Raw genomic sequence first — 72,089 nt, 5'->3', positions numbered from 1 at the left:
TTATTGTTTATCCCCATACAAGAGATTACATCTTTCCATTTTCCTTGGTCTCTGACATATAGTAGCTGCTCAATAAATTTATGATTTATTTTTATTTTTAATATGACAGAGCTGGGATGTAATCTAGCTATATATAAAGTCAAACTTAATTCTCTTACATGGTCAGCATGGCCATTCTGGCTCTCTGTAGGGACCAGACTCTGTCAAAGATCAACATCATATCTCCTGTTCCCTGTGGACAAAGTGGCCCCCAAGAATGTAGACCCTAGACCTTCCATTCTAGGAACCAGAACTGACTGCAGTGTCATCTGCTCTTCTTTCTTTATGGAAAGTAATTTGTCTAAATGATGTCTCAGGCTCCAAGAGAAAAGATCCTATCTGCCTAATAAGCGGAGATTCATTTATAACAAAGGGAACAGAAGCAACAGATTTATCCTGATGCCTTTAATTTATTTAAAACTTAAACTGACCCTAACGTAAAAGATGAAATTGCACCACCTGAAGTGGCTGAGACATATCAAGTGTGAGCCATCTCCCTGGGGCCAAAGCAGTCCCTCAATAACTATCTGAAATACCCTTACCATTGGCAGAGCCTTTATGATCAGGCAGTTCAACAATCAGGGCATCTCAGATCTTCCCAGCAAGGTAGGAGAAAAGCAGAGGCTGCCCAGTCCCCAGTTTTCCACTTGGGCAGTCATGGCCTACCCTAGACTGTGTATAGGAATCAGAGTTGGGGAATCTATCTAGGACATACAAGGCTTTTGACTGATGTAGTTCTGCAGCTTCTAAGGCAGAGTCTGCAATGAGAGAGGTTCACAGAAAGCTTTGACTAAGGAGAGGTGTGGGATTGCATGGGGGAGTGAGATGGAAGTGCTTCTGGAAAGATATGATGTTGTCATGCATACTTATATGGTATTAAAACAGCTGACATGCTGAGGGTTTTTTTTTTAAAGAATGTCACAATGTCCAAGCATCAAATAAACACAACCCCAGCCCATAGCTTTACCTAATGTCATGTGCCCTACTGAGATACAATGTTATTCTAGCCTGATTCCTGATCTCCTACCCCGTAACATACACACACGTGTATGCACACACACACACACACACACACACACACACACACACTGCTGTTTCACCTTCCACTCTTGGTCTCAGTCCTTGTGTTACATCACCTGATTCCAACTCCTGCCTTGTATATTTTTCCATTTTCCACTAAATGTAAAGAGCAAGTTATTTTCCAGAATCAGAAAATAGAAGTCCAAGCTGCATTTGGATCTAGTAGAGTGTTTTGTCCCTTCCCAGCTGGAAACTAGGCTTGTATAATGTTTTCCTTTAAGAGGAGACAGTGTAGCCCTTTACTTCAAGCAAGTCAGGGTTAGTGAAAAGTAGAACCCAAATGCAAGTAATTCATGCCTCATGCAAGGAATTAGACACAATCTAGATGTTAGACAACATGAGCATGGTTGAGAAAATTGTCGTACATCATCTCCAAAGAGAATTATTCAGCCATTAAAAATATCATTATGGGGCAACCTGGGTGGTTCAGCGGTTTAGTGCTGCGTTCGGCCCAGGGTGTGATCCTGGAGACCTGGGATCAAGTCCCACGTCAGGCTCCCTGCAGGGAGCCTGCTTCTCCCTCTGCCTGTGTCTCTCTGTCTTTCATGAATAAATAAATAAAATCTTAAAAATATATCATTATGAAGATAACATTGCAACATGGGAAGTGCTTACACTTTAATGGTAAGTGGAAAAGGCTGTATATATGACTGTAATTACAGCAATGTAAAAAATACACACATGTGGCCAAGGCCTGGGAGGTAATGTGAGATAGAAAATAAGCTCTTCTGAACTACCATGTGGCAATTATGGGCTATGTTTTTCTTTAATTTCCTATAATGTTCTTTAATAGTGTTACAGTATCATTGTTACAGTAAATAATAGTCAAAGAGAACAAAATCCACCCTGAAGTCCTCAGTCAACTGCAGCTTCCTGGACCAGAACTGTTATAGAAAGGCCTTCTTCACTGTCCATGAAGATGACTATGAGGACAGACACTGTGGAACACAATGTAGGCAAGCTCAGTTCCCCATCCAGGGGTAGACTGTGTGCTCTGTGGGCTGCAAGGAAAGGACAGAGCAGGCCAGGTCTCTGGACCATAGGCAATTCAAACCTGTTTGACCAATTTTAAACACAGCTGTTATTCCTGCACAGAACAAGTAACTGATGCCTCCCTACATCCTCCACAGTGCCTTGCTCAGTGTTGCACACACAGGAGTTACTAAATATCTAACTTACAATTATTATCATGATTTTTCCTTCCCCTCCCCCTCTTCCACCAAAATAGATTCTGGTTGTCCTTTGGTATTTCCCATCTCAGTGGCACTTCACCCAAGGGGCTAACCAAAGGCACTTACCCTTGTGTCTGTCATCCACATCCCCACATTCAATCCACCACTGCATCCTATGGATCCTGTCTCATTAAAATTTCTCAAATCTCTAGGGGTATCCAGGTGGCTCCATCAGTTGAGCATTTAACTCTTGATCTCAGCCCAATCACCACATTGAGCACCATGCTGGGTGTAGAGCCTACTTAAAAAAAAATTCTCAAATCTCTCTTGCTTCTGTTCATCCTCACTGCTACTCCACAGTCCAGACCTCTGTTATCTCACACCTGCACTACAAACTAATGAGTTGTTGAGCCTCCAGCCTCAACTTCATCCTCTACAAAAATTGTGCTGAAATTTTCCTGGCCTAATAGTGGTGGTCAGGGAAAATGTATGGCAAGGGAGTGGGGAAAACTTAGGAGTGTGAACCCATGGCCTCAAGTCCCCAGAAGAAGCAGGGCATTGTAGGAAGCACCCACATATTGGCAGTTTCCATTAAAATGATCCCCATGTTGTTGGCAGTTCCCGCAGGGCCTTAGTCTGTCAGGAACTTCAGGACCCAACTGTAAGATGACCCATCTAGGATTCAGGATGAAAAGATTTGAATCTTTATCCAGCTTTGTTTAGGTATTATCTCATCATTTCCCTTTGAATTTAGGTACATTCATGTACACAGTGTATTCAGTTTAATTGTATATATTTATACTTTGGGGGTAGATATTTTTGAAAATGTTTCATTGATAAAGATCAGGTAATCAAAAATGTTGATTATGACACCAGCCACCATCTAGCTATTTCTAAAATATTTTGATTGAATCACTCTTCTGCTTAAAACCCTTCAATGGCTTTCCACAGCCTGCAGCATTACTCAGATGCCCTTTATGACCTAGTCCTGCTGACTATTCCAACATTATCTGCCATTAGCCCCCAAACCACTTCATTAGCCCCCAAGACCACCAAATGGCCCAGAGCAGCTACCTTAAGCCTTCATAGGAGCTGGTCCAGTGGCATGCTGAAGCCAGTTCATTCTCAACTGTGCATTCAGTGATATCAAACTGGTAGCTTGGGAATGGGCCATGATGGAATTATTTACAGCATAGGAATTGGGAAAAAAGTACAAATCAGAGATTTATTTTTCCAGGAAACTCATTTTTGACATTTTGCAGCGCATTACTGAACTGATCCTTCTTCTTGGAATATCCTTTTCTGAGATCTTCACTGGCCCCTGCTTCAAGATTTACTTCAAGAAACATGCCATCTAGGCAGCTCTCCTCATTTCTTTTTGCCCCTTTCTGCATCTACACCTCTCCTCTGTGTGCCTGTGCATACATCTATCATTTCCCTGTGAGCTTCTTAGGGGGAGAGCTCATATCTGAGTGACTCTATGCCAGATGCTATGAGGGATACTCAAGAAATGTTTGCTAAACTGAATGAAATTTCTGATAGAGCTGGGATACCTTGATGCCTATAGCTCCTGTGGGTCCCAGTGAGCCTAGTCAGTAAAATTAAACCTGGGTGGGGCTTCTGGGTGACTCAGTTGGTTAAACGTCTACCTTCAGCTCCGGTCATGATCCTGAGGTCTCTGGATCTAGTCCCGCATCAGACTCCCTGCTCAGTGGTGAGTCTGCTTCTCTCTCTGCCCCTCACCCTGCTCATCCTCACTCTCTTCTCTCTCTCAAATAAATAAATAAATAAATACATAATCTTTTTTTAAAAAAAAGAATTAAACCCCAAGGACAGCTAGAACAAGAATTAAAAAGTCTCTCTAAAAAGTTACCAAATTAACAACTCTAACATGTTCCTCCATTCTCTTCCTTGCTGAGGATATCAGGCTAACAGCTTCCTTAAACTTTCTTCAGCTTCTCAGACACTCTGAATGGCCTAGAGGTTGCTATAGGGGAATTAGTTCTCCTGTTGAAGAAATTATCATTCACACCACATACATGAGCAAACAGCTGTTGATAAAATCTTTATGCCAGAGGCAAGAGTTATAGAAATGTGTCCCATTGGATTGCAAATGGAGATTTGTTTTCTTTTTACAACAATCCCTGATAACATTTATCACTTGCACTAGCAAGTTGGTGCTTGGAACACCAATCTAGAGTTATTCTAAAGACAGAACTTTAGATCTCAGGCTTCCCTGGAGAAGGAGGGTTAAAAGGAGAAGAGATGTCTCTGTCTTTCACTGCATCTGTATCTTTGGGGTAAATCCCCAGCAGTGCAACTGCTGGGTCATAGGGAAGATCTATTTTTAACTCTTTGAGGAACCTCCACATAGTTTTCCAGAGTGGCTGTACCAGTTCACCTTCCCACCAACAGTGCAAGAGGATTCCCCTTTCTCCACATCCTCTCCAACATTTGTTGTTTCCTGTAATATTTACAGCAGCAAAGCCCACAATAGCCAAACTGTGGAAGGAGCCTCAGTGTCCATCAAAAGATGAATGGATAAAGAAGATGTGGTATATGTATACAGTGGAATATTACTCAGCCATTAGAAATGACAAATACCCACCATTTGCTTCGACATGGATGGAACTGGAGGGTATTATGCTGAGTGAAATAAGTCAATTGGAGGACAAACATTATATGGTCTCATCCTTTTGGGGAATATAAAAAATAGTGAAAGGGATTATAGGGGAAAGGAGAGAAAATGAGTGGGAAATATCAGAGAGGGTGACAGACCATGAGAGACTCCTAACTCTGGGAAACGAACAAGGGGTAGTGGAAGGGGAGGTGGGCAGGGGGTGACTGCGTGACGGGCACTGATGGGGGCACTGGATGGGATGAGCACTGGGTGTTATACTATATGTTGGCAAATCGAACTCCAATAAAAAATGTACAAAAAAAAAAGTACAGCCAAAAAAAAAAAAAAAAAGAGGAACATCAAATCATGCCAATAAGATACCATTATAGCAGAGGATAAAGATGAGATATGGGATGATTCTTGATTTTCTGCTCCTCAGACCAAAACCCAGAGCTACAAACAAAAGTTCTCTCCTCAAGCTGTTAGAAAAAGCCTGATTTCTAACCAAGAAAGGGAGTGGAAGAGGCGGGTACGGTTAGCTCCTGGGTCAAGAAGGAAGGTTATCTCCTTAGCAAGTTCATGGGAAGACCCTCTGCTCTCTCACAAAGGGCAAAAGGTGGCTGACTCCAGAGAACCATGGCAAAGGAGCAGATATGAAGGAAGAGAGAAAAAAGAGCCTATTGTCCCTGTGATTGAGGAAAGGCATGTCCTGTTCAGCTTCCCATTCCTCAGCTCAATACAACCTAAAGCTCAGAGACTACCAGAGAAATAGACCTTTGGTCTCTCTGGTTTCAGGAGAGACTGTGGAGTCCCAAAGGCCTGGGTTTTAATCCTTGTACAGCCATCCACTAGTTGAATGAATTGGGGAAAAGTAGTTTTTTTGTTTTGCCTCAATGTTCTCATCTACACTATAGGCACAACTTCCCTCAGAGTAGTGAAAATTAAAGTATTATGTGTAATCTTGGCTCAGCTGTGGTGCCCAGCTACTTGGTCAAACACCAGTCAAGATGTTGCTGAGGGCAGGGGGTTGGGGTGACTGGGTGACAGGCACTGAGGGGGGGCACAAATGGAATGAGCCCTGGGTGTTACACTATATGTTGGCAAATTGAACTCCAATAAAAAAAATATACAAAAAAGAAAAAGATGTTGCTGAGGAGGTATTTTTTAGATGTGATAAATTTTTATAATCAGTATACTTTGAGTAAAGCAGATGACCCTTTGTGGTGTGAGTGGACCTCATCCAATCAGTTGAGGGCTATAAGAGCAAAGACTGAGCAAAGAAAAGGAATTGTGCTTTTGCGGGTGCAATATAGAAAACCTGTCTGAGTTTCCAAGCTTACTGGCCTGCCCTGAGGAATTTGGATATGCCAGCCTTCACAATCACATGAGCCAGCTTCTTCAAATATATACATATACAGTCAGGGTTTACCAGAGATACAGAGGTAATAGTATATATAAACAAGCAAACAAATTGTTGGATATGTTTCTCTGAAGAACCCTGATTAATACAATATATAACAGATATAAAGCACCTGACATGGTCAGGCACATAGGTTGTACTCAAGACATGGTAATGAGTCTGCCGACTAACATGCATCCACACTTCTCACCATATTTACCCTTTCATTTGACAGCATTTGATGTTGTCATAACTAGTCTACCTTTTCTAATCTCTAGACCAGCCATAGGGTCTTGCCTTAAATCTCTTTATTTTGATGACAAGCCCTAATTGAATATTTTTGATGGATCTTAAACCTGGATACATATTACAATCACACGGAGAGCTCCTCAGAATTATCAGTGCCTAGACTCCATCTCCAAATATTTTAATTGAATTACTCTGGGATGGAGCCAGGACATCCATAGATGTTAAAAGCTCCCAAGTGATTCTAATGCACAGCCAGTGTTGAAAGCCATTGTTCCAAACTATGCCAAGTACATACCAGAAGCAAAGACAAATTTGAGATGATGCATCTTTTCATTTAAGTGTTCTATTTCCAAGTGTTTTACCCTCAGTGAAGGGTACTACTGTCCCCCAGTGTCCAAGCAAGAATACCAGGAGTCATCCTTGATTCTTTTTTTTTTTCTTTTACCCTTCAATTCAATTCATCAGCCAGCCTTATTCACTCCAGCATAAAAAATATCATGCTCCTTTCTTTCCAACTCCACTACTACTCCTGATCTAAGCTCCAGTATTTCTTTCCTGGGACAGTGTATTCACTTCTGTATCAGTCTGAGTCTAATCATGACAGGAAAACTACACAATGATTTCAACAGGGAAAGTTTAATATAAAGAATTATTAATGAGTAGTTTTGCAAAAATGAAAAAAAGTTCTACAAATCTGTTTCAGAATAATGTGTTACACTTAAAACCACTAAACAGTACACTTGAGGTGGTTAAGATGGTAAATTTTATGCTGTGTATTTTTAACCACAATTTAAGGCAGGGGTGGGGGAAGGTCAGCAAAAGAAGCGAGACACAGAAGAACACATATTCTGGAAATTCCAGAGAATGTGAATCTACAGAGACAGAAAGTAGGGCTGGGAGTGCAGACAGAGTGATTGCAAGTGGGCACAATCATTTTTATATTGTTTTTTTTTCATTTTTATATTGTGATGATGGTTTTACACCTTTGTGAATTTATTAAAAACTACTGAATTGTACACTTAAAATCAGTAGATTCTGTGGTTTATAAACTACCTCAATAAAACTATTTTAAAAACTATTAACTATGGGGGTTGAATTAATGAAGGATTAGCAAACAACAGGAGAGAACTCTAGAGAACATAGGAATAACAGATATTAGGAGCAGCCACTGGAAGTCTCCATCAAATCTCCCAGCCATTGTTGACCTTGGGGATGCATACCCTATTGAAGAGGGCACCACCATGGTTCACCGAGTGGCAGAGAAGTCATTGTGATGCTGCACTGGCAGATGTCCTAAAAATCCACCCTCAAGAACTTGTCAGAAATATGTCCTCTAGGAAATCTTTCACTGAGAGGTGCCTCATACAAAAGTGCCAGAGGAAACTGCTGGCCACTGGGTGCTGCTGACCACTTCAGGATCTAAAATCTGGAAAAGCTCTAAGTACTGCAGGGGCCAGGCACTGGAGAAGTGATATGTGCTACAGAAGTGAGACCTGAAGAAGCCATCCATATAGGCTCTAAGAGCCTGCTGATGAAACATACCAGAACTAGAAAGAAAAACTCTTTTCCTCCTGTAATATCTCTCCAGTGTCTTCTACTGACGAAGTTTCCATAACAACTGGCAAGGAAAAAGTATTTGGAGGGACCAGATCCAATTTCATAGAACAGGCAAAAAGGGCAAATTTGGAGCTGAGGAGCCATATATCAGTAACCAGCAGAGCATCTCACTAATATATCTGCTTCCATTCTTGCTCATCTGAAATCCATTTGCCCTATAACAATCAGAGTAATTTTTTTGAAATTGAAACTTTATCTTCTTCCTTTACTTTTCTTTGGCATAAAATTCAAACTTCTTCCCATGGCCTAAAGATCCTGATGCTCTGGCCCTTCTCTCTTCCACTATTCTTTGCTTCTGTTTCATGCAGGATTTCTCACCAGCTATACCTAGAACCCTTTCACTATTCTATCCCTTTCTGCCCCTCTTAACCCTAGACCAACTTAACCCTTACTTATCTTTAGGTCCCAGCTGAAATGGCTCTTCTTCAGGGAGGCCTTGCCTGACCCCAGTCTGGGTCAGCTCCCCAACCTCCCCGCACTTGCTCTTTTGAAGTATTCTTCACCTGTAGTTCATTGTTCTGTGTCTGAATCTCTTAATTGGCTATCAGGTTTATGGAGAAGGAACTATGTCAGTCATGGTCATACTCATATTCCCAGGGCTTGACACAACGCCTGATGCTCAGTAAGTGCTCAGTAATACTGTTAAATAAAATCTAAATGATGATAGGCACCTGATTGTGACTGCACTGAATCTGATAGGGAGCACTATGTTTGATGCACTGAGCCAGAAAATGTCTGAGGTAAGTGTGTTTAATCAGAGAAAACTCCTGGAAGGAAATTAATTTTATACTAGATAAGAAAGGGATGGTGGGCGTAGACTGCCAATAAAATGTAGAATTATTGCAAGGAATACAGTACCTAAGAATATTGGCTTGACTAAAACAGAAAAATTGGAATGGAGAATAGGAGAGATAAGGCTAAAGAAGTGAGGGTGGAAGCAACAGCAGAAAGCAGCAGAAAGGACATATCTGTCTAGTGGCTCTAGGAACCCCCCCTCCCGAGGATTATTAAAGCCAGATGTTTTGGGAAGATGAATCTAGTATCTATGCATCTGAATGGACTGCAATTTCCCATGGAGAGAGAACAGAATGGGCAAGGGAAAAATCTGGTAATTAGTGGCTGAACTTTAACTACTGGTCAGTGGAGGTAGGAGAGAAAGGAGGAGGGTAGAAGACAGGGGTGTATATACTTCAGTGGTACCTACAGAGGTAGAAAGAAAGGGGATCATATTACATACTGGACTCTGTGCTGGGTTCAAGAGGTAAAAGGTTTGTGGTCCCTTCCTTGTGGAACTTGTTAGTGAGAGAAACAAACATTAACCAAATAGTCACAGAAATAAATACCATCGCCAGGTAAGTGTCAAGAAGGAAAATTGCAAGCTGCTCTGAGAGTTAGGGTCAGGAAGTCCTGATCTAGTCCAAAGGGTCAGGAGAGGCTTCCCCAAGAAACTGAAGGGGAAGCTGAGATTTGAGTTAACTAGGTACCTGTGGTGGTTGGGTGGTGAGACATAGAGCACTCAAGGGAGAGAACTTCATATTCACACATGGGGCATGTATATCCGCATGATTTGCACCCACTCTTCTATCTTTGGAAGTCCTAAGAGACTTAGCCAAGACAGAAAGCAGGCCTCCAGGAATATCTTGGGGCCAGCAAAGCTTACTCACTCTGGCACATTTGTCCTCAGCCTCCATTAAACCCTTTAGATATTCTCAAAAAATGAGTACACCCACTTACAACAAACCTATTGACAGGGAAGCCAAAGCACAGAAAGTTGAAGTGATTGCATTAATACCACATACAGTGAATCCACATGCTCCACTGAAGGTACAGTTTTGAGACAGATTCAAGTTGAGAGTCAAGTAATCAATCAGATCAGCAGACCGTCAATGGGTCTCAGCCATTAAGACAATGCATGAGTGGCTTTGTTATTGACAGAGCTACGGTGATTCAGAGATAAGCCGAGGAGTAAGGCCATAGCTATGCTGGTCAATAAAGCACTTTGGTCCTGACAAAGCAAGCAATTAGGGCCAGCTGTGTTTCATTTTTTACCTCCTACCCAGAATGGCCCCCTAGACACATTTATCAAGTCAGGAAGGCAGGGCTGAGGGTTGACGTTTAAGTCATTCCAGCAGAGATGAGAAAAAGAAGAGCATAGACCAAGAAATTCTACATGAGCTATATTTCAAAAGTATATACATCTCCCAAGTATGAAGAAACTGTAAGCAACCTAACAGAGAGCCCCTATCTCCCACCTCTCCTCACCCTTCCACAGGACAAAGCATTACTGGCACTAATCCATCCCAAACTGGATGGATTCAAAGGACCACTACATGTTGGTAAAGAAAGGGAGGTGGGGTCTCCACATCTCCATGGGGCAGGCCTGGAAACCTCACTGACTCTTGTCAATTTCTACTCCTCCCTTGCTCCCAGCTCTAGGCACACAGGTCCACCAAAGATGTAACACCCTCCCGCCTCGACCAGAAGTTCTTTGAAAGGAGAGACAGGATAAGAGTTACCTCTGTGTCATTTCTGTGTCCCCAGTGCCTGACACTAAGTAGGCACTCTGTTAATATTACTTTTGTTGACTACTTACCTGAATCCAGAAAAAAGATAGCTGCTTTCCTAGGAATCCCTCAGCCTTAACTTAGCAGTCCCTGAATTATGTTCACAGATGTGACCTACACTAAATTCTACCTTTCCTGGCATAGTTCTGGGCAAAGAAGCCTCTTCAATTGCCACATTATTTATTATATTTGGCTTCTGCCTTGTCATTCTTTCTGACCTATCAAAGAGTTATTTTGTCAAAATTCTTTGGCCACTTCAGCCAAGTTACCCATCTGCCTGCAAGAAAAACTATGGGCTCATGTTTTTCCTGATCTCAGGAAAACCATAGCTCCCACACAAGTACATAATAAGATCAAGTTAATTCCCATTTGGCTTCCTCAACCTCATCTCCTAAGTCAGGTCTCAAGTTTGACTTAGCTGATGGGAAGGCTGTGTTTTGGAGAAGCCCCAGTGCAGAGTATTAGTCACCCATAAAAGTGTCCCCAAGGCTTTCTATATATGGAGACAGCAACTCACAGCCTTGCAGCAGCTATAGCAAAGGCTCAGCTGAAGAGCAGAGTGATAGCCTCAAGGCATCTGAAGGGGTCAGGGGCCTCTTCCTAGTCCCCAAACTGAGAATGAGTTTCTTTGGGCTAAAGAAGTATCTGCTGAGATTAGGAAACTCAGCAGTCTTATGCTCCAGTCAAGGTCTCACCTAGATGGTGCCTGTCCTTTATCAGATGGCCCAAGGAATTTATACCCTTGGTATGAACCATTTATCTGGTGGTAGCCAGGTTTCTCAGATCCTCCTGAAGGATAACACTGAAGGGGTGTCTTGAAACAGGGTGCATCTTTGGAAAGAAGACAAACAAGAGAGGGAACTCCATGTTGAGGAGGGAGCTACCAGGTTCAGCTAAGAGTATGAGCACAGGAATGGAGATAGACAAACCAGTGACTGAAAGTACTAGCAAATTATTTTGTTTATTTGGACTCCAGGACTCTAGAAAAGGAGTATAGGAGACAAGGCTGAGGAGGGCTGTAGGAGCTGAATTCCCCAGGGTCTCTGACATGAGCTGCCATCAAGGGCTTGGACTTTGTGCAGTAGGTGGTGCCAAGCCTCTGGACTATTTTGAACAGAATGATGGCACAAGAAAACTTATGCTTTGAAAGGCTCCATCTGGCTATTGTGTTGTGTTTAGAAGACCACTAAGGAGGCTTGGGGCGGTTAGGTATTGAGATGGTGGTGGCCTGGTATAAGAATAATGTCCTAGGTTGAAAAGAAGTAGTCAAGAGATCATTAAGAAGATGAGGGGACAGGACATAGTGACTGACTGAATTTGGGACATAAGAGCCAGGAAAGGGCAGCCCAGGTGGCTCAGCAGTTAAGCGCCTGCCTTCAGCCCAGGGCGTAATCCTGGAGTCCCGGGATCGAGTCCCATGTCAGGCTCCCTGCATGGAGCCTGCTTCTCCCTCTGCCTGTGTCTCTCTCTCTCTCTCTCATGAATAAATAAATAAAATCTTAAAAAAATAAGAGCCAGGAAAAAGTTGATGATTTACGAATCTATATAACACATTTAGGATTTATGAATCCATAAAATATACTAACTAGCTTTTACTGAGCATCAAATGTATACAGAGCTCCATGTTTGGTAATAAGGACCCAGAGTTACATAATACATGGTGTCTGCACTAGAGTAGCTCCAGGTCTGGTGGAAAAACCAAACAGGAAGGTGACAATGACAATAGGATATGCCTAGTTGTTATGGAGCACAGAGGAGGGGTTCCACTTCTAGCCTCGAGAAGATGGGAAGGCTAAAGGGAAAATTCTCACTGGAGTTAACCACTGAGCTGAGTCCTGATGGGGACTGGTTGAAGGGATAAGGGTCCAGATACTGCAAGCAGGTGCACAGCATATGTGAAGGCAGTGAGGTAAGAAACAGCATGATGCATGTGTGGAGCCAGGGATGAGATGGATGGTAGCACAAGTATTGCTACCTGGGACACAGTAGGCAGAAAACTTTGCGGTAGTGGCGGCAGAAGAGGGAAAGCAGGGTGGGTTCTGTTTTGGAGATATTCTGCTTGAGGTCTCAGAGGAATGAATAATCTCTGCAAAGAGCCCCCTGTAGAGATACAGCTGGGCTTAGGAGGGTTGGTAATGGTGGCCTGCGTAGGGCACCTTGCCCTCCACCTTCTCAGTAACGTAAGACTAGTGGGGGTTAGCAGGGATGAGAAAAGGTAGGTAAAGGCTATATGAGGCAAATCCCTCTGGTTGCAGGATTCTGTGGTTCCATAGCAGACCCATATATCGCTTGGATACCTGGGATCTGAACAGTTGAGGCTCCTTTAGTACCTTAAGGCATATCCTCCTTCTGCATCTTGTAACTTGTCTAGGGAAGAAGGTGAATCACCAAGCTCACATACACACCAGAGGAACAAAGGGTGGCAAAGCCCACCTTAGCCTCCTGGTCTCCCAACTCCTTTCTTTAGCCACTCTTTCTGTCACCTACTCACAGTGAGGGCCCCGTCCACCTGTGCCAGGTCTGTGTTCCCGGTCCTGCCCATCCCTCAGAAGGCTGGCTGCACTTGAGGGGATGGTTGACTTTCTGGCTGCCAATCACTGATTCTGGAGCCACAGTTATGCTTGAGGAACAAAAAGACCTATTGGGATACCTGGGTGGCTCAGCAGTTGAGCATCTGCCTTCGGTTCAGGTCATGATCCCGCGGTCCCAGGAAGGAGTCCCACATCGAGTTCCTTGCAGGCAGCCTGCTTCTCCCTCCGCCTCTGTCTCTGCCTCTCTCTGTGTTTCTCATGAATCAATAAATAAAATCTTTAAAAAAAGACCTATCAGTCCACAGAGAAATCTCATTTTTTTCCCATTGTCTCTTTTGGACACATGACAGGATAGGCATGTTTTCAAAAGGTAGCAAAGAAGAGGGAAGAGGAAGGGCAAGGTATGTCCTAAGAATGGTGAGTCTTCAAGAGTGTCGGAGTCTGGAGCACAATACAGCAGAGGGAAGGGAGAGTGGCCTTTAGTGAGGAGAGAGAGGTGGGCAAAAGTCAATCATGGAGGGCCTCTTAACACAGGTTAAGGAGTTTGGACTTACACAGTAATTATTGTTAGGACAAATCTCATTCTAACCTTGCCTTTATGTTCATGCTTAGAAATGAGGAAGAGTGTAGAGACAGAGAGACAGACAGAGAGAGGGGAACAATTTTCAGTGGTATCCTTGTATAAGTTCTATCTTAAACAAAAATATAAAATTTAATTTCCCTTCAATTTAAGAGAAGGTGTCTTCTCTTAAAGAAGAGGTGACACCTCAAGGGAAAAAGTTAATTGGGTCTAGGTTGTAAGAAGATCCCTCTGGCTGCTGCAATAGGGGAAGGATTTGGAGGAAAGAAAGTTGGATGAGACCACGTAGGAGCCACTATTGTCATCCAGGTGAGAATAGAAAGAGCTTGAATGAGGCAAGGTTAGTGGGCTTTGAGGAAATGAGGCAAGGTTAGTGGGCTTTGAGGAATGGGGTGAAGAGAATTTCCAGTGCAGGAGCAGATTTCCTAGGACTTGGTTTCTAGTAGGGGAAAACACAAAGGAAGCTCTCCTAGATGACTCATAGGTCTCAAGCCTTGATAATGAGAAATTCTTGGCACCATGATCAGATATAGGCTAAGCAGGCAGAGCAGGTTTGATGGGGGAGACAGTGTTCCATCAGATGAACACAAATTTTGTAGCTGGTAGTGTATCCAACAGTTGAAGATGGGAATCTAGGGCTCAGATATGAACAGGACTGAAGATAGGGACCTGGGAGTCACCCACACAGAAATGAACACAACCTGTGGGACTATGGAGATCTCCAGGGGAGAAAGTGTTGAAGAACTAGGCCAAGGACAGGAACTTAGTGTTTATGTTAGGAGATGGAAGGAGGGAGAAGAGCTAGGGGAGCCAAAAAGTTTGGGAAGAGGCAAACATTCCTGTCTTAGTGCTTTGTTCATGGTAGTTTCCAGAAACATTCTGGGAAACCCAAATGCAAGATGTGTCTGGTGAGAGAGAAAAAAACTAAGCCTACAATATCAGAGATGGCAGATAGGAAGCAGAGTTTCATCTCAGCAGAATGGGGCCAGCAGCTCTGTATGGAGGGCTTGAAGAAGTAGCAAGCAAGAAGGAGACATAGCATTTGGCAGTTAGGAGGTCTTGAATGTTCATTGTGAGATAAAGTTCTGGAGAGTACTGGGAGACAGACAAATGGCTGGGAGATAAAGAGGAAGCCAGGGTAAAGAGGCAATGACTTTGAAGGCAATCTCTACTTGAGGTGAAGGCAAAGGAAAAATCAAAGTAGCACCAGGAGACTAGGATATGCTTAACCTAGGACAGGCATTTTCTAGGCTGCAGGGCAAGAGTCAATAGAATAAAAGAGGCTGAGAAGGGAGCATGATTGGTAATGATTCATAAAGATGGGACTTCAGGAAACTGGATAGGAAGGGGAGTGAAAGTGCCAATGAGAGAGAGAGGTGGGCCTCAGGACTAAAGAAGAGAAGAAATATTGAGGTGGAGAAAATGCTAACATTTTAGGATTGAAAGAAGAAATGATACCATCAGCAACCACCACTTCTTAGGTATATACTCAATGCCAGGCATCAGGCTGAGTGCTCCTCGGGCATTATTTGATGTCATTCTAACAATAGCCCATGAGGGAGGTACAACTATTGTCCATATTCTATAGAAGAAGGAAACAAAACTCATACAAATCAAATATCCCTAGGCTGGTAAGGGAGAAAGGCAGGGCCCAGCCCAGGTATGTGAACAACAAGTTCCAAGTTCTTGCTCATTTATGTTGCATGGCCTCATACAACTCAAAATAGGAGGTAAGCTTCCTGCAGGCAAGGGGTATAAGGGTGTGAATAGGAGTCAGACAAGTATGGAAAGGCCTCAGTAAAATCAATTTAGAAACAGAATGAAGTTTAGGTTAAATAGAATTTGACCAACAAACAAGATGTGACCAGCAGCCTTGCCAAGAGTCATTCAGTTGCCCTAGAGTCTCCAGCCCTTCTTCAATGCCCAAATACATAGATATTATTTCCCTTTTACCAATGAAAAACTGAAGTCCAGGAGCAGTCAGTGATTTCCCCGAAAGAGATAGCTGGGCCAGGACTGGTGCACAAAGCTTCTGACTCACATGACAGTGCTTGCTCTTCTAGTTTAATAAATGGATGCACACACATGGCTGGGAATGCCAAGGCACCAGCCCTTCCCAGCACACAGGGATAGAATAACTTGGAAACTGTTGTTCCAAGCAACCAGACTCCATAGTTTCTGTCAGACCTGGACTTAAGTGCCAATGCCACCACTTATTGGCCATGTGAGCTTCAGTCAGTTGCCCAAGCTCTCCAAACCTCCAAATCCTCTGTAAACCAGAAATAATAATATTATCCACATCACAAGATTGTTGCCAATATAAAACATGATAACCTATGTGAGGTGCATAGCATTGTGCCTGGCACTGAGTGAGTGGTCAATAAATGTTCGTGGCAGTTGTTTCTGTTGTGACAGTTGCTGTTAGTGGGGAGAACATGATTTAGAGGCAGACAGTGTGGGCTCTAGTCCTTGGTTGACCATTTAATTGCTCTGACCTGGCCAAGTTGCTACACATAGGAGCCAGTTTCCTCAGCTCTAAACTGGGGATAATTCACGGGTGACCATGAGGATCAATTAGGTAGCAGATAGGAAAGTGCTTTGAAAACTACAAAGTGCCCCACAAAGGTTAGTTATTTAATTCTACCTTGGAAGCAAAAGATCAGCCTTCTAGAGAATAAGGTGCAAAGGATAAGAAGAGAGGAAAATAAGTAAATGAACTCCATAAATCAAAATTGAAAGTTTGGAAGAAGGGAAAAAAGACCTTTTACTTGGATTTGGAACATGCACCAGACCAGGATTTGGACAAGACCTGTTAGAGGGACGATCATTTGGACTGGGCTTTGAAGGGTGAGTAGGTAAGTGATGTGTGAGGGGTAGGTGTAGTTTTCAGAGGGATTTTTAAAAAAGAAAGCTTGAATGAAAGCACAATAGCATGAGTTTGGGGAACAGCAAGTCAATCCATGTGACTGAAGAGAAGGGTTTGTGAGGGGGGAGGTGACAGATGAACCTAGAGATATAGTTTGGTAGCAGCTCATGGAGTGCCTCAGGATACTTGAGGATCTTGGACTTTGTTCTTCAGGAAATGGGGAAGAACTGGTAACCAGTACCTTCCAATTTCCCTGGCTTGACCTGGCCTCACACAGTCTTCTGAGCAATGTAAAGTGTTAGGAGAAATTTTCTTTGAGGAGACATACTCCATGGAACTTCAGTGTGGCTTCTTCCCACCTAAGCAGAATTGGCTATAGCCAAAAGGAGTGGTTGGCCGTGTCCTCTGCAGCTCAGAAAAGCAGCTCTCTATGTAGGTCTCCCCAGGGTCCCGGGAAGACCAAATTCTGCCTCAGCCAGACAGCTCTCTCCTAGACAGTGGGAGGCCATGAACACTCTGGGAAGATCCTACTGATTTTTATGCTTCTCACCCTCCCTTAAATGTTTTTCTCCTCATTTGTGGTTTCTTTTTTTTTATAATAAATTTATTTTTTATTGGTGTTCAATTTACCAACATACAGAATGACACCCAGTACTCATCCCGTCAAGTGCCCCCCTCAGCGCCCGTCACCCATTCACCCCCACCCCCCGCCCTCCTCCCCTTCCACCACCCCTAGTTCGTTTCCCAGAGTTAGGAGTCTTTTTTTTTAATTTATTTTTTATTGGTGTTCAATTTACTAACATACAGAATAACCCCCAGTGCCCGTCACCCATTCACTCCCACCCCCCACCCTCCTCTCCTTCTACCACCCCTAGTTCGTTTCCCAGAGTTAGCAGTCTCTCATGTTCTGCCTCCCTTTCTGATATTTCCCACACATTTCTTCTCCCTTCCCTTATATTCCCTTTCACTATTATTTATATTCCCCAAATGAATGAAAACATATAATGTTTGTCCTTCTCCGACTGACTTACTTCACTCAGCATAATACCCTCCAGTTCCATCCACGTTGAAGCAAATGGTGGGTATTTGTCATTTCTAATAGCTGAGTAATATTCCATTGTATACATAAACCACATCTTCTTTATCCATTCATCTTTCGTTGGACACCGAGGCTCCTTCCACAGTTTGTTCTGTCTCCCTTTCTGATATTTCCCACACACTTCTTCTCCTTTCCCTTATATTCCCTTTCACTATTATTTATATTCCCCAAATGAATGAGAACATATAATGTTTGTCCTTCTCTGATTGACTTACTTCACTCAGCATAATACCGTCCAGTTCCATCCACATTGAAGCAAATGGTGGGTATTTGTCAACTGCACCCCGATGTTTATAGCAGCAATGTCCACAATAGCCCAACTGTAAGGGGCCAATCTCCAAGGCAAAACCAAGCAAGCCAGTAATCTCCCCAAAAGGCAGAAATGGGGCAAATCAACTGACATTCCCTGGGTTAGAAGTCTCGCTGGGATGTGTTCCCCACAGATCCCCATCACAAAGAAGTTAAAGTAGGCTCCAGGTTCATCAAGCACACTGGGAATCACCAGTATTTTACATGTTAAATTGTATAGCCAAACCTTAAGAGGACTTTCCTCTCTATAATTATCCTACAATTAGAACAGAGTCACCAGGTAGTTAGCATCAGAGCCTTGGTCATGTCCTTCCGGTAAAAACAGCTAGACTCTTTTTGAGAATGGCTAAGTAAAGAGACTTAAAAAGATTTACTCCTCAATTTTAACCTAACAAGGAGATCACTTCATTAATACAGCTGAGTATCAACATAAACTAGAATAACTAAATGGGATACACAATTAGAACAAGGTTTAGAGAAATACAAGTCCCTAAGAAGTTTCTTTAAGGAGACTTCCTTGCTAAGTCTAAAATGATCAACATATACTTTCCTTCTCTTTCCCTTGCTTTAATCATCTGCTGGTTTCAATGTCAACTTTATACTGAACTTACTTCAAATTTTTGACTGCCTGCTATCTCAACCAAGAATCTAAGGAAAAAGAATGACTTGGTCATCTCTCCTTTGACACCACCCTCCCCAATCATAAACTGTGTTATTGAAGAAATCATTCTTGTGGCTCTTCCCTAACAACCCTCTACTGAAATCATTAATCAGAGATGCCATTTTCTTCTCATCATAGTATTTCTGCAATTGTTTCTAAGGAATCTGAGAGAATCCAAAGGGGAAAGAAAGATGGACATGTATGGACTACTTCCCAGTATGATACCATGTGATTGCCTTTTTCCCAAACAGGAGGGATTAAGTGTTCCTTCTCCAAACCTGAGATCCTTGCCCTCACCAGAGTGTATGGTATTCATAATATACATTGGTCCCTTATATATATGGGATCACCATAATATATGATGATTCCCTTAGCAATCACTACTCCTCAAACTGTTTTCTGTTACTATTTGGACTTGATTTAATTTAATTACACCAGAATGGAACATTTTTAAGAGAATATTCCAAGAACATAAGCAGATTTCTAAACAAGCAGATGTAAATGTTTTTTTCCATATGAGCTGTGAAATCAGACCCAACATCAGTCCTCCACCACAACTCTGCCTTAGGCTCCTTGTAGGAAATGCCCAATTGTGAGTTTTTTCCCTATGGAGTAGGAATAGGGACTCTGGGGCTTGGCAGTTGCTTGATCAGCAACTCTGAAATGGGAAAGACTCACTTAAGTCTGACTAGGATATAGGCATATATTTTTTGTTTGGATCAAACACTGGAAAGAAGTCTTTGGAGGCAGGAGCCTGCAGAACCAAGGAATGGAGAAACACCAACAATTTTAAAGAGTGTGACGAGAAGCCTCTATCTCACATCAGTGGCCTATCTCCTCTTAACTTTGCTGTTTTTATGGTTCCTCTCCTACCTCAGCCACTGATCTGGTTTTTGGCCTCAGCTCATCTCTTCTCAGGAGACTTGCAAGTGAGCCCTTTCCTAGAACAAATGGCCAACGCTGTTTGGAGTGACTATGGATGGCCAGTGGATTGGCATCTACCAGAATCCCTTCTTTCCTTACTGCTTTGTGTTTCTAGCCTCCCCTACTACCCTCCTGGCCAAGTCTATGCAATGGCTTCCTGATCCCAGAACCTGCGTGTGTCATTCCTGGCCTGTGGTTTGGCTCTGGCTTTGATTACTTGCAGCTGTATATATTCCCCAATCCAGGCCTTAACCCAGATGTTAGTGTGCAGACTTCTACATCAGCTTTGGATGTTCTTCCCATTTTCTAGTCAGCCTATGTGGCAGTGACAGTGGAGAGGCCTAGATAAGCCTGTGCTTCCCCCTTCATGTGCGGGTTAGAGGGTTTCAGCAAAGGAAAGTATCCAAGTCCTTGGCTTACTGCACCGAGGTTTAATAAGAGATAAGAGAAACTAAGGGGCATAGAGACCTCTGTCTAAAGAGCCATCAGAATTCCCTGACTGAGCTGGGATTGCCCTAGGAGTACTCAGATAGCCAGAGGTTATAGCCAGCAAGAGAGGCCAAGAGGAACCTGTCCATAAATGGAATTACTAGATATGGGGATTAGGACTAAAGACAACTAAGAACATCCTGGGGCTGTATGTCTGGTGACCCAAGCACTCATATGATTAATCAAAACCTTCATAACACCTCCTAAATCCCAAGCTTACCTAGAAATCAATGTTCCAAATCAGCAATGTCCAATAGTGGCTACCGTACTGGATAATGCAGATATAGAACATTTCCCTTCTCCCCAAATGAATTTCTGGAATAAAGATGAAGAAAGAATGATGACTAGTGAACAGCTCACCAGACAATGGAGCTCAACCAGACGGGAGGGGTTGGTGTCACATGGGGAGAGACAGAGAGGGATCCTTGTATTTTGTCATTCCCAGGCTAGCTCTCTGCTCAGTGAGGAGGTTGGGACTGGTGGTCCTACCTTGCCTTACTAATCTCTGCCTCATTGGGCATTTCAATTTTTACCTATATAAAAAACACTATAAAATTCTATTGTCATTTAAGGAGATTTAAACAAATGAGGAAAGAGAGCCTATTCCTATATGTGAAGCCTCATTATCCTTGTTATCAAAGAGATGTCAACTCTCCAAAATCAGTCTACAGATTTAGTATAATCCTAAGTGGAATTTTAGGAACCTAGACAGGATGATTCCAAAGCTGATATGGGATATAAACAATTGATATAGCTAAAAACATATTTAATAAACAAATAAGAGGATACTTGCTCTAACAGATATTAAAATATATTTTGAAGTCACAATAATTATGAGATGTGACATAAAAGATTAGTGTACATAACAGATCTAAAAGCAGGCTCAAATATATGAATATTTAGTAATATAATAAAGAAAGAATCTCAAATCAGCACAAAAATATGTTGAGATAAATGGATAGGTATGGAAATTAACTTAGATCTTGTCATGTAGAAGACAGAAAAAAAGAAAAAAGAAGAAAAAGAAAAGAAAAACGCATTAAACTGTTTAATAGTAGTCTTTTTTACAGTGTCATCTGGAGAAAGCAGAAATTTGAATCTGAACAACAATGTACTCTTTTGTGTCTAGATTATTTCACTCAGCATGATGCTTTTGGGATTCATCCATGCTGTTGCATGCGTCAGTAATTCTTTTTTATTGCTAAGCAGTGCTCTATTGGATAAATATACCACAGTTTGTTTATCCCTTTTGTGTATCTAGTTTGTACATATAAGTCTACCCAGTTTATTATTGTCCTGTTGATGGACACCTTGGTTGCTTCCAGTTTTATTCTATTTATAAATCAGCTATGAATATTCCTGTATGATTCTTTTTATAGGCATATATTTTCATGGCTCTTTGGTAAATACCTAGCAGTTGAATGTTTAGGTTATAGGGTAAGGGATGCTGAGCTTTATAATACACTACCAGACTCTTTCCCAAAGTGATTATAAAATTTTACATTCTTACCAACAATGTGTGATGGTTTCACTTTCTCCACATCCTCATCAATATCTAGTATTATCAGTCTTTTCATTTTTAACTATTCTGGTGAGTGTGTAGTAGTATCTCATTATGCTTTTCATTTTCATTTCCAAGATGACTAATGATATAGGCAATTTTTCATGTGCTTATTGGCCAAAAACAAATATTTTTGCCTATTTTCGGTTGTCTGTCTTTTTATTATTGAGTTGTAGAATTTCTTTACATATCCTGAATGCCAGTACCTTATCAAACATAAGTCTTTAAAAATAATTTCCCCCAGTATATATTTTACCCATTAATATTGCTAGCAGTGTCATTTGATAAGCAGAAGTTTTAAAATTTTATGAAGTCTAATTTATCAATTTCTCTCATTGCTTCTGTTTTCTGTATCCTGGCTAAGAAATTGCCTACCTCCAAGCAGCAAGAATATTCTTCTACAATTTCCCTTAAAAGATTTATGGTATTTCACTTTATGTGTAGGTCCCTGATCCAAGCCAAATTAATTTTTGTGTGTGATGTGAGGCTAGGTTCAAAGTTCACTTATTCATATGGATGGACAGTTAGTTTAATGCCATTTGTTGAAAATATTTTTCCTTTTTCATTAGGTTGCTTTGGCACTTTTGTCAAAAATAAAATGACTATATAAATGTGGATCTATTCTGAGATCTTTATTCTGTCACAGTGATATATTGGTCAATACTTATGCCAGTAACACACTATCTTGATTAATACAGCTTTACATAAAGGCTTGAAGTTAGGTAAAGGTTAATCCTCCAACCTTGCTTATATTTTTCAATATTGCTTCAGGTTTTCCAGATTCTTCACATTCCCACATAAATTCTAGAACTAGCTGGTTAATTTCTACCAATATGTAGTGTAGCTTGAACTAGAAGCATGGATACCACTTGGGATGCTATTGTGGTTGTCCACAGATAGGAAATATTCACTTGCATCAGTGCAGTGGTAAAGTGGAAATTAGTAGATGTATTCTAGAAATTATTGGGACTTAATGATTGGATATGAAGAGTGAAGAGACTTAGATTACTCTGATATTTCTCTCCTGGGTGGCCAAAAGGATGACATTTCCATGAAATATAAACCCTCTTTCATCTAGGAAGTATTTATTAAATGCATATTATGTAACAGAGCCTGTGCTTGGCACTGGGAACATAACAGAAGCAAAAACATACACGGTCCATACTGTACTGGAACATCTTGTGGATGAGAAAGACATTCATTAAATAATCAAACAGATGTAAATTTGCAACTAATGAAAGTGCTCTACAGTAAGCACATCTAGTACCTAGGTCTTGGTTTCTAATACCTTTCTCCAATAAAAAGAACCAAGAGGTCCTTGGTGAAACAGTTGCTTCTAGGATTGGGGTAGGAAATATATAAGATAAGCCAAGTATCTTGTAGCACCAGAAAGTAAAGTGCCAAAAGCATTAGCTTCAGGTGTACAACATAGTGATTCAGCAAGTTTATATATTATGCTGTGATCAGCACAGGTGTAGCTACCATCTGTCACCACACACTATTACAATGTCATCGACTATATTCCCTATGCTGTGTGTTTTATTCCTGTGGCTTATTCATTTCATAACTAGAAGTGGATACCTCCCACTTCTCTTTACCCATTTCGTCCATTCCCTAGGCCCCCTTTCCTCTGGCAACCATTAGTTTGTGTGTCAACTATATTCAAATAAAAAAATAAATACATAAATTTAAAAAATAAGTGCTAGTTCTATAAAGGGAAGGCAGGCTGCATGCTCTGTAAGCTAGTAGGCATTTTTGGATCCCCTCTCATCAGTCCTTACCATCACTTGTCAGTCCCCAGCTGCCAAAATGGTGGAGCAGATAGAGAGCAAGTATGCTTTTTAGGGAGCCTTGAACAGTGCAGGAGATAAACTGGTTGTAGTTGACTTTTCAGCCATGTGGTGTGGGCCTTGCAAAATAATCAAGTCTTTCTTTCATTCTCTCTCTGAGAAGTATTCCAATTGTGGTATCCATTGAAGTAGGTGTAGATGACTGTCAGGATGTTGCTTCAGAATGTGAGGTCAAATGCATGCCAACCTTCCAGTTTTTTGTTTTTTGTTTTAAAGAAGGAGAGAGGGATCCCTGGGTGGTGCAGCGGTTTGGCGCCTGCCTTTGGCCCAGGGCGCGATCCTGGAGACCCGGGATCGAGTCCCACGTCGGGCTCCCAGTGCATGGAGCCTGCTTCTCCCTCTGCCTGTGTCTCTGCCTCATTCTCTCTCTCTCTCTGTGACTATCACAAATAAATAAAAGAAATTAAAATAAAATAAAATAAAATTAAATAAAGAAGGAGAGAGAAGAGGGTGGGGGAAGAGCAGAGAAAGAGAGAGAGAGAGAGTATTAAGCAGGCTCGATGCCCAGCACAGAGCCCATCACAGGGTTTGATTTCACAATTCTGAGATCATGACCTGAGCCAAAATCAAGAGTTGGATGCTTAACCAACTGAGCCATCCAGTGGCCCCATCCTTCCAATTTTTAAAAAAGGGCTAATTGAATTCAAATTTTTAAAAAAGGAGACAAGAGGTGGGTGAATTTTCTGGAGCTAATAAGGAAAAACTTGAAGCCACCATTAATGAATTAATCTAATTATGTTCTCTGAAAACATAACCAGCCACTGGCTATTTAAAGCTTATAATTTTGTTTATCTACAAAAAGGAAAGATCAAGTATGAAGAATGTATACCAAACTACCATCTGATTATAAGTGACCATAAAATATTAATTTTACCCTTTAAAAAAAAGAAGTGCTAAAAAATGAAACAAAACAAAATCCCACTATGATGGAGCCTGTCAAAATGACACAGGAGTCAACTGAAAGACTTCCCAATGGCCAAAGTGGAATAACTTCAGCAACAAAATAAAGTAATATTAGAATATAACCCAAAGTATACAGTAAATATTCATGAGTCCACAGCGATATAAATAAATGATTGAATAAGTTAATAGATGAAGGAGAAGAGACAGCCTCTCATATACAAGAATTACAAATAAATTATATAGATATTACACACTAAAGGAAGGTAAGCATAACTCCTACTCCTTAAGTGAGGGCTACACATACTGATTTATTTACAAAGAGGACAGTATGGAAAGCAGGGTGGGGGAAGAATCATTTTACCATGTAAAAACCTAACAAGTACTACTTTAGCCAGGTGATCAAGGTCATAAATCATGTAGTATGCTGCCTTGATATGATGTGATGAAAATGGCATTTTACTTCTGTGTTTTTACTCCGAAAAATCATGACTCCAGTCTAATCATGAGAAAAACATCAGACAAATCCCAATAGAGGGGCATTCTACAAAATACTGGATGAGTCCTCCTCAAAACTGTCAAAGTCACCAAAAACAAGGGAAGTCTGAGAAGCTATCCAACAGGAAAATCCTATGGAAGCATTTATTTAGACACCTAAATATAGTGTGGTATTTTGGAACACAAGGATGTTGAGTAAAAAGTAAATAAACCTGAATAAATTACATATTTTAGTTAATTATGTATCCATCTTCATTCATTATTATAACTAAAATTCCACTGAAATGTAAGATGTTAATAATACGGAAACTGTGTGCAGGATGGAGTTATGTGGGAACTTTCTGTACTATCTGTTCAACTTTTCTATAAATCTAAAATTGTTCTAAGAGGGACACCTGGGTCGCTCAGTGGTTGAGCATCTGCCTTTGGCTCAGGGTGTGATCCTGGGGTCCTGGGATCAAGCCCTGATGAGGCTCCCCCCAAGGAACCTACTTCTCCCTCTGCCTGTGTCTCTGCCTTTCTCTGTGTCTCTCATAAATAAATAAATAAAATCTTAAAACTGTTCTAATAAATTAAGTTTATTGATTTTTCTAAAAGGTCTCTAAAGGAGAAGTGTATGGTCTGAGGGAGACTTGAGGACAGAGAAGGAAGCAATGGTGTGTTCAAGAAACAAAAATAAAATTATTGTGATTTAAGTAGCATGATCAGAGGTGAATATAGTGCAAGCTACAATGGAACTGATAGATAGGGGCCAGAATGTGCAAAGGTTTATAGGCCATACTAAGCATTTTTGTCTTTATCTTGAGAGCAATGATGTTAAGTAGCAGGGGATGAGAGATGGCACGAGGCAAAGGGAAAGGTGAAGGATGACACATTTTAATTTGGCCAACTGAGGGCCTAATACAGAATTTCTGAGGCTGGAACACTGGAATTGGGCAGGAGATCAATTTTAGATGTGGGATTTAAGGTGCCTGTGGGACATCCAAGTAGAGTGGTAAGGGTGGGGGGATGATGGTAACTTTATTGTTCTGACTTCAGAAAGGAATGAGAACAGACTACTTCTTTCAAAAATTTGGTGCTAAAAAAGAGAAGTTTGGGACAGTCACTGGCAGATTGGCAGGAATGAAAATTCAAGGGAGACAGAGATAGAAGAGAAAAGGGATAAGCAATAGAATAAAGTCTTGCCAGGCACCAAATTTAAATTCAATCATTAGGCATTACCATATTTGATGACTATATTCTCACCAACTTAATGGCGCCTGTGAATAGCTTACTCTGCACTTCATCATAGACATGGCCGTAGAGTGGCTAGGGCTTGTGATAGATGGGGAGGGTGTAAAAATCTGGGAGCTGGTTTGGCATTTACCTTATATCAATAATTACTATAGACATAATCAATACAGCCGCTCAGAGTGATGCTTCCAATGAAATAAGTATCTTCTCCAAAGTCAGTCCTGCGTCTACCTCAAGCAAAAAAATAAGCAGCTTTTGAATCCATTGCAGTCTTGTTTTTTGAGTGACTCCAGTTGGTTGGGTGGTAACTCATAGTTCATGGTGCAGCCAAGGAGCAGGCTTTGCTTATGGCTCCCCCGCTAAGCAAGATCTTTAATCCAACAGCGATCTAAAGCAACCCTTTCTCCACAACCTGCTCTGCTCTAGTCTTATCTATTTCCTTGCCTGCACTTCAGATCACCAAGCCAAGGACTTCCTTCCAGCAGCTAAAAACAAGGGAGCTATGACTCCCTGGCCCAACTCTTCCTATTCAGTTTGTGGCTAGTAGGCTAGGCTCTTAGAATTGACTTAGGCTGGGACAGGGGGTAATGGTAAACAGCTGCATGTGGCCACCTCTGAATGTATTCTGGGAAGTGCTGTGGGTCTAGCATTAGTCTTGCCTTCATTTACTGTAACTACCAGAGGACAAACTGCATTATCACAAACCATCCTGTCTGCACAGAAGCTTATTTTGCCTGTCCCCTTAGAGTTAGGCATAGTACCCACTATTTCAACTACACACCCAAGTGTGCCAGCCTGTTAACAAAAGCTCTTCCTATCCCTGTTCACTGTTAGATCCCAGACAGGGTCACAGCCTGCACTGGTACACACTCTTTGCCCTGCTCTGTTCTGTGCACAAATGTGATCCCCAGAGATGAAATAAAAAGTTTTATCCTCAAAGAGCATGAGCAATCATTTAAATACAAACAGAGCAGACATGTAAAGATCCAAGAAGAGCATGAACACAGACCTGCAGAGCTTACCAAGTACTCACATCATCTTACCTAATTCTCACAAAGCCCTGCATAATAAATCCTATTCTTATCATGCCCAAATTACAGAGAAGGCAACTGAGGTTCATTCAGAGAGATGAATCTCTTGGCCATGGTCAAGTTTTGTAAGTAGAAAATACAGGATTCAAATCTAGATCTGTTTGACTCTAAATTGTCTTCTTAATATCTTCTTAAGAACTCTGCAAGGCTGTCTTAAAAAACATCAACCTTGCCAGTAATTCCGACCATCAAAAACTGGTAGCAACACCTGCTACAGGATGAGGGCATGTGGCTGAGGTTTCTGGGAAGAGGATGCACTGGAAGAGTAGAAATATAGCCTGAATCCTATTACTGTTGGCAGATACATACCAGGCCTCAACAAAGCTGCTCTATTCCTCTATCTTGTCCAGGTTAATCCTGTCCTAGAAGATGTGGCATTTCATTGAATATGCCCTTTGCCTCTGTAACAAGATTCCCTTCATCTCCAAGCAGAAATGATGGATCAGCCTTCTGTTTGCTTCGCTGCTCACCTTTGAAAAGCCATCTCAGTTGAGCCAACTTTTGAATCATTTACAGGAAAATAGTTCTGCTGCTAAGACCTGCATTATGGCCTGACTTCAGCATGATGGTGGATAAATCTCCCTGGGTCTCAGCTTTTCCATTTGTAAAAGATAGATGTGTTGGGTTTCACTCCATCTAAGTTCCATCAATTGAGGAGGATAGATTTAGTCATTCGGTTAACCAACAAAAAATTATTGAGGACCTCCTGTGTGCCGGGCATACTGAGATACAAAGCATACAGTGATAAGACAGGAATGATCCTGGCCCTCATGGGGTTTAGCATCTGTAGAGAGAGGTGGCCATGTAGCAGGTACATCATAACATGTGATCATAGCATGAGGGCTAAGAGACCAGAGTGCCTAATTCTGCCTGGGGGATTGGATAAGTTTGCCTTTCTTACCATTACCTGGATAATTTCTATGCATCATTCATTCATTCACTTCCCAAGCATTTCCTGAGTGCCTGCTGAGTGTCAGGCACTGGAAATACAGTGAAGGTCAAGGTAGACAATGTTTTGGCCCTGTGGAGCTTACATTTAAGTAAAAAAGATGCACAATAAGCAAGTAAATGAATATACATACAGAGATAACTCAGACTGATGAGCCATAAGGAAGAAAGCTCAAGGCAATGTGTAGCTACTTTAGGTTGGCTAGTTCAGAGAAGGTCTCTCTGAGGAAATAACATTTGAGTTGAGAGTAATTAACAAGGAGTCAGTCATATAGTGACCTGAGAGGTAGAGCTTTTCAAACAAGTAGAAAAGTAAGCCCCAAAGCCCTATACTACTATACTGAGTTTGATCTGTTTAAGGAAAAAAAAAGGGAAAGGCCCATGGGTTTGGCATATGGGGAATGACAAGAGAGTGGCACGAAATGAGGTTGGAGTAGTAGATGAGGCTAGGTAACTCAGGGCCCTGGAGATCAGAATAAAAAGGGTGAATTTTATTCTGTCTGCAGGAAGCAACCATGGAAGGTATTAAAAGCAGGATAGTAAGGTGATTTGCATTTTTAAATCACTCTATATCAGATATATGATTTGCAAATATTTTCTCCCACTCGGTAGGTTACCTTTTCATTTTGATTGTTTCCTTTGTGATACAGCATTTAGTTTGATGTGATCCTACTTGTCTATTTTTGCTTTTATTGCCCATGCTTTGGTGTTATAGTCAATAACCATTGCCAAGGCCAATGTCAATAAGCTTTTTCCCTATGCTTTCTTCTAAGAGTTTTACAGTTTCAAGTCTTTAATCCATTGTGAGTTGATTTTTATGTATGATGTCAGAGTCCAGTTTTATTCTTTTGCACATAGTTCTCCAGTTTCCCCAATAGCATTTATTGTTAGACTATCTTTTCCCCATTGTGTATTCTTGACACCCTTGTCAAAAATAACCTGACTACGCACACACTCACCAGAATATTACTCAGCCATAAAAAGGATGAAACCTTGCCATTTTCAATTACATAGTTAGAGCTAGAAAGTAACTGTAAAGTGAAATAAGTCATCCAGATAAACACAAATACCATATGATCTCACTCATATGTGGTATTTAAGAAACAAAACAAATGAACAAACTAAGAAAAAAAAGACAAACAAACAAAAAAACCAGACTCTTAACTATACAGAACAAGCTGGTGGTTGCCAGAGGGGATTGGGTAGAGGGAGGAATGATTAGGTGAAGGGGATTAAGAGTGCACTTGTCTTGATGAGCACTAAAAAATATACAGAACTGTGATCATTATACTGTACACCTGAAACTAATATAACACTGCATGTTAGTTATACTTCAATAAAAGAAAGTCACTTGACCATGTATGCAAGGGTTTATTTCTGGGCTTTTTTTTTCTTTTCTATTACATTAGTCTATATGTCTGTCTTTATTCCAGCACCTCACTGTTTTAATTACTATAGCTTTGCAACATTTGAATTCAGGAAGTGTGATGCCTCCAGCTCTGTTGTTCTTATTTAAAATTGCTTTGACTGGGTCGCCTTGGTAGCTCAGTGGTTGGGCACCTGCCTTCGGCTCCGGCCGTGATCCCGGGATCCAGGATCAAGTCCCACATTGGGCTCCCTGCATGGAGCCTGCTTCTCCCTCTGCCTGTGTCTCTGCCTCCCTCTCAGTCTGTGTCTCTCATGAATAAATAAATAAATCTTTTTTAAAAAATAAAATAAAATAAAATTGCTTTGGCTATTCATGATCTCTTGTGGTTCTATATGAGTTTTAGGATTTTTTCTATTTCTTTAAAAAATGCCATTGGGATTTTGATAGAAATTATATTGAATCTGGATATCATTCTGGGTAGTATGAATATTTTAGCAAAATTAATTCTTTCAGTCCATAAACATGGATTGGTGTCTTTCTATTTATTTATGTGTTTTTAAAATTCTTTCATCAATGTTTTGTAGTTTAAGGCATACAAGTCTTTCACTTCCTTTCAAGTTTATTCCCACGTATTTTACTGTTTTTGATGTTAATATAAAAGGGGATGTTTTCTTGATTTCCTTTTCAGATGGGAGTGAATGGGTGACGGGCACTGGGGGTTATTCTGTATGTTAGTAAATTGAACACCAATAAAAAAAATAAACTAAAAAAAAAAGATGGTTCATTGTTAGTGTATAGAAACATAACAGATTTTTGCACTTTGATTTTATATCCTACAACTTTACTGAATTTGTTTATTCTCCAAAAAATATAGACAAATGATCAACAGACACATGAAAAAGTACTTAACACCACTAATCATCAGAGAAATGCAAATCAAAACTGCAGTGAGATATCACCTCATATCTATCTGGATGTCTATTATCAAAAAAAAATGAAGACAAGTATTGGTGAGGATATAGAGAAACAATTGTTGGTGAGGATGCACACGTTGATGGAAATATAAATTGATGCAGCCACCATGGAAAACAGCATGGAGGCCCCTCAAAAAAATAAAAATAGAACTACCACGTGATACAACAATTCCACTTATAGGTATATCAAAGGAATTGAAATCAGGATCTCAAAGAGTTAGCTGCACTCTCATATTCACTGTAGCATTGTTCAAATAGCAAAACAGAAAAGCAACCTTCAATGCCCACTGACAGATGAATGGATAAAGAAAATGTGGTGTATACATATATATTATGGATATTATTCAGCCTTTAACAAGAAGAAAATTCTGCCATTTGCAACATGGATGACCCTGGAGGATATTATACTACATGAAATAAACTAGACACAGAAGAGCAAATACTACATGACGCCACTTATTTGGGGAATAAAATAGTCAAATTCATAGAATTACAGAGTAGAATGGTGATTTCCAGGGGCTGGGGGTAGCAGTGTTATTTATCAAAAGGTAGTTTCAGTTATACAAGATGAATAAGACCTAGAGATCTATTATTCAGCATAGTGCCTATAACTAACAATACTGTATTGTATACTTAATTTTCTAAGAGGGCAAACTTTATATTAAGCATTCTTATCACCATACATAAACAAATAATGCAGTAGGAAACTTTTGGTAGTAATGGATGTGTTTATGGTACAGACTGTAGTGAGAGTTTCAGTGTCAGCTCCAAAGCCACTAAAGTTATATACATAAGGGATCTCTGGGTGGCGCAGCGGTTTGGCGCCTGCCTTTGGCCCAGGGCGCGATCCTGGAGACCGGGATCGAATCCCACATCGGGCTTCCTGCATGGAGCCCGCTTCTCCCTCTGCCTGTGTCTCTGCCTCTCTCTCTCTCTCTCTCTGTGACTATCATGAATAAATAAATAAAAATCTTTTTAAAAAAAGTTATATACATAAAATATGGACATTTTTTATATGTCAATAATACCTCAATAAAGAGACTCCTAACTCTGGGAAATGAACAAGGGGTAGTGGAAGGGGAGGTGGGCGGGGGGATGGGGTGACTGGGTGATGGGCACTAAGGGGGGGACTTGGCGGGATGAGCACTGGGTATTATACTATATGCTGGCAAATTGAACTCCAATAAAAAAAATAAACATAAAAAAATAAAGGTGGGAAAAAAGATACTCTAGTTGCTGAGCAAAGAAAAGATTGAGAGGCAAGGCAAGAGTGTCTTAGTCTGCTTATCTGCTGTCACAAAATAACATAGACTGAGTGCTCAAACAACAGACATTTATTTCTCACAGTTCTGGAGGCTGGAAAGTCCTAGATCATGGTGCCAGCACAGTTAAGTTTTTGGTGAAGGCCCTCTTTCTGGTTTACATTTAGCCACATCTTGCTGTGTCCACATATGGTTGAGAGCAGAGAAAGAGGAGGCAAGTTCTCTCTGTCTCTTCTTGTAAGGGCACTGACCCTATCATGAGGTCTCCACCTTTATCCCATAATCACTCCCCAAAGGAGTGATCACATTGAGGGTTAGGGTTTTAACAGAGGAATTTTGGAAAGACAAAACATGCAGTCCATAACACAGAGAGACCAGTTACGGAGGGAAAGGTAACAGTGGCTTTAACAAGAATGTTCTCTGAAAGCTCAGTGAAGGGCTATGGACTTCCTCAGAGGCCTCCTGGCAGACCTGCTGCTACATCGCTATAGAAGTAGAGAGTGAGATACTTGCTGTGACAATCCCTACCCTCCCCACTAAGCTAAAGAGGTCCATCTGCAAGCAAGAAGATACATGGAATGGGGAGCCAAGAGGCAGGGTCTCTCTTCCCATAGTCACTCTAGCCTTGGCACCAGGTGTCCCTAAAAAGCCCCAGGATTTCTGCCTATTTTTACCATACCAATGCCACCTCAATGTCATTGTACTAGAAATGTACCAACTGGGTAACTTCTTCCTAAGATTCCTCCAGGAAGAAAGGCCTGAGGTTCCCCTCTTCTTGTCTCCTGATCACAGTCTAGAAGAGCCTGGCCTGGCAGATTGGCAGCTGGTCCCCACACAGGTATGACTTTTGTGTGTAAGGCACAGGGCTGGATGCTACCTCTCTTATCTCTTATTGCTTGCCAATCCTAGTTTGTGCAGGAACTCTGTCTGACTCTCCCCACCAGGAAGATAAGAAAGAGACCCATACAGGGACTGGGTCATACCCAAGGCCACTTTCAGAGCTAGAAGCCAATCCAGAACCTTAATCCATCTTTCCAGACTCCTAAACCCATACTTTTTTCCATTCCACAGCACTGCCAGATGTTCATAAGAGGGAAACCAAGAGTTTGGAAATGGCTTCAGTTAAGGAAACCAGAACTCCCTTGCCAAGCCCACATCCGCAGCAAAACAAACCCCTTTCATTCTCCTGCTACCTCAGCAATGGAAATCTCCCTGCCATGTCCATCTCTTTCTTCCCAGATTTCGCTTTGCCTCACAACATTTGATGGAAAGATAGCCAGAGGTAGGCACAGGGAAGGAGCCATACCAAATTAGGCAAATACCAGAAATGGTATAAGGGGGGACATAGTGTACAAAGGGGGAAAGGGGAGGTGGGATTTGCTAGGAAGGCTGGAATGAATGCTAGTCATCCAGACCCACTGGAAACCTGATGGATCAGAAGGGGCCTGATCTACTTACACATTGGAAAATTCAGTTGTTTCCAGAGGGTGCTCCAGACATACCAGTTCCTGGTCCCCCAAGTTAGAAGGTGGGTCTGCAGGGAGATTAACTGCTCCTGCCTAACACCTTTGGACCTCTAAAGTGACTATGAAACCCTGGATTATACCAGCCACCATCTTCACAGTAATTATCTGCTTACCTTGTTGTGGAGCCTTGGGTAAGTTCCCTCCTATTCTGGGGCCAAAACTCTCCTATCTGTAAAATGAAAAATTGGCTAAATTTCCCCTGACCCAGAATGTTCCAATAATGCCACCCCATGAATTCTGAGATAGGGGTATACTGGGTGGGTTAATGCTCAAAGTATAGCAAAAGTAGGAGATAGAAATGAGCTGGCTTCAGACAGGAGCTAATATACTGAATCTTGAGGCATAGAAATAGCTTCCACTATGAAAAAGACCACAATGAAGAGCTCTGTACTTACATACCACTCCCATGGCCAGTTGAGCCTGTGAGTAGGAGATGGGAATATAGCTCATGAAGCAAGACTGGCAGACAGAGACCCTAGATTTTCCCAGACATGCAGTAGTCTGTGGCTGAGAACTTACTCTGTGCCTAGACTTGAGATGGACTCTGGCTTGAGCATCTAGAAGGGTTGAGGAGAATAAGGTTGGGGAAAAGAGAGGAGGAATGAGGCAGCCACTACAGAAAATAGATTTTTCAGGGAAAAAAAAGCTAGGATGTTTAGAGACTATTTAATTAATGTTGTTTTGTGATACATGGTCTCTCTCCTGCCTATCATGAAGGCTTCAGTGAAATGCCACATTAATTGTCAACGCATTTGCAGTTGGATTTCTCCTTTTTAAGATCTGATCAATTTGCTGAGATTGTTTTCTACTGACACATAGTGCCAGAGCAGGGGTGGTCCAAGGAGACCCCACACCTTTGAGTTACATATAGAAGAGTTTTAGTAGCTTGGCCTGTCCACAGGAGGAAGATCTAATGGTCCCCTGGCTACTTACCTACCCTCATCTTCATATCCCCTGTCCTGAGGCTACCAGGCCACAAAAGCCCCTCTGCTCAAAAATGTTGAACAATCCCAATGAAGAGTCAAAGAGGGAGCAAAGCCTCAAGATTGATTTCACAGTGCAGTCACTTGTAATGCAGGCCCTGAGTCTCAGAGATCTGGGGAGTCATACATAGTGTCCAAATTGGACTTGCAAGCTCATCAATACCACTGCCACCTACAATGGACTGAATTGTATCCTCCAAAAAATTCCTATGTTGAAGTCTTAACCCCTCAATGTGATGGCATTTGGAGGCGGGGCCTTAGGGAGATACTTAGGATTAGGAGAGGTCACAAGCGTAGAGCTGCTGTAATGGGATTAGTACTCTTATAAGAAGAAACACCAAAGAGTTCTTTCTCTTTCTCTCTCTCCCTCTCTCTCTCCCTTTCTCCCTCCTCCCCTCTCCCCCTTTCCCTCTCTCCCCCTCTCCCTCTCTCCCTCCTCCTCCCTCTTTGTCTCCTATGTGAGGACACAAAGATAAGGTGGCCATCTACATATTGAAAAGAGAGCTCTCACCAGAACCCAACCAATGCTGGCACCTTGATCTCAGACTTCCAGTCTCCAGAAGTAAGAAAATAAATGTCTATTGTTTAAGCTGCCCAGTCTATGGTATTTTATTATGGCAGCCTGGGCTAAAACATCACCTCTGATAGGAAACCAGAAATTTGCCCTTCACATACATACTTATTGGAATCCCTGTGGGTTAGGCATGAAAGGAAGTATTAACTGCATTCTACAGGGGAGGAAACTAAGGCCCAGAAAGCAACTTCACTTGGCCAAGACCACAGAGTGACTAAGCTTTGGAGCTGTGATTCAAGTCCAGTACTTTTGAGTCTAAGTCCAATATCTTGGTCCCAGTTCTCAAAGTGTGACCCAGGGACCATATGTTTCATACCATAGCATTTGCTATGCTTAAGCAAGCATAATTGGTAGGTCCCAACCCAGGTTCACCAAGTCACAGCATCTGGGGGTGAGCTCATGAATCTTCAGCTTTGTCATCTGTGGTGTAATTTTTATGCTTCCTAACACTAGAAAAGAAGTATCACTTTGTTCAGACTGCTGTAACAAAGTATCACAGGCTGGATGGTCTTTTATTTTTTTTGTTTTTTTGGATGGTCTTTTATTTATTTATTTTTTAATTTTTATTTATGATAGTCACACAGAGAGAGAGAGGCAGAGACACAGGCAGAGGGAGAAGCAGGCTCCATGCACCGGGAGCCCGATGTGGGATTCAATCCCGGGTCTCCAGGATCGCGCCCTGGGCCAAAGGCAGGCGCTAAACCGCTGCACCACCCAGGGATCCCCTGGATGGTCTTTTAAAAAGGAATGTATTGTCTCTCAGTTCTGGAGGCTAGAAGTCCAAGATCAAGGTGTCAGTAGGGATGGTCCCTTCTGAGGGCCATAAGGGAAGGATCTGTTCCAGGCCTATCTCCTTGGCTTATAGATGGCCCTGAGTCTTCACATGGTCTTCCTTCTGTGTGCATTTGTGTCCTAATTGCTTCTTCCTATAATGACACAAATAAGATTGGATTAAGGCCCACCCTAACAACCCCATTTTAAACTAATCACCTCTTTCAAGATTATATCTCTAAATATAGTCACATTCTGAGGTACTAGATGTAAGGACCTCAACATATGAATATTAGAGGTACATAATTTAGCCTATAACAGAAGCATTGATCTAAAATATGATTCCTATGCTTCATCCCTAGTGAAAAACAAGTCATTTCTCTTTCTCTCCCCCTTCTTCCCACTTCCCACAACTCTAAAAACAAGACTGACTTCAGAAATCCCTGCTTCATGTTCCCATATCTCCCAGCTCAATCGAGGCCTTTGAGAACCCTCAGGAAGCTGGGGTCCTCTCATCCTTCTTTGATAGTGGATGTGCACATGAGTGATGTGTGGAATGTGGCATAGTGCCTTATGAGGAAAGACTTCTACCCTGAGGTGTGCAAGTTGGCTCAGTCTGCATGTTTCTGAGGCCTGTAATTAGCCCAAAATGAAGTGGAAGGCATATTTCCAGCAGCAGAAAACACACCCATCACTCTGGCTCAGCACCAACACAATAAATATTGTCTTTCATGCCCTGTAGCTGACAAGCTCATGTAACTCACACGAAAAAATCAGAACTCATCATCACTTACAGCATCAAGCATGCTAGCCAAAGATATCAGAGAATGAAGACAATGTCTAGGGGGGCCTAAGTACAGACCCTCTTCTTCCACACTGCACATCCTTGAACCACAGCTACTGTAAGGGTGGTGCCATGTGGAGCACTCCAGCTTTACCCGTAAGGCCCAGCGCAGAGGCTATAAATCTCAACCCAATGGGACCCGAGCTATTCTGGGCCCTCTGATGCTCCTCCTACACCACATTTGGCATTTGATGCAAATGGGAGATCTTGTCCCCAGAGACGTTTGCTCACACAGCCCTTTCACACTCTGGAAAACCTGGGCATTTTCCATGGATCAGCTCCAATCCTTGCTCCCCTGTAAAGCTTTGGGCAAAATCCAATGCCATCTCCTCTGAATTCCCCGCACCTGCGGTAGAGATTCCTGGTTTTCCCCCACTCCCTTTGATCACTCAGTATAGAGTTCAATCACACTGGGAAAATCCATTTGTTCTGATAAGTGGCTCCCTGGGCTGGAGAGTTCTAACAACTCAGGAAATCAGACTGCAGCCACTCGTCAGTCCTTCAGCTTCACTTCCTGGTTGCCCAGAGCTGCTGTCCTGGTAGTCCTACTTTCCAAATATCCTGTACTGGAAAGCATATGTGTGTACCTTCCCCCACTCAGCCACCAGGCTGCTAAAGGGCTTCATCCCTGGGGTGTGAGGAGGGAGGTGACAGGGCTATAAGGGCCTCTGTGGAAGCAAGAAGAAAGAAGAAGGGAGGAAAAATATGTGAATACAGCTTCGTGACAGCCACATTCATCTAAGCAGAGACCTGGAGGAGAAATGGGCACACTGGAAGAGAAGGAAATGATCACAAGAGTTAAAACAGGACAAAGGCCCACTGTGCCAGGACTCATCACACTGCTGAAGGCCACTCAGCTTGTTTACTTGGGCTTTTTATGCAGAGGCTGTTCATAGAACTCCTGCCTGATCCAGACATGAGTCCTCTTCACCCCTGTCGATGCAGATAGAAGGCTCAAGAGATGATGTCGCAGTTTCAGAGTGCCTGTATTTTCTGGCAAAGGGCTAAATATTTCTGTATGACCCACCCTGGCCACACCAGGCTCAGCAGGCAGGAGCTGAACCATTTCTAGTAGACATAAAAGCAGCTGCTATGATACTGTCCCATGCAGACAGCTGTGTTTCATAGGGGGGCTTGATGTCATCCCCCAGGCATCTGGGGTGGGCTGGCAAAGCTCCTTCCATCCTGCCTTTGCCTTATTTGTATGCACATCTGTCTCCTTCACTTAACTGAGAGCCCTTCTGGGCCAGCAATGGCCTCTGATTCCTGTCTATCACACTCACCCCACTGCCCACACCCTAGAACCTGGCACTGAAATAGATCATGGCCCAGTGTTTGCAAGGGAGCCCAGTAACTCAGGAAACCTATGAAGTGTGAAGTAACAGCTGCAGATATGGGTCAGGAGATCAGTAATTCTTGGACAGGAAGCCTCCCCCCTGGGACACAGCTCGGGCTGGGGCCAGGGCTGGGGCTGCAGTTGATGTGGAAGCTGTATGCTTCTTAATCTAAAGGAGAGCTGGCTTGCCTTCTCCACCCATGAGGGATGTGCAGAGCCTGCTAAGGAAACACTGGACTTTCCAAAATGCTCCCACACTCCACACTGGCTTTGCAAGACCTTTCTTTTCCTCCTCCTCCACACCCCCCTCCTCCATCTTTGCATGTTTTGACTCTCTTGATTTTACCAGCAGGTTATGTTCACAAAAGAATATGTGAAACATTCCCAATAAGAGAAATAAGTAGAAAATGTCATCCACATTCCACCCACCCAAAGATAGCCACAGTTAAGATTTTGAAATGTTTTCTTCCAATATTTCCTCTAATCTTTCTGAACAGTGAAAGTTTCTGTGTGTTTGCTTTATTTCTACTTCTTAGTGACAACTGACAGCCAGGTGAGGAGGAGGGAGCAGAATGAAGCAATGTAAATGTTATGAGAGTGGCATTTGAGCCCTCGCTAAGCTACTGACATGCTCTGTGGTATTGGGCATGGCTTGACCTTCCCTGAGTTTTGGTTTTCCCATTTGTATAATGGGGTATTGGATGAGGTGAGTTCAGAAATTTCTTCCAACTTAAGGATTCTTTGAATCCATTAAAGAGTAAGGAAGTCTTCAGGGAGAGATTGTTATGTAAGCTGAGATTTAAAAGTGGAAATTCTGTTAGCATATTTGGAAGATAGCAGGCTAGGTGGAAGGAAAGGCAGTCACAAAGACAGAAAGTCTGGAGGACATGAGCTGCCCTTGAGAGACAGACTCTGGAGAGTTGAGTATGTGAGAAGTGTAGTGGGAGATGCAACTGGGGCCAGACACTAGATTCCTGGAATTCCTTCAGTCGAAAGATGGGTCCAAGATGGGTTCCAAGCACAAGGTGTCCGCAAGTCTGGATAGTAGACAATAGATATTGGGAGATGAGCAGGGGACAGAGCCAGCTGTTGCAAATCCAGGTGTAAGATCTCAGAGAAGGTCTGGCCTTGTGAGCCAAGCTGAGAGGGAGGTCAATGGAATAAAGGAGGGCTAGAGCCATGAACTTAAGGACTCCACCAACTGCAAGCATGGCACATATTTGAGGGTAAAGGATTCAAAGAAGCCAGAATGAGAAAGAAAGAGCAGAAGCCCCAACAAGAAAACAACTCAAAAACAAAAGGAAAAAGCATAAAAAGAGTGAAATGATGACCTAGACAGAGTTGAGGTTATCCTGCCATCTCCACCAGCCTTATTCTCCCAAGTTGCGCAGTAATGTGGGATAAGCTGGCAGATGGGAGTGCAGACATTGAGAGAAACAGTCAAACTTCCTAGGAAAGATGTTTGGGGATAAGAATCTGGACATTCATTCACCTATTTAACAAGCACCTCCCCAAGCCTGTTGAGTGGTCAGCCCTTGAGAGAGGGTGCCAGTCAAGCTCTTAACTCTCCCTGTCAAGACTTAAATGTACATAATGGGCATATCAGAAACATCCGGGCATTGCCCAGGACTTTGTCTCAATTTAAATATATTTTGAGGCCATAGCTGTGCTTATGGAATGCCTCATGGTCCAAACACCTTGGCTTTGCACAAACATCATTAACTAGATATAAAGAAAAATGGAGCCTGCGTTTTCATTTACCTATAATACTTTATTATCACAAAATATAATAAGAGAACTTCAGGGCTGGACTGGAATTGGAAGTCACTTAGTCCAAAAGCATTATTACTGACTTAAACAGGCAAATATAAATATTTATCAGACTTGATGTTTCTAAAAAGAGACATAGATTTCTAAATGCAAATGGGTAAAGAAAGCTAGGTCCCCACTCACCAACTTCTCACTGTTATCCACTAAGCAAATGGTATAGACAGGCTTGAAGAGAACGTCCCACAGGATTGCCTCTGGTAGGCTAGAGGCCTTCCAGAAATTTTTCATCAGCTTATATTCCCAAGCAACCTGCCAATACATGGTCTCAGTTCAGATGGACAGACATTTGGTGGCTCGTTGAATAACTTGGGGGATGACTTTTGCAACCTTGAGAGCCCTTTTCAGCTAGTAGGTATTTGCCATGGTTCCTTGCTCCCTTGCCTTTCCTTTTGTCTAAGAAGAAACATTTGAGTTCATCATCTAAAGGCTGTTGCCCCTCTCAGCTAGCTTCTGAAACTTTAAACATGTGTCCTATATAAGAACTCTGACCTTCCAGAAGCAGCTGTGTCTATTTCCCATGCCTGTTGTGAGAGACAGAACCTGATTGGCCCTATGTCTCATCCACTGCACAATTTGTTTTGGCCCAATTAACCCCAAGAAATACCAGTTATTGGCACGCCTGGGTGGCTCAGCAGTTGAGCATCTGTCTACAGCTCAGGGAGTGATCTTAGGATCCAGGATCAAGTCCCAAATCAGGCTCCCTGCAAGGAGCCTGCTTCTCCCTCTGCCTACGTTTCTGCCTCTCAATCTGTGTGTTTCTCATGAATAAATAAATAATTATTTAAAAATGAAAGAAATATGAGTTACAACCTTCGAACCTTCACTTGTCAGTCTCTCTTCCTCTTTCAATAGGAGATTTGGGATCTTTTAAGAAGACCCTGCAAACCCCAGCATGAACTGGTGGACATAAGGAGCCCAGAGAATGCCCTGGTCATGGTGGTGGTGGTGATAATAATAGCAGTAGTAAGAATGAAGGGCTGGATGTGGTCCTGCTTACTATGTTCAATGGGGGAGGTGGGGAACTTCTGCCAGTTCTAGAAGGTACTGAGCCTTGTCCCCAGCTTGACGCGCTGCCCAGTCCCTTTGTCTGTTTGCTACTTACCTTCTTTTTAAATGCTCACAGCATGCTGCATAACTGTGGAGTAGCATGAGCCTCCATGGTGATCATAAAGGCACATTCTTTATCACCTCCCTTCATTATCTATCTGGCCATGATAAAGCCAGCCTTGTCAATGTGGACTGCAAGTCTCCCCCTGCCTCTATCTACAACTGTCACTGGGCTTGCACCTCTGGCTGCAGATTAAATATCTATCATGCTGATAAATAGCTTCTGTAGCAGGGGTAGAAATGCCAAGTCACCTTACAGCAGCCAGTGGCAGACAATCTAACCAGGGCAACCTTGTATAGGAAGCCCAGAATCGAGTGATCAGTTTTACATCTGTGGCACTGTGCCCAAGCTCACCTGTGGTTCATCAGTCCCACAGGTCAGCTCAGATGGAAGGATGCCAGGGAAGCTTGTTGATGCCCTGGCTAGCTAGTGGCTCTAGAATAGCAAACAACCATAATTCTTCTTTTGTTATTCCTAGGCAAAATTGGAGTCTTTGGCCCAAAGAGACACAAGACTGGGCTCGCAGCCTTGGCTTGCTAGGCAGTGTTATGGTTGCAAAATACGAGGTAAGGCGCTTTGGCTGGCTCTACCCAAGACCAGTGGAAGGAAGCAGCTGGGAGCCCTGTGGGGAAGGAAACTGACAAACAGACTCCACACTTGTGCATTCCTACAGCACCCCTGGTAACCAAATCCACCTCCTCACCACAGTAGATGAATTTGCCAGTGAATTTCCAAAGAGTGCAGAAGCTCATGCTGTGGCTTGACAGTTCTGTCCCTAGGGGCCCACCATGACTTTCCTGCTTCATAAGGTGCTCCAGGCTGTCTCTAAAATTCTTGCTGCTCTGAAAGAGAAGGGATAGATTCAGAATTCTGGAGCCCCTTGGGGCCTCATTCTTTTCCATACTAATGGACAAGTTTATCTCCAAGTTTTTTGCATCACTGCTATCTGGCTATTCTCACCCTTGGTGAGTCACACCTCCTTAAGGCGGGGGTTCTCTGGTGTCTCTACTGCCTATGGTGCCATGGAATGCCACTGAGGTTCTGGACATTAGCAAGAGGGAAATGCTGCAAACATCGATACCAATGATGCTAAGGTCATGCCTCAGTCCCAGGCACAGCGTTGAGCATGGCTCCTATGGAGCTTTCTGCCCCATCTCAGGTTGGGCCTGCTCTCCTGCCAACATGTGGCCTCCATCTCCACAAAGGACAGTATGAAGGCTTCTCTATCTTCAGCACAGTTCTCACTAATATGTGACTCAGGGGTCTTCTTGCTGGTCTAGATGCTCTTTGTTAACAGGATCTGAATCTTTTTTGGTTCTTTTGTCAGGAAAGTGTTGTTGAATGAATGAATGATGAACAAATGAGTGACCAGGACTATAAGAAAAAGACTTTTCAGGCTGTGAGTCCTTTGACATCCAACTACTTCCTCTAATTTGCAGCCTAATGGCTCATGTTAGGATTTCTTTCTAGGGCTTAGAGGTGGCAAGCTTGCTGTCTCCTCCCCAGGACAAACTTTTAGGACTGCAAGAGGGTGACTATGTTCTCCCAGGAATCTGCTTCTTTCCATGCTGAATAGTCCTTCCACTTATTTTTCCCCTTTACCCATACTGGTAGTTTTCTTTTTCACACAGCAGGTTGTCCCCAAATCTATTCAGCTGCAGGCCCCAGAACTAAGCTCAAGAGTCTAGACATGGTCTGCTCAATGAGGAGTTACTACTTCCCCCTTCCTGGACAGTGCAACCAACTACCATGGCAGCTTGTTCTCTAGCCACATGACACTCTGGGCCCTGCTGAGTTTTGTGGTCAATGAAACTAGGTATTTTTCTTCTGGGTTCCTTCAGAGCCAGAGATATTTATCAGGCACACAAAATTTGTTTTTAAAACATGATGACTTTTAGGGCATCTGGGTGGCTTCATCAGTTTAAGCGTCTGATTCTTGGGTGCAGCTCAGATACTGATCTCAGGGTCAAGAGATCGAGCCCCACATGGGGCTCTACATTTGGCGCAGAGTCTGCTTGAGATTCTTCCTCTCTCTCCCTCTACCTCTGCCCTTCCTGCTCATTCTCTCTCTCTCTCTCTCTCTCTCTCTCTCTCTCTCTCTCTCTCCCTCTCTTAAATAAATCTTTTAAAAAATGATGGCTTTCTATGTGATCCTTTAAAGAGTCATCTTGTTGAATTGGGCCAAGATGCTACAACGAGCAATAACTACATTTTTATCTCCAAGCCTTATATAAATTTGATTAATTTGGAAAATGTACCTTCTATGCCTTTAAATTTGGGACTGGAGAAGATTAAGAACAGAGTTCTGGGACATGTCACATTTGATCTCTCTTCAATGTTGAACCCCAGCTCTCAATGACTAGTCTTTTGGTGTAATTGTTCAGGTGGTTGTGAGTCACCCCAGTGCTATGAACATTCAACTCATATTTCTGAGAAGGTCATGAGAATCCTGGTTAAGTGGCTTAAAATACTGAGATTCCTAGAATGTCACAAATGGAAGTGATCACTTGCCCCTTTTTTTCATTGAAGAGGCAAGACAAAAGCCCAGAGAGGGGAAGCGTTTGCCTAAAGCTACCAGTGTAGCAGAACAGAATGAAACTTTGCCCCCATGCAGTCCAGACCTTGTCCTCCATATGAGGCTTCAGCTTCTCTTTGCTGAAGGGGACAATGGATAGTATCATTTTTTTTCCTTCATGAGAATACTTGACGTTTCCTTCTAATTGACATTGAAAATAAAAGCAGAGACATGACACCCCACAGTCCCTTCTCTAGTACAGCAGTGGAAATTCAGAAAGCATCATTCTTTTTTTTCCATTTGTCACTGAATGCCACCCAGCTCTCACGTAACCAATGTCAAGAGAAATCCCTGGATGCCACAGCAGTGGCCCTTCTCCCCTCCCCTAAAGACACCGGCTGTGATGGCTTACACAATGACTAACGTTAAGTGGAATCCATAAGGAGCCCCTCAGACACTAAGACTGGGGCTAGACCACGAGGCAAGTTGGGGATAAAACCCTTAGCAGAGTGCCTAGACATCCATTAGTTATTTTGAGCTCTTGTCTGAGGGTGAGAAGCCTGTGTACATATTTTCATGAATACTTTTCACAGATTGGGATTGAAAGGAAGAAAAAAGCATTGAATATAAAAATTTTGCCAGTACACTTCTTAACCAACCAATAAGTTTTTCATCTGTTCCATTTGATATTTGGAGTTGTTCTTTTTTTTTGACTTCTAACTCTAAAATTTATACACATCTCTTTCACTGGAAGAAAGAAGTTATTTCTCAGAAGCTGAGCAAACCAGCTCACTAGTTATATATATTTGTGCTTCCTGCTGGGCCTCTGGCCCTTTCTCATTGGTATCATTTCTCTCTGACTCCTAGGCCTAGCCCATCATGGCTATTGATTGTGTCTCTCTAGCTCTCTGTTTCTGTCTTCTCTCTCTCTCTCTCTCTCTCTCTCTCTCTCTCTCTCTCTTTCACTTGTTCTCAGATTGTGTCTCTTCATTTCTCTTTTTTCTGCCTCTTTCTCATTCTGTCTCTCTTCTCTCTGGCCTTAGATCCATCTCCCAGGCCCTAAAATCTGGAGGTTATAGTAATCCCTCCCAGGAACAAGAGCATTTTCCCTTCAAACTTGTAGCTGTGTCCCTTGCCCCCGGTTGTCTAACTTTGAACAATGATTGTTAATAGAATATCTGATATTGAGGATTTAGCACACACTATTCTCAATACCAAAAAATAAAAGTGCTCCTAGGCTTGGGAAAATATAAGGTAAGAAAGAAGGGTAACTTCTGGGACTCCTTGGGCCTAATCTGGCATGCAAAAATGCACCCTGGGCCTTTGGAGGTGGCTTATAGTGAGAGATGCTTGGAACCACTTGAAGGAGGCAGAACCTTCATTTGGGGATATCCTCCCCCATATTACACCTCTCCATGGCTCCCTATTGCCCTCCAGACAAAAATGAAACTCTTCAGCCTGGAGGACAAGGTCAGGTGTGCTATATCCGGGCTATCATCTCCATCTTCACCGTTCAACATGTCTCGCATATATCTCTTATTCAACCACCCCAAGACTTCTACTTTTCTCTCAATCCACCCTCCATTTCCATGGCTTTATGCCTTTGCCCATGATGTTTTCTTACCTAGAATTCCTTTTCCTCCTTCTATACCTCTCAACTGACAATCTCCTGTAAATTAAAAAAAAAAAGCCTATTCATCTTCTAAGCCCAAATCAAAAGTTGCCTCAATGGTTCAGCAATTTAACAACTCTTTATTGAGCATCTACAATGTACTAGATACTCTTCTAGCTACTGGAAGCACAATTTTGAACAAGTCAGATAAAGTTTCTGCCCTTCTGAAGCTTTTGGCTTTGGTGAAAGAGACAAATATTAATAAGATAAGCACACCAATGAAGGTATGATAATATCTGGGCTGACAGCTATGAAGGAGGGGTCCAGGATGCAATGAGAACATGTAATGGAGTACTTGATCTAGTATAGGAAGTCGGAGATGTCTTCTTTATAGAAGCAGTATATGAGCTGAGGCATAAATAGGAGGAATCAAGTAGGTTAGAGCTAAAGAGATAAATATGTGCAAGGGCCTTGAGGTAGGATGTTCATCTGTGTTTCAGGAAGAGCCAAGAAATCAGTGTATCTAGAATGGCAGGAGATAAGGTCAGGGATGTGAGCAGAACCAGTTTAGGCAGGGCTTGCAGGGCAGAGGAATGAGTTTGGATTTTATTCTTCATGAAATGGAAAGTTACTGGAAAGTTCTGAACAGTAGTCACAAGATTTGTAAGCCTTCTCCTGGCTGCTGCATGGAGAGTAGACTTTGAGAAAGTAGATAAGAACAAAGGCATGGAGATGATTTAGGAGACCATTGAAGTCATCCAGGCAAGAGATGGTGGTAACTGGGACCAAGATGGTACAGCAAGTATGGGGAAAAGAGATATTTAAAAGTTAGAGTTGATGTAACATAACATACATTGGAAAGTGAAAGGGGTATGGGCAGTAGAGACATTTATTGAGTGTAAATACAGGAAAGGAGAAAAAACTTGGAGAAGCTCTTAAATTTTGCTTTATACCAATTAGAATTGAACATGGTAATATTAACTAACAGGTCTTCAGTGTAGTAGAGGTAATTCTGTGTTCCAGGCTCCTTCCCCTACATTTTACATGTATTACCTCACTCTTCCCCAAACCCAGTAAAGTAGATGATGATGATTTTCATTTTTAAATGAAGTAACTGAGTCCCAGAGATTAAATAATTTCACAGCTGGTCACTGAGGAAGCAAAGATTTAAACCAGGCAGTTGGGCACATGAGTCTGGACTCCTAAGTACTAGGTTAGCTGCTGTTCATATTATAGGTGATTGGAGCTATGGCTCAGGCGCTCAGAGGATAGGTCTGGGCTGGAGCTGGAGTTTTAGCAGTCACAGGTACAGAAGTTATCACTGAAGTTGTAGAAGGTGGATGAGCTGGGCTAAGGGAAAGGTCACCATGACACCTTTGCCCTCAGCTTCCCAGCAGTTTTCTCTTGGTCTGCCATAGGGAGCCTTTTACAGTCAGACCCACCTGAAGGCCCTTCCACCCGCTGGACAATTCCTGGTGTGTGCCAAAGAAGGTAGGCTTCTGGTTTGGGAACTCCACTTTGGAGACCACAAGAGTCCCCTTGGACCCAGGGAAGGTCTTTGCCAAATCAATGTATGCTTTATTTATCACATATAGTGAAGAATGGGAAGGCCTGGGCCCCCTCAATGAAAAAGACTGGACAAGCACCTTAGCTACATTGGTCTTTGGGTACTGAAAGAGAACTGTGTAATCTGCAACACAGAAGTGTGTGATTTTGAATTTTATAAAAGAATCAATTGTAACAAAATGGAGATTGAAAAACTAGTCCTTCTATCCCAGGTAGTGTGAAAAACACTTTACTCTTCTGGTTCCCCACCTGGGGATAAGTCAACACGGAAGGGACTGACATTTGTGCTTTTAACTCATTCCCAAGGTGACTCCTAAGTCAGGAGGAACCAGTGAACCAATGGTGTAGAATGATCTATTCTCTAAACACATGCACAATCTCTACCTTCCTATGGCCATACAATCACTCCTTGCACACTTCAAGGCTAAGGAAGGCACCTATTCTGAGATATTGGCTCTGATCTTGAAAAATTGTCTACTCAGAGTGCTGATTGGCAGCTGGATCCCTGCAAGACTCAACTGAAGCAGTGTTTATGGTCATAAGGTGCCTGGATCAAGTCTTTCTGCTGATCTGCTGCTCAGGTTGAGTCCTTATTTAGACTCCTAGCCCATCTTCAGGATGTCTCAGGAATCCCTGCTGTGTACACCATCTCTGTCTGCAAGGACTACTGCTGGCTTCTGTAGTGCAGTTACTGGTGCCACCATGTTTTCTCTCCTTTCTCCTGACCAATGCTCCCTGCTTGCCCGCTAGAGTGTGAGAGGACTTGATTTGTTGACACATCTAACTGCTTCCATATCCACCCCAACAATGTCCCCTTCATCTGACTCCAAAACTACTTCTATTGTTTCCCCAAACCCTCCTTTGCATTGACTATAGCCTTGCAACTATGCTTGATGACCTCCGTTGAAATACCTCTTAGAAAAAAAAAAAAAGAAATGCCTCTTAGTCTTCAGCTTTTGCCTCTTCAAAGCAATTATGGCCATGCTGCCCCTTTAACTTGTTCATCTGAATGGAGAGTGGTGCTCCCAAGTATTTGTGCTTTGGAGCATGAGTTGGCTATTTTCTTTGAATGCTGTGTGTTAGCATAGTATGGTGACAAGAGCCAAGAACAGGTGCTCAGGAAGCATGAATTTAAGTCCCACCACCCCAAATAACTCACTGTACATGTCTGGGAATCCCTACCTTTCTCTGAGCCTGAGCATCCTCATCCACAAAATTGGGCTGCCTTCCTCACAGGCTTTAACACTGAAAGAATAGAGGCCTTAAAATAGGCAAGTCAATTTGCATAGGAGAAGAGCAAAGAGGAAGACTTGTCCTATTAGATAGTAAGATGTAATACAAAGTCATGGCAATTTTAAAAACAACAATACGTACTGCTATAGGAAACCACAAAACTGGCTAGATCTCCACCTCACACAACATATGAAAATTGATTTCTGATGGATTAAAAACCTACATATGAAAGATTAAAGCAAAAAAAAAGAAAGATTAAAGCATAAAGCTATTGGAAGAAAATGTAGGAGAAATCCCTTTAGCCTTTGAGAAGGCAAGGATCAGACCTAAAATACAACCTTCAACCCATATGAGTTGATAAATTCAACTAATCAAAACCAAGGATTTCTGCTCATGAGATGATCACATTGGGAAAAAAGATAAATAACTGAGTGGTAAATATATTTGTGATGTGTAAAACCAAACCAAGAAGAAGGCATTGTTCAGCAAGAAGACAGGAACAACAATAACAAACAGATAAAAAATTTGAGTAGGCAATTTACATAATGGCCAATAAACATGTGAAAAAATGCCCAAGCTCACTAATAATCAAGGATATGCAAATCAAAACAGTAAGAAACTTGGCCTCAATCAGTTTGGCAAATATTAGAAAGTTGAAAAACACCAACTGTCAGCAAGGACTAAGTGAAACTGGAGCTTTCATGCCCCTCCTGGTAGAGTGTAAACTGCTCTGCTGTTTTGGAGAGCAAACCAGCAGGGCTTAGTAACATTCTGTACACCTGTACTTTATGAACCACTGAGCCCACATCTGGGTGCCTATCCCAAAGCAAGTCCCATCAGGACATGTACAAGGATAGCCACTGTGGCACTGCATGGAACTGGGGATGAGACATTTTCCATCTCCAGGAGAGTGGATAGTTTAAATAGAAAACTAAGAATCAGTTTGAAGTAACTAGATGTATGTGCAGCATGGACTGATCTCAAAATTATAGCACTGATTTTATTTTAAAATAAGAAACAGAATAAGATTTATAGCACAATAACATTTATGCAAATTAAGAACACATACACAAAACAACACTATATTTTACAAGAACACATACATATTCAGAGACTCATCTCAAATGCATTAGAGTGGGTGCCCATGGAAGGGGGAAAGGATGTGGGGATATGAAATAAAGGAGGGAAAACAAAACAAGAAAGGGGCCTTGTATACCTTGTCAGTGATTTTCATAGCCAGCCCTGAAATGAGGGGTGGATTTAATTCAACTAAGCACCTGAGGTCCACAAGTAAGTTTTAGTCTTTTAAAGGGAAAAAGGAGGAGAAGGGATGAATAGGAGTAGCTGCTCACTGGGTAAGAACTTCACTCTTGGGGTGATAAAAAAAAAGTTCTGGAATTAGAAAGGGGTAATGGTTGCACAACATTGTGAATATACTAAATGCTGTTGAATTGTACCCTTTAAAATGGTTAAAATTATGAATTTTATGTTATGTAACTTTTATCTCAATACAACCAAAAAGAATATCAGAAAGGGAGACAGAACGTAAAGACTGCTAACTCTGGGAAACGAACTAGGGGTGGTAGAAGGGGAGGAGGGCGGGGGGTGGGAGTGAATGGGTGACGGGCACTGGGTGTTATTCTGTATGTTAGTAAATTGAACACCAATAAAAAATAAATTAAAAAAAAAAAAAAAGAAGAGAAGGAAAGAGGAGCTGGCCATTCAGGGCTCCTTGGAATGCAGCCTGCGCTGCAGCCTTTTCTCATAACAACCCTGTCTCCTTGCCCACAGGCCCTTGAGGCCAGGTTCCCTACTACAGCACAAGGATGTCTTGCGCCTGGGTCTGGCCCTGTGCAAAAATGGCATAGATAGCATAGCAGTGCCCTGGCCTATGCCTCCCCGGGTACCTAATCCTGGACCTAGCTACCTCACAGATGCATGGTGAGGATCTAGTGGGTTGATGTATGGGAAAGAGCTCAGCACCTGACAAAGCGCTACGCTAGTGTGAGGGATTGTTGGGGATATTTATGACCAAGCCAAATTGCTCACAAGGCAATTTTCTCTCCCTTATTCCTTCCTGACATGGCAGCCAATTTCCATTTTAGAGACTTGGGACTTTGAGGAAGCAATATCACAATCCTTCCCTTCTTTCCCAGGGCTTGCCAAAAATTTGGTCATCCCTCCTGATGTCAAATTAAAACAACTGAGAGTTGTGCAGTGCAGGGAGGTGGCTTGGGGCCAGAGTTTAGAGTCCATCACTCAGACACAGGATGGCTTCTCAAGCAAAGGTTGCTTTGTCCCACAGCCCCAGGCCTATACCATGTATGTGTGCAGGTTCTCATTTATGCATCACACTGTATGCCCAGGGGCCTTAATCTTCACCCTACATGGAAATGTCTTCAGAGTAGCCAACTCTGGCACAGGTAGGACACTTCCATGCTGCAAGACAAACTGATGGGAGGCATCAGGACATTTCCTCTTTAGAGGGGCTTTGGGCAGCTATTTCTCTGCTTGGAGGCCCATGTAGTTACCTGACTGGTACTCCAGATGGGTCTCCACTGGGTCTCCAGATGCTTAGGAAAGCAGCCCTCCCATGAGTCTTGGTGTTCAAACTCAGCACCTTTGGTCAGGAAAGGTCAATGCTAGAGCTGGTAATGCTAAAATTCCAATGCTTGTGCCTTTGTTCCATTACAAGCCAGATCACCCTGAGCAGCCCACACATACCTTTCTGTCTGAGGAAGCCCTTGACTTAGACTCCTCTTTCAATAGGGAGATTGCTGCCTCCTCTCTGCCTCTCCATCAATGTTACTGTTGTCCAGCAGAGAAACAGCATTTAAACAAAGATGAGGGCAGCCTGGGTAACTCAGCAGTTTAGCACCGCCTTCAGCCCAGGGCCTGATCCTGGAGACCCTGGATCGAGTCCCACATCCGGCTCCCTGCATGGAGCCTGCTTCTCCCTCTGCCTGTGTCTCTGCCTCTCTCTCTCTCTATGTGTCTCTCATGAATAAATAAATAAAATCTTAAAGAAAAGATGAATGTGTGACGGGCACTAAGGAGGGCGATTGATGGGATGAGCACTGGTGTTATACTATATGTTGGCAAATTGAATTTTTAAATTTGAATTTAATTTTTTAATTTTGAATTTAAAATTCAAAATTTTTAAAAATTTTTAAAGAAAGATTTGAATATGTGTCTCCCCTGCTTTCAAACATTGCAAATACAAATGCTTCCACCTGGGGATCCCTGGGTGGCGCAGCGGTTTGGCGCCTGCCTTTGGCCCAGGGCGCGATCCTGGAGACCCGGGATCGAATCCCACATCAGGCTCCTGGTGCATGGAGCCTGCTTCTCCCTCTGCCTATGTCTCTGCGCCCCCCCCCCCTCTCTCTCTCTGTGACTATTATAAATAAATAAAATTCTTTAAAAAAAAAAAACAACAAATGCTTCCACCTGGCTTTCAAGGGTCTCCATGATTAGGCCCCTAGCAGTTTTTCCTGCTTTATCTATTGTCTTCTCCTACACCTCACCCTTTAGCTAAAGCATTTCCCTGTTCTTATGAACACATCAGGCCTTTTTCCTATCCTAGACTTTGCACATGCTGTTTCCCTTACTAGGAATTTCCTGTCCTATACTTCTGCCTTGAAAACTCCTACTCATCCTTCAATATCTTCCTCATTTCTCCCAGACAGGATAAGTCACTGCTTCCCCTGGGCTTTACAGTAAATATTCATTAAGCTGCTGCTGGGTGCCAAGCACAGTGCCCGGCCTTAGGGGGTACAAAGGGAATCAAGTCATACGTAGTCTTACACTCACAGAGCTGGCAGACTAGTAAGTGAAAAGAGATGGGGGTGGGAAGGGAGAGAGAGAGAGAGAGAGAGAGAGAGGGAGAGAGAGAGATTTAACAAAGAAAGAGATAAAGAAGGGCAATATGAGTGAGCAGTACAAGCCAGAAAATGAAAAAGATGAGGTGGTATGACAAAAGAGTAGCTGAATGGCCACTTTAGACTGGGTGGCCAAACATGGTGACATTTAGGCCAAGGACTGAATGTCAAGAAGGAACCAAAGCACATGGAGCCAAAAGACCTGACTCTTCCACTTACTCACTGCACATCTGTAGCCAATCACTTAAATTTCTTATGCTGTGGTTATTGTATGTGCAAAATGGGTAAACCCAGCTTGTCAAGTAAATGAGAGGCTTAAATGGAACCACATGTGCTTGGAGCAAAATGAGCCTTGATAGGCCAATATCACCACAGTTGAACAGCCATTTAGTCTATTCCTTTGTTTAATCTAGGGACCCTGAGGCCTGATGTCACTCTAGCATTGCTTCTGGCCCCAGTTTTTGGGCTGTATGAATGTAGTGCCCTAGTTGGCCCTTGGTGTCTCCTGAGACAGTGTTTGTGCAGGCATCCACACCCCTGCTCCCTGGGGTACTCTCTGAGTCCCCAGGATGCCATTGCTGCTATTCTCTGGCAGGGCTTGTTGCTAGAACAGAATTGCACAGATAGCTGATATATATATGGCATCTCCAGGAGCCCCCCTGGGCATGGTGGGCTGTCTCTGTGAAGGGAAAAATCTTCATTTGGCTGGGAATGTGACTGGGGAGGACTGATGGCTTTTCTTGCCCTTATGCAGAGCCGATGGTCAGGCTGTGCTGTTGGTGGTGTCACTGTCAGGAACTCTCCTCGCCCTATACTGCCTCCTTTATGATGAGCAGCCCCAGTGGCTTCCCAAGGACCTTTCGATGGCTACTCCACAGCAGGCTGGGAGCAGAGGGACAGGGCAGTAAATTGGGCAGAGGCAGAGAATACGACAAGCCATGACTTGAGCCTTGGGGTGGAGAGTCACAGGCAGGGGCAATGAGCAGCTGAATGGGCAGGTGATGGGAAAGGATAGCCAAACCCTCTGGACAAAGGCTGAGATGGAGAGCCATCCAGCCAAGGGAGTACCGAGAAGACAAAAGGATCATTCTACAGGAGATCTGCCCATGACTTTGCTCCCTCACAGGTAGCTCATTGCTAGGGGTACCCATCAAAAACAACTCCCAGTGATGGCACACTGACCAGGAGCTCACTAAAGTCCAGAAGGCTTCACAGACCCCCACCCTTCATTGTTGTCCAGGCAGCCATCAGCAGTCCCATTTGGCATTTAACTCAGAGCTGGGACTCTGCCCCAGCATGCCTGTTTCCCCTGCCTTGCTCTTTTTCTGAGTTCTTGCCGCATGAGGCAGGGTTTAGGATGGCTGGAGGAATGGCACTGGGGTTAGGGGTTGGGGTCCAGGTCCTTAGGCTCAGCACAAAGTCCACTGAGGCACAATCTTCAACAGTTCCAGAGCCTCAGATACAGGGAGAGGTGGAGGGACCGGACAGGCTAGGGCTCAAAGAAATGGGCAGAGGGAGGCTGAAAAGGAAAGGGGTAATTAGAAGGGGCTGGGGAGGCAGGTTGAGGGAGAGAGGGAGATGAAGAGGGTTGGTTACGGGGAAGAGCTGTGAGAAGTGAGGGCTGGATGGTAGTGGGGAAATGCCATCTAGAGAAGACAGAGGAAATAGAGGGCAGGGTGGGGTAGGAGAGGAGGGCAGAGATGGACTGAAAGGACAGCAAATGAGGGAAATGATTCTGAGAGGTGAAGGAGGGAGAGGAAGAGGCAGGAGGTGGGAAAAGAGGAGGAGAAGGAGACAAGGAGGGGAGGAAAGGCAAAGGAAGGGAGCTATTGAGGAAGAAACAGGAGAGGAGGAAGGAGAAAGAGAACAAGGGGGCTGGGAGGGCAGCCAGGGAAGGAAAGAGGGTGAGGGAAGATGGAAACAGTAAAGAGCCAGAGAAAGGCAACCAAAAAAAGGCTTAAAGGCAGGAGAGGACCATTTCAGATGGCACTTGTGACCTGGATGAGAGAAAAGACCAGCAACGCACGTGAAGACTCATTTCAAAGGGAATGTGACAGTGGGCTGCTGGCCAGGCTCCCAGAAGACACTGAGGCATTTCCCCAACAGGGTCAAGCCAGCATACCTGCATGACCCGCTGATTCTTTCCACTCCATGAGAGACACTTGTGCCAGCCTCCTCTCGGTGAGCCCTGCCACCCTGCAGAGCTGACCACTAAGCTCTGAATTTTGGGTGCTGGCCTCGTTTAAGAGGTAGCTAAGCTTTTCCAGCTGTCATCACTCCCTGGCCATGACTCACCAGGATAGGGACCCAGAAGTCTCCTTCCCTCCCTCTCCCCTTCCTTCCTTCCTTCCTTCCTTCCTTCCTTCCTTCCTTCCTTCCTTCCAACCTTCTTCCTCTGCTCAGAACTAGTCACAGCCTTACCTCACCCCAGTGAGACAGGTGGAGGTCTGGACCCAGCTCCAGGTCCAGGTCAAAGCTCACGATGGAAGCCAGGCAGCACCCAGCTGCTTGTGTAGCAATGCCTCACAGCCCAGACGGCTGCTAGCTAGCACCTCCACTCCTTTGTGTAGCAGGGTAAAAGCTACCTCCAGCTCAAATTTGTGGATTTGCAGGGCCACTATTCCAAAGTACTAGGTCTTCCCAAATTTAAGGTGGCATGGTACAGATCTAGTAACAGTCATCGGCTGTGAAAAATATACTCTTAAAATAACAGGCAAACATGAACTAATGGATAGGATTTCTGTGCCATTTACAAATGATTCAATAGAAAGAAAGATTGGAAAATAGACAAAAATCAAGTTTCAGCCAGCTCCAACTCAAAATCCTCAAATGTCACCTGTCAGTGTTTCAGTGCTTACTCCATCTGGCTGTGATGTTATCTCTGCACTTAGATAAACAACCCACCAGTAACTTAAGGTTTGGGCCCATAGTTACTCAGTTGGAGGCTGCTCACTTGGACTTTGGGTGGGCCTCAGGGGCAGCTTCCAGGTCACTTGCCCATAGTAACCCGTCTTTGAAACCCTCACACCATGGGATCTTTCTGAAGCTGTCCCACAGCAGACACAATTAGCTTTCAGCACATTTGGACACAGTCACTAGCTCGCTCTGCATTGTCTTTGGGCCAAGGAAAACTATTTCCTGTTCTATAAGATCAGAACATAAAGGGAAGAGCATGACCGTGCCTGCAAAATGAGCGGCATTCCTGGCACTCTTTGCAGGCAGATCTCCTCTTTCCTAGACTCTGTTTCCCCACCTACCCTCTGGCCCACATTGGTTTATTTCTAGAAACCACTGCTGTGCTATGGACACACTGGGTACACACTTGTTTCCTTGTTTCCTAAAGGGCTACTCTTTTCTTCCATAGGTGTATTAGGAAACACAGACAAATCCATACATGTTAAAATATAGACAGACTGGTTCCCTCATTCTTTCAAGAAACATTTTTTGGCATCTTCTCTGTGCCAGGCACTGAATGACAACAAAGAGATTGAGCTACGAAAGGTTAACTTGATCAAGCAGGGCCCAGGGGATCTCTGGAGACCGCCAAATCGGGGTGGCTTTGAGAAAGGCCAATTTCAACTTGAAGCCTAGGGAACTGGTCTCAGCCTTTGTAGAAGAGGGGCCAAGGAGGAGAAGAGACTAGGACCATGGCTTCTGGGCCCCACCTGAGGAGGCATTCCTGGGCCAGCGTGGCACTCTCCCAAATTGTTTTAGTGTTTAAAAGGAAGACTCCAACCCAGCCTGTCTTTCCAAGCACATTGCATATCCAAGTGCTCAGCGATGAAATCGATCTGCAGAGGTGACTCACAGGCAGACAGCCAGCGCAGTCACGGATCCCTGTCTGCATTCCCAATTTGCCTGCTCAGGTTGTCGCCTTTTTAATGTTATTTACCAAGCCCAGTGCCCCCATTGCCTGTCCCCAGCGCCTGATAGAGCCCTCCAGCCATTGTCCCTGTACGCCTGTCACATCTTGTCAATGCCTTCTTGAATTCAACAGGTTTGGGCAGCCTGTCTACAGGCTTGCCTGTTCACTCCTGGGGCCCCAGGATCCAAGAAAGTGGCCTAGTGGATGCAGCCCCATCAGCGATCCCAGCAGGTCCCAGAAGGAAATGTCCCCCAGCTACACCTCCCCTGCTTTCATTGGGCAAGAAAGAGAAGGGGTTGCCAACAGTAGTCCTGCACATGGCACTGTCCTGCTGGCAGTCGTGGTCAGTGTCAGTGAGACGCGGGGGCGGGGGTGTGTGTGTGGAATGGGGTGGGAGGGGATCCTATGTGGAGGGGGGATAGGGAGGCCTAGGGAGGCCCCTGAAGAACTTCCTCCTGCCATGCTCTGTGCCCGCGGTTGCACTTATCACCTGACCCAACCCCCCACTCTAGCCCGGGAGTCTGGGGGGGGGTCCCAGTTCCCTGGGGTCCAGGTCCTGCAAAAAGGGTCCTGCGTGTAGGATGGGCAAGGGCTTGGAAAGTGCATGTTAAGCTCCACTCGTGGCGCGAGAGCGCCCCCACCATGCTCTGCGGCCAGGGGTGGAACAGCAACTGAGCGAGCGTCCTTGAACCTGAGACACCTGGCCGGCCAGCCCCTTCCAGACCCTGGCCCAGGCTGCTGCTCATCTCCACCAGCAGCCTACTCACTCATCCTCACTTGGCCTCCAAGACCTGGGTCCCAAAGGCTTCTCCACACTTCAGCACTGGACAGGCCCCACCTCCTAGAGCCAGAGTTCTTCAAAAAGCCGGAACAGAAGGGTATCCAGAGACCTTACTCATTATATAGATAAGAAAACAGGCTGCAAATTCAAGGCAGACCTTTGTTCATGGACAGTGCTAGGAACTTCTGATTACTATCATCTTACCGTGCTCCCACTCGACACTAGTCCTGAAGCCTCTCTAACCATCTACCTTTTCCTCTTAGACTGGCAAAGAGAGTGAGGCTATGCCTCAGGAACTCAGACCCTCAAGATCCAGAGGATTAACCTGCAAATTCCAGGGATACCCATTCCTCCAGCTGGCCTCTGATTCCACCACTCCGGGAAGAAGTTGGAAGGACTTAGATGTGGCACAAGCCCAGATTATGTAACTGAGTTGGCATTTAAATAACCTAACAACAAATTGCCCAATTTAATTTTCTTACTCAATCCAATAAAGAAGAAACAAGAAAACGTATTCTAATTAAATACATTGATCCATAGGAACTGGCAACTCTGAAGGTCTGCCTGGAAGTTAGCAGTTACACAAACTTGAGTGACACAAAGATATGAGTTATAAGACAAAACTCATCCTCCCCCCCTTCCACAGAAAGGCTTCAAAGTGTCCTGAAAAACTCTTCCTTTAAAATAAATGGGAAATTGAGCCCAAAAGGAAAAGAAACCCATCCAAGTCCAGCCAGCTAGGCCAAGTTAATTTTCAGGGTCTGTGGAGCTCAAGAGAGCATCAGGTTCGTGCTCTACTGTAGCCACAGACTGGGGCCCTTGGCCTTGGTCTTCAGCATCCTTGACCAATTGGATCCTTGGACCTGGCATGCCATCCTGCTTGCCAAGACAGCTCTTCTGCATCCTCCAAACTCTTAAGCAAATATCAAGTTCTCAGGGACAAATTTGTATATAGAGAACAAAATAGCAGTTTGCTCAGACCCCCTTAGAGTACTGCCCAGTTTGAGTCCTGTAAGTACTAGTAGGTAAAAAGTTGTGGAAAAGAGCAGAGTGTCACCAAGTCTGGGGGAGCCAAGAAAGAATGGCTTGATTAGAAATAAGGATTTAATGCCTTCTTCCCCAACTCTCCCATTGTGCTATGCCCCAGGTTTCCAAGGGAAGAAATTTCCAAGTCTTTAGCAAATAGGGGCCTATCAGATCCTACACTGTAGGGGATTGGTAGGATCTGTAGAACCCTATCAGATCCTACACAGATATGGCCCTGGTCCAAGACACAACACCAAGCCCCTTTGGACCTATGTTTAGCAAGCCTTTTAGCTAGAAATGCATCTTCATCACCCTCCCAAATGGTGCCAGCTGTAGCTGGCTTGGTTTTGGGTCTTAAATCAAAGCTGGATTGTCCTTCCAGGGAAATGTCTGCCTTGGAGAAAAGCAAAATTACTTAGTATTTGGCAGCTCAGTCCATGCCAGGGGAAGGTGACCTGCAACAGAACCCACAGTCAGTGTGGCAAGTCATTCCTCATGCTAGAACCAGATGGCATCCCATACCAGCCTACCCCACGTCCCTGTTGAGCTTGTGGAGCTCTGCCTTCAGTAGGGCCCTATAGGGACCAAGTCCCTATCCACACTTCCAACCCCAAGTAGCCTCAGCTATGGGAAAGGCACTGCGAATACCACACGGAAGAGGTGGTGGTTGTTTTGAGGTGGATTTCTGTGAGGGCCCCTTCAGAGCCCTGATGACAAAGAACAAGTCATGACAAGGTCTAGAGGAAGAGGGATCAAGGCAGAGGACAGTAAGTGCAAGGCCACCAAGACAAGAAGAAGCTTGGTGGGAGTGTGGGAGGAATTAAAAGAAGACTGGAGGGCTTCTGGAAGAGAAAAGCAGGAGAAATGAAAGAGCAGGCAAGGTCAAAGACATAGCCTGGGCTTATAGCAGACAGGACCTGGAGACCAGTCATGAGTTAGGATCCTATTATAGGAATAATGGGAAAGCACTGGGAGGTTTGAAGTAGGGAAATGGAAAGGATTTCAGGGAGATAAGGTAGAAACAAAGACACTAATCTGAAGGCAACTGTAGGCACCTACAAGAAAGCTTATGGGGGCCTGGACCAGGGTGGGACCAGCAGAAGTGGGAGAGGTTCGTGGATCCTGACTTTACTTTGAGAGTTAAGCAGAGAGTATTTCCTGGCTGGTTGGATATACTGGATGAAGGAAAGAGGTGAGTCTAGGATGACTCCGATGGTTTGGCCTAAGCAACTGGAAGGGTAGGTTAAGCCATTACTCATGGGGAGGATGGTAGGGAGCTAATTTGGAAGAAAAGCAATCAAAAGCTGAGTTATGATAGTGTTGATTTTGAAATGCGTTAGTGTTGTCAGGTAGGCTTTTGGATATCCACCATTATCTGGTCACTCCCTTCATGAGCCATTGGAACAATTATTCATATAATCATTTTCTTTAAATCAACCTTAAATAAGTTCATTTTTTCTTTAACTCCATGCTAAGCAATAATATTCATGACATCAAGGGTTTCATAGACTACTAGTATTTTTTTCCTCGATACACATTAAAATTCATATGACAAACATAGTTACTAGGTCTTATTGAAGTTCAATCCTGACATTTCCTCCTTACCCAACCCTTAGCAAAGTCTGGGCACCTGGCATATACAGATTTGAATTCAGCCATTGGCTTTGATGCCTAGGATCCTTCAAGGGCATTTGAAGGAATTGCAGTGGGGCATTCAGAGAAGAAGACCTGGTCCTGAAGCTCAGAGAGGGCCTGAGGGCAGCCTCCCGATTGCTAGGGAACCCTACTGAGCCCTCAGCTTGGTAGGGGGTTTCACAGAGCAGAGCCCACCACCCTTTTCTTAGGTCCATGCGCCCTCTGGTGGTTAGGTTCTCTGACTCTTTGCACTGGGGGGGCTTCTGAGCTCGCTTCCAGGCTATGCAGAAGTGGGGGACCCTCTACCTTGGCCTCCTTTCAAGGGAAGGGGAAGGGGTCAGATTAGCTTTAGGCTCAAAACTAAGGGACAGGATGGGCTTAAGTGGGGGCAGCAGTTTGCAAGCCAGGCTGAAACCACCAAGAGTCAGACCAAAAGGGGAAGAAGAGTGGTGGGTAGGAGTAGGGGCTTTTGTTATCCATAGAAGGTCGCCAATGCAAAGAAAAGCACACTGATAGCCATATACAAATAGGGCAATTTACCTTAGGTGGGTATTTTCAGAGGAAAATACAAAACACTCCAATTCTAATATTTCAAAATTAAGAGCAGGGAACATCAGACTATGCTGAATAAATACAACACATAATGGAAAATGTATTTCAGTTCTTATATTACAGCCAGTTATGGGAGAGAAGCGGGGGCGGTGACCAGCAACAGGCAGGAGAGAGTCATGCTCTTGCAGAAAGCAATCAAGGAGGGGACTGGGAGGGGCAAAGAGACACTGTCTGCCTAGGTTGATATCCAGGTGCTCACACAGGCATCCACACCACATCGACACAAGTGTCCACACAGGCGTGTGTGTGTGTGTGTGTGTGTGTGTGTGCGCACACACACACATTCACATACTCACATACTTCAGGCTGCATGGATATTCTTTTGGTAACCCTTTCATCTTTTTCTCAAAGAACAAACTGTGTTTAGATGAGAAGAGACCAATTGCTAAACACACTCACAGTCCAATGTGCAAGACAGTCTCATGTAGAAGGCTGTGGCAAGGCCTCAAAGAAGGGGGCCCCTGAACTGAGTCTCAGAGGAAAAAAAAGCAGAAAAGAGTGATCCAGGCAAAAGGGACAGCATGAGAAGTCCTAGAAGCTTAAGAGAACATAGACATTCAAGGCACCACAAAAGGTCATGAGTGATTTAGACTCGAAGATGTCTGGGGAGAGTGTGGGTACAGAACAGAGCCCTGAATCCTGCATCTCATTCCAGGGAGCTCCCCACATGACCCAGATGAGTCACCTACTTGCACTGGGGAAAACTAGGTCCAAGATTTGATGTCTGCTAGGTTGATGTGAGCTGGAAATCAGGTACCCATGGAGGCTGGACGAAGGGTGAACCAGGCTCCAGGAGAAAAGGCTACAGATTTCTTGCTAAAGCCAATGAAATATTTTTCAATGCAGTGATCTGCTGCTTCTGGGCCAGTGCCATTCCAGGGCAACAAAATTAATATCTATTCTGGGTTCCAGCACAGAGCAAAGCTGAGCTACTTGGTGTAGCCTTCGCAATGAGCATCTGGGCAAGCAAATGGTTGTGTCCTCAAGGACCCCACCTCCTGGTGGCTCAGCTTCTAATGAAGTGAAGGGACTTAGAGCCTTTTCTTCCAGCCCAGAATTCAAAGGGAGAGCATACACAGAATACTGTTCCATCATGAATCCTGCCTCCCTACTGCTGCCATTCTCAGGGATCAGGTCTAAGCATGGGTAATGTTACAGATCCCTCCAAGTGAGTCTGTCCCTGGTTAGGACTTGTTACTGTAAGGTAGAGAAGAGGCCAAGAAATTACATCAATTGTAAAAGAAGTCTGGCTAGAATGAGTTCCAAAGAAGATCAGTGGTAACACCTACATCCAGGAAAATTGGACTAATCAAAATTTAAAAATTCTGTGTTTCAAAGGACACAATGAACAGTGAAAAAGCAACCTATGGAAAGGGGGAAGGAATTACAAATCATATATCTGAAATATCTGATATGGGCTAATACCCAGAATATGTAAAGAACTCCTACAACTCAGTATGAAAAAAACAAACAATATGATTTAAACAGTGCAAAGGACTAAATAGCCATTTCTCAAAAAAAAAAAAAATGGCCAAAAAGCACATGACCGTTTACCAGGGAAATAAATATTAAGACTACAATAAGGTACCACCCACACCCATTAGGATGGAAACTGTAAAAAAAAAAAAAAAAAGAAAAAAAAAAGAAACAAGTTTTGGTGAAGATGTATAGAAGTTATACTCCTAGTGCACTGTTAGTGGGAATGTAAAATCGTGCAGTTGCTATAAGGGATATTATGATGGATGCTCAAAAAATTAAAAATAGATTTACTATATGATGCAGCAATTCCACTTCTGGGTATATCCTCAAAAGAAGCAAAAGCAAGAACTTGAGCAGATATTTGTGTATTCATGTGCATAGTGGCATGATTCACAGTAGCCAGAAGATGAAAATAACCCAAGTGTCCATCGGTGGATGAATGGATAAACAAAATGTGGGGGATCCCTGGGTGGCGCAGTGGTTTGGAGCCTGCCTTTGGCCCAGGGCGCGATCCTGGAGACTCGGGATCGAATCCCACGTCGGGCTCCCTGCATGGAGCCTGCTTCTCCCTCTGCCTGTGTCTCTGCCTCTCTCTCTCTCTCTGTGACTATCATGAATAAATAAATAAAATCTAAAAAACAAAACAAAACAAAACAAAACAAAAAAAACAAAATGTGGTATATCCATACAATGGAGCATTATTCAGCCTTAGAAAGGAAGGGTATTCTGACACATGCTACAACATAGATGAACTTTAAGGGCATGAGTGAAATAAGCTTATCACAAAGGAATAAATAGGGTATAATTCCACCTATATGAGGTATCTAAAATAGTCAAGTCATAGAAACAGAAAGTAGAGTGATGGTTGCCAGGTGCTAGCAGGGAGGGAAAATGAGGAGGTGTTGTTTAATGGGAGTAGAGTTTCAGTTTGGGAAGATTAAAAAATGCTGGAAATTTGTTTCACAACAATGTGAATGTACCTAACCCTACAAAACTGTACGCTTAAAAGAGGATGAGGGATTCCTGGATGGCTCAGGGTGTGATCCCAGGGTCCTGGGATGGAGTCCCACATCAGGCTCCGCACAGGGAGCCTGCTCTCTCTCTGCCTATGTCTCTGCCTCTCTCTGTGTGTCTCTCATGAATAAATAAATAAAATCTTAAAAAATAGTTAAGATAGTAAATTTGATGTATATTGTACTGTGATTAATAGAGACCTAGAGAGATGGATGATAAATAGGCAGATAGTAATAAGTGGTGTGCACAAAAGCATCTGAGTCTGCACCTAGAACTTCTCGACTACTAATTAGCACTTGTCCTTTGGGTTCCTAATCATCTGATGGTACCTACTCAAGTATCTGCTCTTCCAGAAGATCTCCTGCAAATCCCCAGATGTAGCCAATGTTTCTTTAAAGACCCAGCTATTGGCAAATAGAAACATAGGCATCTTGATGTGTTTGCTCATTGCCCCAGCATTTTTTGAAAGCCTCCTCTGGGCCACGCATGTCCCCAAGACTGCAGACAAAGCAGTGAGGGAGGGTATGTTGGGCCTGCCCTCCAAGAGCCCACAGTACGGAGGGGAAACCAGCTCTGTCAAAACCAGCCACACAGTATGATATGAGCCAGAACATAGACTTGCAAGTGCTGTGGGAGTCTGGGGGGGGGTGTGATTGACTGCCTAATGAGAGCCTTATCCAAGAAGGTAGTTTTTGAGCTGAGTCCTAAAGGACCAGTGGAGCTATGGCAGGCAGCAGAAGATAGCAGAGGTGTTCCAGGCAGAGTGAGTCCTTTATAAGAGGATAAAAGAGGAGAGAAAGGGAAAGAATGGGAATAGCGTAGTGGAACAATAACCACAACTAGTTCAAATGAATTTATTAACTTGTAGGTGCCTCTACTGCAGATGTGAACTTAAAGAGTCTCCCACCCACTGCCAGCCTCAGGGCTTCTTCGGTAATGCTCTGTATAGAGGAGTGATGGCCAGAGCTCCCACCCACCTCCTTCTCCAGGTAGCACTTCCTTGTTCCTCACTCCCTGCACTGGAATGGACAAGGAACCAAGAGAATAATCTCTCCCTAGTCCAGAGAAGCCTGCAGAGACCTCACTTCTGGCTGGCAACATTCAGATGGATGAACAAAGCAGGACTTGGAGTACCTGATGGAGAGGCAGCCGTGAGTGATCACTGTCCTACTTGCCACCCTCCTTTCCCTGCCTTGGGAGACAGACACTCGGTACCTATGCTAACTGTCTGCAGCCATTTATTGAACTACATACATGTGCAGGGAAATGGGGATATTCAGATCACATATCCAAAAAGCAGGGGCCAGAACCAAGTGGGAAGCAGCTATGTGTGAAAGAACCTGGAGAAAGGGCAGATCCACAGTAGGGTGCACAGTGTCCTGCAGATGGGCTTCTTCAGAGTAGATCATTTCCCAGGCTCCCAACCCCAAGAAAGACCCCTTGAAGATAATTCAATGGGCTCTTCTCTTCCTTCCTCAGACTTGGACAGGCTAAAGCTCCTGGAAGCTGAGCCAACATGGTCTGCACTGTGCATAAGCTTGGCTATTAGCTGGACTTGGAGGAGGGCTCCTAGATGATTGAGCCAAAAACCTAGGACAGAGAGGCTTCGGGGAGAATTCAAGAGGTAATATGGACACCTGCACAGCTCCTCTAATTCCCAAGGCTGGGAGGGCAGTTGAACCCAAACCCTCATGGCTTATCAGCAACAGCTGGCTCGGGGCTGGTAATCCCATCTGACAGGTAATCATCCTCATTGTTCTGCTTCATCTTGGTTTCCAGAACCGTAATGCGCTGCTTGAGCTTTTGCTGGGCTCCCGTGTATTCAGCCAGCAAGCGGCCAAAGCGAGTGTACAAGGTCTCCATGTTGGTCTCCAGCTGCTCTAGCTTCTCTTGCACATCTATGTCCATGCTGGCTGCCACCTCAGTCTCATCCAGCAACCCCTCCTTCATCAGGATCTCCCGGCCCCTCTCCTCCAAGACCTTCTTGGCATCAGGGTACTCAGTCACGGCTTCCATAAGATCATCCTTGGACAAGCAAAAGAGATCTGAGTAACCAAGGCTACGGATGTTGGCTGTGCGTCGATTGCCCATTTTGCTGCCCTTAATGTTAAGGATACTGATCTCTCCAAAGCAACTCCCAGCCGAAAGCAGGGCATATTGAGTAACACCATCATCAGCCACCACTGCCAATTTGCCCTCCTTGATTATGTACATCTCCTTGCCAATATCCCCCTTGCGGCAAATGTAATCACCAGGACTGAAGACCTGAGGACGAAGCTTCAATACTAGCTCCACCAGCAGGCCAGCCTCACAATCCTGGAAGATGCGCACTTTTTTGAGTGTGGACAGATGGACATTGATGGCTATCTCAGCCCTCAGCTTGGCTGGCAAGTTCTTGAGAACTTCCCGCTCATCCACACTCTTCTTATTGGTCCACAAGTAGTCAAACCACTTAATTACCTTGGCTTCCATCTCCTTACTGACCTTTCGGAACTGCATGTAATGTTTGACAGCATCAATCTTGGCCTGGAATTCAGCCCGAGTGGCATTCATGTTGGAGATCATGGAGCCCACGTTTCCCACAATGGTGGCAAAGATGAGGACACCAATCAGGAAGTCAAAGATGACAAATAAGTACTCCTCATCCTTTACAGGGGGTGGTGTCTCTCCAATGGTGGTGAGTGTCAGCGTAGACCAGTAAAGGCAGTAGATGTATTCTCTAGCCAGGTAGCCATACTCAGGGTCAGTGATGTTGGGATAAACCCAGGTGTCAACGCCAAAGCCAATGGACTTGGAGATGGCATAGTAGATGCAGGCATTCCAGTGGATGATGACCAAGATGTAGAGGACCAGGTTGCTGATTCGGAATATGTTAGGGTAGCTGGTGCGTGTCTCAGTGCGATCAAAGAATTCAAACATGCGGGCAAAGTGTAGCAGGCGGTTGAAGCGCAGCTCAGGTCTGTGGATGCCCACAGCAAAATAGATCAAGTCTGTGGGAATAATAGAAGCCACGTCCAGCTTGAACTGCAGTGTGTGGATATAGTTGTCCCGCAACTTCTTAGAATCTTTGACCAGCAGGCCCTGCTCCAAAAAACCTAGTAGAGATGCAAACCAGTATATCAGTACTGCCCTCAGGCCTGTCCCTCTAAATAGGCTAATGCTCAGCAAGGGACAAACTGCACACTCAGCCCTCCTGCCCAAGAAGAGTTATAGGAAACTCACAAGGCAGAGCTGGCCTGAAGGACCCTAACACATGACCCCTAGGCTTGAACCTCACTAAGCACACAGGGACTGTGAGGTTCAAAGAAGAGCAAACACCAACCCAAGTCCCAGCCAGGCAGTTAAGTCTAACGCTGTGTCAAGAAATCTTCCTAAAAACGTGGATTCAGGAGTTTGGACTGATGGGTCATGTTCCTGCCTATGCATCCCACTTGCTCACTTACCTGTGCGCAATCGAATGAAGAGGTCCGTGATATACACCACATCTGAGAAGTAGTCCAGCACCAGCCACACTAGGTAGTAGCCTTTCTGTAGGTCACTGAAGCAGGCTCTGCAGGAAGACAGGACTGGGCTTCTCTCTCAAAGCCAGCCAAGGCCCTCTGGAGGCCTCAAACTGAGTGCCCACTGAGCACAGGGCTTGAGATAGCTACTAGGGACACTGACAAGTCACAGTCAGTCTGGTGTCATGAAGAAACTTATTAACAAGCAACATATACCTCCTTAAATAGACATCCACACTGACCATTACTTGTCTCTTATCCACTGGACTATGAGTACCAAGAAGATGGAGACCACCTCTTAGTCATTACTGTATATGTCCTATGCCCTGCCCCAGAGCACCAGGATTTTTGACAGGGGTGAGTTGAACCAAAAATTAGACACTGGAAGTATGAACTATAATATACAGCTGAATAGCCCCATGCCCATCTCTTCAACATACACTTATTGAGAATTCAACACAGAGCACTGGCCAATCCAAGTGAGAGAGAAGACAGTAGCTGGGCTTAGCCTAGAGGCAGTAGGAATGGAGAGGTTAGAGGCTGCAGGAGTTTTAGAAAGAATTGACAAGACTTGATGACTGAATGGGTACAGACCCAGAGAGGGAGTAGAATAGGAGATAGAATGCACAATGATGACCCAGTGAGTGTACGAGTCAAAGGAAAGAGCGGTTTATTCTTACTACTTGGTCACATTTCAAGTAAGACCCAAGACCCTGGTGCACCAAGCCTACAGAACAGTACTATGCCTGCCTGATATTCACTTCAAGTCTTCCAGCCAACTAGGCCATCCTGAGACAGGGTCTTGGCATATGTTCCTCCTTCCCAGAATGTTCCTTTCACCAGGCTCAGGCATCTAAATAACTGATTCCCTATCACCATTCAGGTCTCAGCTAGGATGTCACCTCCTTAGAGAGGACTACACTGACTGACTTCCTCTAGTAGCTCCCTGCCTCAAGTCCCTTGGGCATTTGTTTTGTTCATGTTTACTATCAGTGACTCTCACTAGCCTGAGAGCTCCAAGAGAGCAGAGGCCATGTGTGTCTTGTTCACCACATCATCGTCAGCACATAGCACAGAGCCTGGCACCCAATGGATGCTCAGTCAAACCCTTGCTAAATAAATAAAGTGGGGGATAGGGTGGGGTGGGAAATGATGTCAAAGAAAGCTACCTGTGAGAGTGGCTTTGGAACTGAAACTGTAAGAAGAACCTCCATAGGCTAAAAATGGGGAAAGAAAAGCTTCTCTTGAGGAAATAGAATGTTATGATTCAAGAGTAGTGACTGCTGGGGCTGAGGGTATGTCCAAAAGGTGGAACTAGAGAGAAGGCCAGGTCCAAACAGCCTTAACGGTTACTCTGAGGGCTTCAATTTCATCCTGTGAGCAATGGGAGGGGGGGCATTGAAGGATTTATTAGGAGAAACTGACGTAATCAAATCCCAGTTTCTACTAACTGTACTAGTTGCAAGTGTGAAGGATGCATTGGAGGGGGCAAGAGTGCTTGCAAGAAATGGGTGCAAGACTATTGTAGTTGTCCCAGGGAGAGAGGAGGGTGGCCTTATCCAGTCCAGTATTGGTATGGATGGAGAAGTAAGAACAGATTCCAGGAAGGACATACATGAAGCTTTGGTAGCATATTAAATTGGGAGGGGGCATTGGGGGTTAGCAGGGCAGAGGGAGGTGCCATTGGCAAGCAGGGGATCCAGAAAGAAAACTGGGTTGAGATGAGCTCTGTGTCCACAGCTGGGACTGGTACACTCTTAACCCCAAAGCCTGTGTGCTGGGCTGCTTTGGCCACCCCCTCCCAGATCCCTCTCTGCTCACCTGGCCACCAGCAGGCACCAGTTGTAGAGAACAGGCATGGCAATGACAAATAGCCAGCGGTAGTACCAGTCCCCAGCTGGATCCAAGACAAATAGTTCAAATTTCTTTCTGAGGAGACAGACAGAGGGCAGGCTTGAGGACTAGGTCCTCACTGTGGCAGCACCCCAGTTCCCAGAGGCCAGGAGTCCTTTAAAAATTAATGCTTAAGAGGATGTGCAGGGTAAGGACCAGGTTGGCTCAGGGCCCCATTTTCAGGGAGACAACTTGGTACTGGGCATCTGAGTAGAGCTCAGATGGGCCAGGGTCACCCATCTTCCTACTTTAACCCCACACAGGCCCATTGGTCCCCATGCCTTCCTGAGGCCCCTCGCTCAGAGGGCAGGACATGGCAAGGGGCAGTGTTTTCACTGAAGTGGGCTTCAGGGCCTGGGGAGGTACTTCCACAGGATGGTAATGAGCACTCAGGGCCTGTTCCCATATCCCTCCTGGGAAGAGAGAGGAACTCCAGAAAAGTGAGTGCCACGTGCTTCCTGCCCACCCCACCCTCCCTGTTTGGTCCCTGGCCTCCAGCTCCCAAATTGCTTTCCCAGATGCTACATCCTGTCTTGGCAAAAGCTCTTTTCCTCCACCGGCCAGAAGTGGGGAATGTCGGCTTGGCCAGACATCCCCAGTCGCCAACTCATTCCTCAAAGAACAGAGCTTCCAGCTCTACCTTCTTGGCCCTCCCCCGCTCCCTCCTGCTCAGTTGTTCCCAGGCCTTCCCCAGCCAGCCAGCCCCCCATATGGCCTCTTCAAAGGCCCACCTCTGTACCCACATTGGCACTGGTGTGGGCATACTCTCAGCAGCACTCCCTAATTGCACCCTCCTCTGCATTTACTGACTGTTGGAATTGAGACTGAGGCTGGCAAACATTTGTGTGCCCTTGCTGTTTGCTTCATAAGCAGTAAGAGAACATCTGGCAAGGGACAGCTAAGGGAAGAAAAGCCACTAAGAGCTCCCATGGCAATTGGTTCCTGGAAGTTGGAAAGTCTGTGAACAGGGACAATGGAAACATACTAGAATTAAAACCATAGCAGGTCTCCCCTGTCAACCCTTTTCCTTGCCATGGCAGGACTTGTTATAGACTTCAGTCTTCCCCTGACAGTGGCATAAGAAACCCCACCAAGCCCTACAGTCGCATGCATGAGAGCCCTTCTAGTCCTACAAGCTGGACAACTATACTTGGTGCCCTTGCCCTCGCCGTCCTTGTCGCCTTTGCCATCCCCTTGCTGCGTTGTCACAGTCTGGAGCTCGGGCCCACGGAAACGCTCCAGGAACGAGTCAGGTCGAGCTTCCTCCTCACGGAAATTCTTGTTGGCCCACTCTCTGATGATCCCCACCAGGCGGACAATCCTAGAAATGAGAGAGAGCATGGACCAGAGAGAAGAATCATGCTATTCAGAAAGGATGTGGGCCCAAAAGCTCACCACTTGGTGAGGGAGATGGAGAAGGGACCTTGGAAACAGGCCAGTCCATGATGCTTCCCATGCTAAGAGTTGGGATGTGGACCAGCACTGAGGACAGGAGGCTGGGGTTTGGGTATGACTCTAAATGCAGCCTGAGAGGCAAGGAGTTGTTCTGGGAAGACTTCTTGTATGAGGTGCCATCTCAATTGATGGTGAAGAACAAATAGGTAGTCTCCAGGGCAAGATAATGGAGGACAAGTCAAGAGGAAGATTGGCCCAGGCTTCCTGATTTCCCTATGGAGCCTATGACTCTGGGCTGCGGACCTCAGGACCCTCTTCTTAGACCCATTTGCTGGGGAGGATTCCTCCTCCCTCTCCCAATGCTGAGACAGACAAGTCTGAAGGGAATGCTCCACTGAGCACTCCCAGCTTGCTCACAGGAGCCACCTCAGGAGAAAAGTATTTCCCATGGGTCTTAGCAGAAAGGCTCAATGGGACTGACAGAAAGGGAATTATGGTAGCCATTCTGACAGATCCCATAGGCAGAAGCAGGTAGCATGAGAGCAATGGTGGAACCTACCTGTGGAAGCCACCCCTTCCCCGCTGGGGGGCATCCATCTCCGCCAGCCTCTGAAGTTCTGAGGAGGTGTCATCATCAGCGGCAGACTGTGGCCTGTAGAGGAAGGAACAGAGCTGACAAGGGTTACTCTGGACATACCTTGTCTCCTATCAGCACTTTTCTCTGCTGGGAGGTGCCTAGAAATCCAATACTCCCTTTTTAGAGGATATTCTTAAGCCAAAGGATTGTTTACTCTGACAATGAGGCAGAGCTGGGAAAAATTAGAAGCCTCCAGGCCATCCCTGAAAAGACCCAGCCTCAACAGACTCACCTGCTGCTGGTCCTGGGGTCATCTTTGCCATTGGCCTTGATTGCAGGAGGTGCATGGTGGTTGTGGTTATTGGCTGGGGAACTCTTCACACCATTGGATTTTTCTGTCATCCTCCATGTACAACCGGTTCCTCACCTGCAAGGGAGATGGTGAAGAAAAAAGTCACAGAGGATCTTGGACACCAGATAAGGCAGAGGAGGTACAGATGAGCAGTGAGAACAGAACCAGGGCTCACCTGGGAAACCCCAGCATTCCTGGGTACTGCGATGGCAATGCAGGACAGGGGTATTCAGCATTGCCTAAGTACCAAGCTCTAAACACCAAGAAGATGAAGGTGCTTTCCCCACTCTGCCAGGTAATTCAAAAGGCAAATAGCACTAAATTGCAAAATGTGCTTATTTTTCTTTTACCCCAGTGTATTTTTGACATATAAACTATCAAAGCTAAAACAAAACAGAACAGGTAAAAAAAACTGTCTGAGATGGTGTGCCTGGGTGGTGCAGTTAGTTGAGCATCCAACTCCTAGTTTTGGCTCAGGTTGTGACCTCAAGGTCTTGAGACAGAGCGTCATGTTGGGCTCCATGCTCAGCACAGAGTCTGCTTGAGATTCCTTCTCCCTCTCCCTGCCCCTTCTGCTTGTGTATGCTCTCTCTATCCCTGCCTCCCTCTCAAATAAATAAATAAATAAATAAATAAATAAATAAATAAATAATTTTTTTTTAAAATGTCTAAGACATCTTCTGGTGCCCTGTCTTTGCAAATGTCTGGAAGATACTTAGGCTGCCGAGCATCTCCAAACCAACAACTGCCCCCAAAATCTTGCCTTATGGAAGGAGATGTATCTCCTTGGCCCAAAGCAGCTGCTACCCCACCCCTCACTCCCAGATCTCTGGTTCTGGTTCTCCTGACCCGAGATCACCTCAGAACTCATGCTCTTAGGTGAGAGTTCATCTCTCATTGACTTCTTCAACCAGGGGTAATGTCTCTGGGGCTCCTTCCTTTCAGCTCCAGTCACATTCTCTCCAGTACCCCCTAAGTAATGTTGCACAAGCTGAGGAACAAAAAATGAGCCCATGGCTGGGACAGGGAGTGATAGGTAGAGAAGGGAGCACTCCCATGGGCTCCATAGACAGTGGTACCAGTCAGGACTCTCTCCTTTGGGCTACAGCAAGCCTTGGAAAAGCTGAGCAGGAGCATGGCTAGAACAGTGTTATATTCTAAAAAGATCCTCTGGCTGCTATGTAGAGACTGGATTAAAGCAAGATAAGAGGCAAGGTGGTAGGGAGAAGACTGAAGAAGATGGTGCCAAAGGAGCCGGAGACAAATGGGCAGAGTGGAGAACTATTCAGGAGGAGAAAGGACGGGACTCAGAGATGGATGGGGAGCACTGGAGAGCAAGTGGGTGGAATTGCACAAAAAGAAAATACAGACTGAGGGACCAGGTCAGAGCTCTGGAGAACCCCAAAGTTTAAATATGAGCATAGGAGGATGTGCCCACAAAATAGACTACGAAGGAGCAGTCTGAGAGGGAAAAATCCTGAAGAAAGACAGGAGATTACATTCATTCTGCATTATTTCTTGCCATGGGTTCAGAGAGGCTGGGGCAAGAGAGATTCAGAGCAGCTCTTCCCTGCTCGGTCTGGTCAGCATGACCCACCAGATTCAATCAGAAGTGGTAAGCACACCCCTTCAGGTTGCCTATAACCCCTACTGCTGAAATCCTGCCCCAGTCGCCACTACCTCATCCCCTCTCCATCCACTAATTCCAGATTCCAAAGCTGTCACCATGGTGATGGCAGGCACACCAAGCTCTGCGGTGAGTGGTAATAACAAGCAACCTCAGAGCTGCTCGCCCGGTACTCTCTGTGGGACTATGGCACTGGGATGCTAATGAGGACACCTGAGGGATAGGAACCAGTATCTCTCAGTCTCTGCTTGGACCCTAGAGACAGCAGACCATGGAGACAGAAAGTTCCAGGCAATGCAAACAAAGCTGGTACCACTCACACTGATCAGAGTTGGCCTCAATGGAGCACTGTTCAGTGAATGGATAGTAGGAGTACAGGTAGAGCAATAAAGGTTAAGTCCATTGCATGGATGGAAGGGAGACTGGTGTGAGGAGAGTGGACCCAGAGTGGGGTGTGAGCACAGGAGGCCGAGGCAACCCAGGAAGCATGCAAATACCAGACAGAGGACTTGGGACAGCCTCACTGATAGAGATCCAATGCAGGCCCTGTCTGCCACCACTTGGATCTCTTCCTTCTTTTCTAATCATCCCTAATGGCAATGGCTCTCAGCCCACAGACGGATAGCTTTGGGGGTACACGGCAACATTTGTGTCCTCTCTAAGTTTCTAGCA

At 44.2% G+C, this 72,089-nt stretch overlaps 1 protein-coding gene and 1 pseudogene across 1 annotated transcript; one reads left to right on the top strand and one right to left on the bottom strand.

The window, feature by feature from the left end:
* Positions 1-23,569: 23,569 nt before the first annotated feature.
* Positions 23,570-24,343, top strand: LOC112668529 (thioredoxin-like; annotated as a pseudogene).
* Positions 24,344-62,946: 38,603 nt separating this feature from the next.
* Positions 62,947-69,840, bottom strand: CNGA2 (cyclic nucleotide gated channel subunit alpha 2). The gene is made up of 6 exons (XM_025460726.3): positions 69,731-69,840; positions 69,421-69,513; positions 68,617-68,787; positions 67,395-67,502; positions 65,517-65,623; positions 62,947-65,168 (listed from the first exon to the last, which is right to left on the bottom strand). Exons 1-6 carry the CDS (start codon positions 69,838-69,840, stop codon positions 63,763-63,765), a joined length of 1,995 nt encoding a protein of 664 aa, XP_025316511.3. The 3' UTR covers positions 62,947-63,762.
* Positions 69,841-72,089: the final 2,249 nt, after the last annotated feature.

This window comes from Canis lupus, chromosome X, assembly GCF_003254725.2.
Source record: "Canis lupus dingo isolate Sandy chromosome X, ASM325472v2, whole genome shotgun sequence".
Taxonomy (NCBI): domain Eukaryota; kingdom Metazoa; phylum Chordata; class Mammalia; order Carnivora; family Canidae; genus Canis; species Canis lupus.
The sequence above is the reverse complement of the archived record's forward strand: the minus strand, read 5'-3'. Positions and strand labels throughout refer to the sequence as shown.

Excerpts from the sequence above, each read along its gene's own strand:
- CNGA2 (XM_025460726.3), bottom strand. The coding sequence starts at position 69,840 with ATGACAGAAAAATCCAATGGTGTGAAGAGTTCCCCAGCCAATAACCAC. Across the intron at positions 69,514-69,730 it reads GACCCCAGGACCAGCAGCAG|GCCACAGTCTGCCGCTGATG; the intron begins GTGAGTCTGTTG and ends CTTCCTCTACAG. Across the intron at positions 67,503-68,616 it reads GGCGAGGGCAAGGGCACCAA|AAAGAAATTTGAACTATTTG; the intron begins GTATAGTTGTCC and ends CTGTCTCCTCAG.